This window comes from Rosa rugosa, chromosome 5 (assembly GCF_958449725.1).
Source record: "Rosa rugosa chromosome 5, drRosRugo1.1, whole genome shotgun sequence".
NCBI lineage: Eukaryota > Viridiplantae > Streptophyta > Magnoliopsida > Rosales > Rosaceae > Rosa > Rosa rugosa.
Window position 1 is genome coordinate 47,138,398 of NC_084824.1, and position 72,089 is coordinate 47,210,486.

Below are 72,089 nucleotides of genomic sequence, written 5' to 3' on the forward strand. Positions count from 1 at the left end.
ATTCCACTTAAGCTAGAGAGTACACTCATAGAGCTTTCCATCCATATAAAGTAGGTTAGCCAATTTCCACTTAAGTGAAAATGGTCGCCTGTCAAATTTGATAAATTGTTCTGCAAACTGCTGCAGACCTATAGTCACTCAAAGTCTCAAACTGCTATTTCTCCAAATCCAGAAGATTGAAAAGAATGAAACCACCTGGAACAGAAACTACACATATTTCCCCTTCTTCCCATAAAATTTCATACTCCAATTAAATCTGAGTAGAAAATGCAAATTTACCGTTCTATTATACAGATTCTGCTGTAAGCTGATTATGATATTGGTGTACTTGGTTGGCTATTGTGTAAGCTAAAGGACACAAAATTTAAAACTGTTTCTCAGGTATATGTGAGACATGCAGGTCTAAGTTCCTGCAAATTTTAAGCTCCATATTCCCGCTGGTTTAGGAACTATAGCCTTCCAAAGTCAGTCTACACTACTTCTACAGTAATTTTTTTCTGTTCTGACTCAGAGTAATCAGTATGGTTTGGGGAATTTTGACACAGTCCACAACGACTCATCACTTGCTTATCATGAAGAAAGAACTATAAGGGATAAGTAAGTTTCTAAGGAGATTCCAAGAATATATAACAACAATGATGATGCCTTTCTTCGTTAGAAGAAAAGAAAACGAAAACTAGCAGTACAGGAGCAGATAAACAAAATTGAACAATGGAAAACAGAAAGACTAGTAGATGTGTATAGATATACTCACATGTGCAGACGCTGAGAGGTAATAGAAGTGATGTCCGGCATTACAGCTTTCCCCAGAGCTCTTTGTCTTGCTGTATTCCTCTGCTTATTTCGGTTGTATTCCTCTGTATGTACGGCCCAGAAATCTTTTTTTTGTTTTTGTTTTGGCAAAGGGGGGAAGGCAGGACCCCCCGGCCCAGAAATCTAATAGTAGAGATTTGCAAGACTAAATGACGAAACTGACCACATGTTTTCATTTTTTATTACCAACCCCAGTTAGTTTGTACTTTGTCGAAGAATCCAAAAGAATCCAAATGCTGGATCTCTAATGGGGCCGTCGTCATTTCATGGCATTGCACAAATACTGATCTCCCAATTGGTGAACTAAAGGCGCGGGGGTTTTAGGGTTTAGGGTTTAGGGCACTGTCATCATTTCATGTTTCCATTATCGGTGCTGCTTCTTTGCTAAATGAAGGGTGACGACTGGACTTTTCCCCGCAACTGCTAGTTTCGTCAATGCAAGAAAATGATCCTTATTATCCCTTTCAAAAAAACGAATACGATCGTTCTTTAGTGAACTCGCCCGAAACACCACGGTACTTTCGTCATTCCACTCTTCCCATTTGATGGGTGCTGCATTTCGGTGTAAAACCAAGGGCAACCAACGCTTGTACATTTTGAAAATTTCCCCGCAAACATGGAAACTATTACGGAACCAAATCATACCCGGCCAATGTTTGAAAATTAACAAAGTATAGCAACAGCCCTTTTACACTCTTCATTTCAACAAATCCTCCTATAAACTTAATTACTAATCATACAAGTCCACTCAAGAAAGGTCTGACATTCCCTGCTTATTTTCGAGAAACAGGACAACTATTAATCAGATATCTCTGCCGCCGTGGACGCCTTGTCCTCTTACCCCAACCAATCATTGCTACACTTGTTTCCTCCAGTTCTTGTGGCTGCTGATCCATCTGGGGCTGACTAACTGCACAGTACCAGTAGTAGATAGCGATGGAGAAGATACTCAGTCACCTCATTTCTTGACAAACAAGCAATACCAGGGAGAACATCCCTCTAGAAGTTCTTCCGTTGCCTCCTCTCCTCGTCTGACCCCTTTGTGGCCCTTTTTACAACGACACTTCTTCGTTTTGGGTTGTCTGAAGGCACATTGCAGCTGTGCTTTAACTTTGTTTCCGCCAGAGAGGACTCTTCATCACAGGCAGTACTACTTGCTCCTTTTTTTTTTTTTGGCTGAATAGAGGGTTAAGAAAGGCAATGAACCTCCTTAACGCCTCAAAATTTATTTAAAGAAGTTAAAAGAGATACAAGGAGAGGGGGACTAAGCCAAAACCTCTCTAGTAAATATCAAACACACAAAAAACAAACTAGCGAATGCGAAACTGTGGAAGACCTAAACGCTTACCCTCCATTACAAAAAATAATAACATCATCTGCAAACAACACATGGGAAGGAGCCTGAATATTGCAAGGAGCAGAAATAAGACGTAACCGTCCCATATGGACAAGCTCTGAGAGACCACGACTTAGAACCTCTTCAGCAAGACAAAAAAACAAAGGAGAGAGTGGGTCACCCTGTCGTACACCTCTACCACAAGAAAAGAAACATACAGACCTTCCATTAATTAAAAGAGAGAGCTATGCTGAATGTAGAAGTGCCCTCACCCAAAGCACAAACTTCTGATCAAAACCGAAAGCTTCAAGAACATGAAGAAGGAAACCCCATGAGAGTGTATCAAAAGCCTTTGTAATGTCAGCCTTAAGTGCAACGTTGCCACCATAACACTTTGAGTCTAGCATATTAAAGCACTCTGATGTAGTCATATATGATACAATCAATAATGCTGCGTCCTGGAACACAAGCATGTTGCTGTGGAGAAATAATACGAGAGGCAATAGAAGCAAGCCTGAGAGCAAGAATCTTTGGAATTATCTTGAACACAAAATTGGTAAGAGCAATAGGACGAAACTGCTTGATAGAGTCTCCATTATCTTCCTTTGGGATCAGAATAATGAGGCAGGAATTAAAGGAATTTGTTAACTCACCATGAGTAAAAAAATATTGCACTACACAAACCACATCCGCTCCTACTATATCCCAACAAGACAGAAAAAAGTGGCCACTAAAATCATCTGGACCCGGTGCACTATCCAAATCCATAGTTTTAATAGCTGCAAAAATTTCCTCTAGTGAAGGGATAGCAGTAAGGGAAGAATTCTCTTCACCAGTGACCAATGAGGGGATCATCCGTCCCACAAGACCAGAGTACTACTTGCTCCCTTAACCCTTACCACATTGTAGGTCTGTTCCAAGATTTCCATCGTGTAAAGAAACTATTTCTGCAAACCAAAGAAGGGAGTTCTCAATTACTGTTGCATCGCCTTTACGACAAGCAGAAATTTCTTGATCAAGACTAGATATTTTGGTCGTGTCGGCCCATTGATCTAACCCGTTCTAACAACCTTTTTATATGCCAGATTGGGTCAGGTCCATCCGGTCCAGTAGCAACACTCAACAATAGTGCTAGCTTCCTGCTCTTTTCCGCGAAACTAATTAATTTCTCTGTTTAAGCCCTCAATTCCCCAATTAATGTATACATGAAGAAAACTTTGAGACTTGGTCTTGTTATTACAAAACATAGCAAAGGCATGTATTTACCAAATCACACGTCTAAATTCGTTGCAATAGCTGCTTCATTTTTACGTGGTAGCTACAGAAAATAGAAATTACAGTGTTACACCGGTAGCTCCTTGCTCTGTTCCTTGGTTTCATGCTCTGTCGAATAGCGGATCCTCTTGATCAGATCCCTCAATTTCTCATAAGCATGACCGAGTCCGGAAACTGCACTACTTCCCATCAAGCGGCCATTCATTACGATCAGCTTCACTTGAAATTCACCCAAGGTTACAACAAGAGCTGCAACTGCACTTTCACATACTGTTTTCGAGTATTGGTATGACTTAATTGCAAAGGTAATGAAACAGATGCTCCAGAAGAGGAGTGCGAGCCATCCAAGGAAATAGGATGAGCAACTCTCAAATAGAAGCTGCAGTTCCAACCTAATCAAGAATTCACCAAAGACTGTGTTACTGTTTGATTAGTTTGGAGTATCATGACACCAAATGCTCCACAGTAAGCAGATAGATATGTCAATAATAAATAGCCTCATCAGTATAGTATTTCTGTAGTCCAGCACAAATGGAGACACATTTGCAAATTTCAGTTGGAGGCAAAAGCCTAAAATGGTGATGAGAGAGAAAATGCATTTGTGCAAAGCCATTACGTACAGAACTTCACCAATTTGCAAACTCCTCCATTCTGTTGTTGTGATGATCATGAGAACATTAATTGGGGTGGAATGTCATTGAAATTTTATGTATGATGTTAGTCTACCAAGAAAGTATTATCCAATATTAGTGAGCTATAGATCATTAAAACTATGAAGAAAAAATATAAATAATCAACAAGGTCCCCTGTTCTGTTTTCGTCATTATCAGTGACAGATCTTTGAGTTTTCTGAACTAACAAATTATTCGATCCCCTGGAATTTTGGGATTTTAAGAAAAGCGTATAATCTCAGAAAAGAAAAACTATGCATGATACTAACTAATGAATATCATATTATAAAAGAGAACTCATGCCAGAGTTCATATGAGAGAATGTCGAGTCATAATTTTCAGGCGAATATCCATTTCCGAAGAAATACAAACACTAGAAATATATTTCAGGACACTACACGAGTTGCAGAGAGAATCCTGAACACTTGAATGCTGTTTCATCGAAAAACTTTGTTCTTTGTTTATTTCTGTAAGGAGAGGGGTTTGCTGTGTATCAATTTGTCACGCCCCGAATTTTGAATGATAAATTCAAAATCGAAACGTGAATAATAACAACTACAAATAACGTCATGAATTTTTTTCTCAAAAACAACCACACTTCACACCTCTCAATATTACAATAAACCAAATCCTCAAGTTATTTATTACAGCACACTCTCACTAAATCAAATTGTGAGGCTCAAATGAGCTTAACTCACCTCACTATTACAATTGCTGTAAAACTATTACAATGCTCTAACCGCACAATCACCGCCCTGATTCTCCTGTCCTGTAGGATTACCCGCTACACAATTTGAATAGTGTACCGGGATTGCAACAACACAAAACCCGGTAAGCTTTTGACAGCTCGTATGAGTAAACAAGGAATTGCACAGTTTAAAAAAACAAGAACAACCACTCAAGAATTCTCAACACAATTTCACAATCAATTTCAATTTTCAAAAGTATATTCATGATAGCGAGTACACTAACTCATTGCTTTCATGTTTTAAGGTGTATTCATGTTCACGAGTACACTAACTCGCTACTCTTCATGTCATACTATGGCAGACACACTAAAGCTCTAACTGAATCGTAACCTGCCACCTGGGACAAGGTTCAGTCTTACGATAATCACCGACACAACGATGATTTTTTTTATGCCACAATCATCGACACAACGATGATTTTATCATCGACACAACGATGATTTTACTCAACTTTAATGAACAATTGGTCCACACAACTCAAATAGCACACTTTACTCAACAACAAAATCAACTCAACAATAAACAACAATTTATGTTTTTGTAAGAGTAATACTTGGAATTGTAAATCAATCACATCAATTCCACACTTTCCCAAATACCACACCATCCAATATATATTTCACGTAAATATATATATACGTAGTCACCCTCACAGAAATGACCACTAATACCAACTATAGTTCACATGCATTTAAAAATCGATAAATTCATTTTTATACTTTAAATACATTTTACTTACCTATGGACTGTAGTCGATCAAGTCCATATAATTTAAAACAAATATTGATTTTCTTAAAACAGTTTTCACAAAATTACTATAGAATTCAATCACTGAATTTCGGTTCGTAAATGAACCATGTGCGATTTTACTCACCTCGATATTCCCGCTGCGTCTTCAATTCAACACAATACACACCGAAATCGTTCACCCAAGGGAGACCATCAATCACCTAATCACACATGACCTTAACTTAGCCAATAGCTCAAAAACATACTCAAACGACAATCCAACGGTCGGATCGAAATTAAACGACAATCCAACGGTCGGATCCTCACGGATCGCCTTTACGATCACCCTCAAAAAATCATCACGAAGATCCAACGGTCGGATCTTCCTGAATCGTCCTTACTAACATCTTCACAAATTTATACGAAAATCCGACGGACGGATTCTCACGAATCGCCTCCCTAATCACTGTTTTGCATTTATACGAAGATCCAACGGTCGGATCTTCGCCCATGAACACACAAAGCCACTGGGACAGTCATAAGATCATCATATCAAAACTACAAGTCCATCTGACGGTCCTAACTTCACAGATCACAAATCTAACGATCGAAATCGATCGAAACTTAAGAATTCATAACTTAATCATACGATATCCAAAAATTGCGTATAATATATCGAAATGAACGTATTGAAATATAGAATCTAAAAATGCACAGAAACTATATTTTTCACCCCCGTAGTTGGCCGGAAATGGCCGCCGGAGTTAGTGGCAGAGCCGCCGCCGACCACCACCATTGGTGTCGGGGTCAAGCTGCTCCTCTTCATCTCAACAAGCTTAACAACTTTCCTAACTAGCATGTAAGCTGGAAATGACCGGAAGGGGTCGAAATTACCTAGTACAGTCGAGGTGGCCGGAATTTTTCCAGAAACCGGCGAAATTTGCAGAATCCGGTAAGGCTTGATTTCGACGTCAAAACTTCAATTTCAGGCTTCTATTCCTTCTGGAGAGTTGTTAAGGAAATCAAGGCGAACTCACTGGTTCAAGAATCACAGAAAAATATGGTCTGTAGCTCGAGATATATCGATTGAAGGGTTGGTTTTCAATCACAACAGGTCGAGCTCCGATGAACGTAAAATGATCTACCCAGGTCTGGTCCTTTCTGGAGCTTGATCAGAAGGTTGATGCGAGTCCAATGAGCCAAGAATCAAGAGAATTGGTAGCCTGTAGCTCAAGATATCAAGATCGAACCAAAACGAGCTCAAAACGGGACTGCGTCCTCCGCCGCCGCCGCCGGCCGTGTTGTGGTGCAAGGCTGCCACTGGAAGCTGCGCAAGGACGAGGCGAAAGCGTGGGATGTGGTCTGGTGCCTTGAGGTGGCCTGAGGTGGAAGAGATGAGTTGATGAAGATTTGCTATGTTTTTGGTTTTGTTTCGGCCGAGAGAGAGAGAGAGAGAGCCTTTGCTCTGTTCTGGTGTCGGTCGAGTGAGAGGGAGAGAGAGAGATAATGATGCTTTCGGACGAGAGAGAGATAAATGATGGCATGGTCTGCTGCAATCATGAGATCCTCCCCACGAGGATCGTATTATTCCTCCAACGAGGTCGTACTGCAATCATGAGATCCTCCCTACGAGAATCGTATTATTCCTCTAACGAGGTTATTACACAATTTATTTGAACTATATCTGTTGATGTCATAATTTGGTTCGACAAATACTTTTGACTTTTCAACCCACTCCACGTAGGACGCGTTGAAATGTCAAAGAGTCCACGTAGGACTCTGACCTTTCAACGCACTTAAACCTTTCATCGAGAAAGAAAAGATAACCATAGGATGGAAATAACCATGGCTAGCGAGATGCCTCACTTTGGTAATCCAAGTCTTCAACCTTGGATCGCCACTTCTCAAGTCTTGGACGGTCACCATATGATTGATTCACCATCTTGGATGGCAAGACAAAAGCATATCGTGACCTGACTATCAGGGAAACATAATCCAAAGGAATCAAGAGCCTCAACCCCCAAGAACAAGAGTTCGACCTCCAAGCTTAAAACTCTCGACCTCTAAGGATCATGACCACGAGCTCCAAGGCTAAAGCCTCGACCTCCAAGGCCACGCACATGCAATCGTCATGAAGAAACATGGAGCACCAATCAAGGAGAAATCTCACCAACCATGCCAAGTGTCAAGTTCCGACATAAGGCATGGCTCCTCGGCATGGCCACGAGCAATTCAAGGAAAAGGGAAGCTCGGATGTGCGACACCTGTCTCTTGACCCTTCACCAACCGAATCAGACCACAACGTTGTGACACCTGTCACGTACCAACTCTGTCAGCCCCCCCATCCTAGGAGTGTCAGTAAGCAGAAAGTAGGGGTTGACACCCCGATTTTAGGGAAGAGCCCATACCTTTCCTCTCCACCTCAACTACTCATTCCCCTATAAATATCAATCATTCACAAGTAGAAGGGGGGACTTCAGCTCTCTCTTCTCTCCCAACACTATGCCGAAATATCTATGCCATGAAGCTCTGCCAGTTGGAGGCCCAGCATCAGGTGAAGGAAGTCCGAGACGAGACCATCAGCTTCACCCAACAGGCAGCTTGGAGGCCCAACATTAGGTGAAGGAAGTCCGAGATAAGACCATCAGCTTCACCCAACAAGGAGCTTGGATGCCCAACATCAGGTGAAGGAAGTCCGAGACGAGACCATCAGCTTCACCCAACAAGGAGCTTGAATGCCAACATCAGGTGAAGGAAGTCCGAAACGAGACCATCAGTTTCACCCAACATGGGAGGTTGGAAGCCCAAGACTAGGCACAAGACCATCGAGGCCATACCTTTAGTCACCCGAGGTAGAAGACCGAGGCTGCTTATGTTGTCAAACTAATTCAAGGGCGAGACAGGCCCATTTCAAGAAGGACGAGATAGGCCCACTTCAAGAAAACAACCCCACCACTTTACACTTGGATTTCAACGAAAGTCTCGTTGACTCGTTGATGCCGAAATTGGCATCAACAATATCATAATTTTATAACCGGCCCCTTTCTTTTTATACAATCTGGGCCCGTTTTCATTTTTGTATTTGAGACTTTGATGTTATGTCCCTGTTAGTTTTCAGTGAAAAATGAAACAGAGTAGCGCTCTTTGAATGAGCTTATTTTCTATTTTTAGTTTAGGTCTTGGTACTAGTCCATCCTTTACCCCTATAAAAACAGGCACGAGTCTTCAGTTCTGGTGAGTTGGTGTTTTTGGAGGTTTAAGAACAGTTCGGCTTATTGGGGGTTTATCAAGGACCGACGTACCGAGGCAGAGGCCATGGGGTAATTGGGTGGCGGAAATTTGTCATCAAAGTTCAAAGATTCTAAATAAGCTTCTAAGGTGTTCTTCATGGAACACCTAAAGTAATGTGCTTCTAGAAGAAAAAGAAGAACTAGCAAGAAATATATATTGACAAACTAAAGACTAACAAGGAATGTGTTTCTCAATGTGTTTCCATAAAATGCTATGACTTTTTTCTTTCTTTTTGGTTGGAGACCTTTTTCTTTCTTTGTAGGAGGGCAGATGTTTTTTTTTTTGTCTGTTAATTATTTTAAAATTCTCATAATGAAACAATTCTTTTCTGGTTTCAAAATCTGGGTTTGTTTCCAGTGTTTGAGTTTTTACTTGTTATGTTGTACTGAATAATGTGGCTTTGTCTTTATCTCTTTTTTAGTCGAGTTTTTCTGTAATTTTTGCTACTGAAAAGAGAAATAAGCTTAACAATTGAGAGGCATATGACTCAGAAGAACATGTACGAAAATAACTTGTTATGACGGCCAAAATTAAACATGCATGGAAAATTTGGAATTTGATGTCCAAAATATTATCACTACTAATTCCAACATTTTTGTGGGATTGAAGCAAGTGAGGGTATTCAAGATCGAAATACAGCAGCCTAGCTCAGTAATCAGTATGGTTTGAAGAAAGAGCTATAAGGGCTAATAAGTTACTAGCCTAGGAAGGAGGTGGAGTTTGAACAATCGTGGGTTGCTATGGTCGACTTCGTCGTCAGAGTGAAACTAGATGAAATGCCGGACTGGATGGAGTGAGCGCAAACGGGAACCCAATGTTTATGAACCCAAAAAACCTAAAAGGACATCTAATACGATGGAAAGAAAATATATAGAATAAAAATATACGACGGCACTGATTTACGGTAGCTAAAAGAAGAGAATTCTGGCGACGGAAAGTATATGCCGTAGGCACTGAGGCATACTTCTGCGACGGCGGATTCATGCCGTTGCAAATATGTTTTCTCTTCGCAACGGCCCATTTGCCGTAAGGGGAAAGAGAAAAAAAAGAGCTTTTCTGAAATTTGCCGTAAGACAAATTTCAGATCAATGGCGACGGCATTCTTAGACCGACGCTAACTGCTGAAGCCAAAGGAATTCCTTTTTGTAGTGCTAGTAGTATATATTGAGCACAAACATGAAAAATTTCAATTACCATATCTACATAAATGTTTGTAACGTCGCTTTAGATTTTTTGTTCTTTTCCTTTTAAGAAGCATTTATTAATAAATGTGGGATACAAAATTATATCGTAACAAAAGTTACATTTAAGTAAAAATAATAAGTTAACTTACTTGTCATGCATGAAAATATATATATATTTTTTAACTTTTACATGCAGACGTTGATGATCATGCACGTAATCGTTATTATTGTTTATATGAAAAACCGTGCATGCAATCTTGCATAATAATAACTCAATACATTAATAAATTTGCCAAATACAACTAGAACAATCCAAAGTTTTATCATCAATTTTCACCACAATATGCACCGTACAGTCTGTATTGTGAACGGGAATATGGTTTACTGTACACGATATGCCAACTCTAAAGCAAAAAATCTGAGAATCAACTGATTAATAAGACACACAAATCACAAAAGAGGAAAAAAGAAAAACACGGACACACAGAACATTCCTTCTATAGATCGCCCACAGGTTTTTTTTCAAAACCGCCTTCTCTCGAACCTTTCGATCCGGTTTAAATAGAGCCATGGAGAACAACTTTTACAGAACAAACCAAAAAGATTGATGGTTACCTGTGAGAGAGTGAGTACCTGGTTACCAGCAGAATCCCAGGGTGAAGAGGACAACGAAGACCAAGATCTGGGAGGAGGGCTCTCAAGCAATCTTCATCGAATCCATGATGTACCAGGTCTCTAACCATTTCTTTTACTCGGTGTCGTTAGGGTTTTATTCATCACCATTAATTTTGTTACAGGATCGATCTGATAGCAGAAAGACTAGTAGATGTGTATAGATATACTCACATGTGCAGACGCTGAGAGGTAATAGAAGTGATGTCCAGCGTTACAGCTTTCTCCAGAGCTCTTTCTCTTGCTGTATCCCTCTGCTCATGGAAGAAATAAGAAATAGTGTGCAGACGAGTCCGCAGGACACGGAATAGTAGACTAGTAAAAATGCCCGCGCTTTGCTGCGGGATATGAATTGTAACTATAATCGTTTTACTGAAAGAGGTGATTTCTTTGTTTTCTGCTGAAAGATGTGATTTTTTAGTTTCTGCAGTTCCTGTATGAAAATTTCCAGAGAAATGATAAAGTTAGTATTTTTACGAAAATACTATATATGATAACGTTAGTATTAATATGAAAATAATAATATTGTACTGATTCGTTGATTACACAGGACATTTGCTGCATGCATCTCTGAACAATAGAGAGTAGATATGATTAAGAACTACTTTGATATCATTAGATATTACACATAACTGAGAGAGTACAGTGTTTTGCCTTTTTACATTTTTGTTATAGTACATTCAGTGGAGCAAAACTTACTTGAGTAGTACTTCAAAAAATTAATTGCTCCCACTGCTTTGCTGTAGAATCAACTGAAATTCAGTGATCAAAAATGCAGCAGAATTTACCCAAAAAAATAATTGTTCTAGCTGCTTTTCAGTTGATTCGCTGACTACAATTATACAAAAGCAAAAGTAGTCAGCACAGCTGTAACTAAAAGAAATAAGTTAATATAATATATGTTACAAACACAGAGAGATCGGATTCTTGTTCAGTGACTTGTTTGTGTTTCATGTTGCTCGCTTTGAAGGGATGATGATGTAGTTCCTTGATGCCGGGATTGCCTATGAGGTAATAATAATAAAATTATTGTTAGTAATATAAATGGATTGATTGCATTTCAGATTTAATGAAAACATAGAACGGATAAATAAAATTTACCTTTTGCTTTTTTTCTCTTGTTCAGTGGTGAAGAGTGCTTTCTACTTGTTTCCACTGTTCTTTTTTTTTTCTGTGCTAGGACGATCTGGTGTTGCGGTTGTTGGATGTTGTTCTGATACTGCTACAAAACTTTGTGGATCTGGAGAAATAGATTTCACAATCAGTTCACCATGAGATTTTGGTTGAATCTCGAAGAGGTATTGTTGGCCGATTGTATTTTCAATCTCCTTTGGCAATGCTTGTCTTGTAGGTTCTTGTTGTTTGTTTAGTAATTCTGGACAGGTATTGCCAAAGAGTTGTTCAGCTGCTTCTCCCATTACAATCAGTATGGCTTCATTTTCCCGGTCTTCGATTGTTACGTATACTCTGTAACTGCACATAAAATGGTTATTTATTATTAGTAAAGAAATAGCAATGTATATTTTTGTATTAAGTTATGATTATGTAATAGTTAGAATTGAAATTTAAATATATGTAATAGTTAACAATCTGAGTTGAAGGGTGAATTTAATATTAGGATCATTATACTTCCACAATCCTAATATATATAGATGAAAAGGAACAATATATTGAAGGGAACTTACCATGGCAAAGGCTGTTGTGTTTCATGTTTAATACAACTCATTTCATTAGAATTTTGTTTCTGTCGAAGCTGCTTGCGGCAGATTGGACAACCGTTATACCACCAGCTATTGTGTGTCGAGAATCTAGCGATTTTAGCACTGCAGCAAACAGGCTTGCTCTGCGATGTATGTGTGTGTTATTAGACTGTAATTAAAATGAAAAATATTTCTAAAAGAAAGTAATTATTGTATAAAGATGAAAATAGAATTGTTCATACGCTGTACAGGCGTGGATTAAGCATGTTCAATTCTGATACTGTTTTTTTTTGTCGATCTTTGAGCTCTTCTTGAGTTGCCTGTTTAAATGGGATAGCAAGAATCTTTACTTTGTCACCTGGCTTGGAGAATCTGCAATATTTAGGTTGTATTGTTGATATTTTATGTTATTATCAGAAGCAACAAATGATAAAATCAATTTTGATTTTGTTATTAAGACAACTTACTCATTTCTGTATTCTTGTCTTTGAGGAATTTGCGGGTCTACAATCATGCAGGTATGATTCGTTCCAGACAATGTGATTCGTTCTGCAAGTTATTAAAAAAAATTGTAAGAAAAGAGTGATTAATATTGATGAGTTTCATATATATATATATATATATATATATATATATATATATATATATATATATATATATATATATATATATATATAGAAGAAGTACATACGTTGGAATTCAGTAATCCGCAAGCTTGTAAATACTGCTAAGATCGGTGGAGAACGATTTTGTACAGCTTGTACATCAAATTGTCTGGCATTATCGCCCCACAGAGTGATTCTAACATCCTCTCTCCTGTATTTTGGTGAAACAATTGAATTGTTATTGTTTGTCAAAGAAAACATTGTTTTCAAGTTATAAGAATGTTTCAAGATTATGTACCTGAGATTTTCCAAGGTTATTTCACACTTTGATTCCATTTTTTCTTTGTTCCTCACAAAGACCTGGGACTCTGGCATGATTGACTTCAGACAACCATAAACATCTTTTATTGAAGGGAAAAAAAAAAAAAAAAGATTATTAATTTCAGTTGTCCATAAATTGGAAGATGATTTAAATAAAGTTGAGATACTTACCTATCAGAACTATCTGATCTTCTTTTTTGTCAGCTAACTCACTGAACTCAAGGAGGTTGAATGCATATCGTGGAATCGGTGAGGAAGAGTCTTGAACTTGTTTGAACTCCGTCATCCGGTTAAAAGAGAGGTGTGCCTCATGATCAATAACTTTGAATGGAAAGTCATTCTCTCTTGAATGGCAGCGAAATATGTCATAGACCCTGCCTTCCTCCATTTTGTTTGTAACAACTGGATAATGTGATTCATCAATTATAGCATGGATAGCATCGCCCTACATTGAATAAATAAATGTGAAATCAAGAAATCAAATTTATATGGTCAGTGATTGTAATGTATAAATTTGTATTCTAGGAGTTTCGAAAACATTACCCTTTCATCGATGAGAACATAATGAAGCCCATCATAGATATCAGTATCGAACTTTTTGGGCCTCCATATCCTTGCTACCCGAGCTCTCATTTCTTCAATGAATTGAAAAGGTTCTATATCACGGATAAAGGTGGGGGCCATTGTTTTCTTGATCTGAAACAACAAAGTAAGCATAAATTGTTTTCTTCATACAGTATTTATCATTATGTTTTTATGAAGCAAAGATTAAAATCTATTTTTACCTAGTAACAGTTATGATATCTGATATTTTTTTTTTTTTTTTTTTTTTTTTTTTGAGAAACTGATATCTGACTTATATGGAACATAAAAATTACGGATACATTTTATTATAATGACTATTAACTATGGTTACACGAATTAATTGAATATTGGGAATGCTAACAGATAAGTGTATTTGTTAATCTGATTAATGTTTGAAAAGTGAAATTACAGAAAACTTTAAATGTTTTTTTTTTTTTTGGTACAACAGAACACTTTAAATTTTCAATAGATAGTAACCGTCATTAATAGAAAGTTGAAGTTTGAGTTAATCTCTTTGAGATTATGTCTTGTATAATAATGACGAAAGCAAAGAAAAAGCTTATCCTTTGTTATAATTATAAAGAATCAATTTTTGTTTGTTTTTAAAGGTCATGTGTACTCAGGGGACGAAAAAGAGAACCGAAAAAAAACAAAAAAAAAAAACAAAAAAAAAACAAAAACAAAAAGAGAGGAAAGAAGAAAGATACCGATTCTTCTGTGGAATTAAAATTACACTGTGATTGCTTCCGGTTTAGTTCTCGATTCCTTCTGAATTATCCACCTTTTTTTTGCTGTCAATTTTACATTTTATGCATCAAATATCAGCTTTTTCGATTATGGGAAACAAACTGTAAAGATTATGAATAGAAGAATTGATTGACTAAAAACGAAAGTTTACCCTTGTTTTGATTAAGATGGATCGTGATGGATGGTCCTCCGATGCTCGAAATAGTGAGGGGTGATATTAGTGGAGGCTTCTGGATTGAGGAGGCAGTGGAACTATTGGTTTTATATGTGTGTATTCAGGGTAAAAAAGTAATCTTGAAGGTTATGTCTTTTCAATACTGTTTGGTCTCATTCGGGAAGGTTCTGCATCCTTCTTTTTTGTCTGAATTAATATTTGTGAAAATTTCTATCTACTAATTTCTAGAAGTAATTAGAGCCATCTGGAAGCAGTATGTTTTTCGGTGAAGATTTTTTTTTGAATTCGGCCGTTATGCTTGATACGAAAATGTTCTTGAACCCAGATGTTTTTTTTTTTTTTTTTATAAATTAAAAATAATGAATTCATTATTTATAAATTTCGTAATATATCTTTATAAACTATGTTTTTAGTGTATTTATTCGGAATATTGTTGTCATTGTTTATCAATATTTTTAAGCCATTTCTTGCTGTAACTCTTGAAAGCGCTACGTATAGTTGTCCATGAGTAAAAACAGGTTCTGGTAAATATATACCAACATTATTTAATGATTGACCTTGACTTTTATTAATAGTCATAGCGTAACAGGGTTTTATTGGAAATTGTCGTCTTTTAAAAATAAATGGCCATTTACTTTCTGATGCAGTAAGAACAATTCTAGGTATAAGAAATTTTTTGCCTACATTATTTCCTGTTAATATTTGTGTTTCAAGTAGTCGGTCAAATAGTTTGGTTATTATTAATCTGGTACCATTACATAAACCGGACATTTGATTTAAATTTCTTAATAGTATAACTGGCATTCCAACTTTTAGAACTAATTCATGTGATGGTAATCCATTAAATTCTAATTTATTCAAAAATTCTATAGGATATAAAACATTAGTATTTTCACTATTTCCAGAATTTAATAAAATACTATCAAAGCTTAAGTAAGTAGTTTTGTTACCTGGTAATAAATTTATAGCATAATTATTTATCTCTTGAACTGTAGTATTTCGTGGAGTAATAATTGCACGTTCTTTTAGATAATTGAAATCACAATATTTAATCTGAAAATTCGGATAAGTTGTGAGAAAGATTGCCTCTATTGGATTTTTAACGTTATAAATCAGTAAATCATTTGGTATTTCTACCCATGATGTGTCTTCATCATTTTCATAATTAATAGAATGTACACGACCTTCTCCAATTTCTAATAACCAATTCGCAAAATTAGAAATATTTTTTTTATCTTCTTCAGTTAAATCTTTTTTTGATAATCTCATATTTTCTATTAAATGAAATGTTTTAAATAATGGCCAAAGATATGAACTATTTAATGTAACTTCAATTATTTGTTCTTTAGTTCCTCCTGTAATAACAGGTAAAATTTGCCTGAAATCTCCACCTAATAAAATTGGTTTACCACCAAATGGTTTGTCATGTTCGATATTATTTGGATTTGATAAAATATCACGTAAAGATTTGTCTAATGCTTCAAAACAGTGTTTATTACACATTGGAGCTTCATCCCAAATAATTAATTCTGTTTTTTCAATTAATTTTGCAAGTTGGCTTCCTTTTTTTATTGGACATATTGATAAATTATTAATTACTAAAGGTATCTTAAATCGAGAATGAGCAGTTCGACCGTTTGGTAGTAATAATGATGCAATTCCAGATGAAGCAACAGCTAAAACAATTTTTCCTTCTGATCTTAGTTTGTTTATGATTGTGTGCCATAAAAAAGTTTTACCGGTTCCTCCGTAACCATGAACAAAAAAAGTGTTACATGTTCCTTCTTCAATTCCTTTTATAACTTCATTATACACAATTTTTTGATTTGTATTTAATTGAGCAATCATATTTAAATGTTGACGTTTTAATTCAAAACAATCATATTCTAGTTCCTCTCTTAAGAGTCTATCATTTGAATTAAATACTATATTTGTATTAGGCATTGGCAATTTATAATCTTTTAATGAACTTGATGATTTATTAAATATTTGCTCTAATTCAAATAATACTTTGTTTTTCAGTTCAAAATCAGGTAAAATTAAGTTTGGATTTCCAATGTCAACTCTAGCTTTATATAAAATGTCATCTGACATATTTGACCAATATAAATCTAATAATTTTTGAGGATCTGCAACATCACAGAATAAAATAATTGTAACAAATAATTGTCGTATTTCAGAAGCAGTTGCAGTATGTGAAGAATTTTCTAAAGCTTCTACCCATTCTTTATCATCTCCTAATAAGCCAAATTTTTGGCAAGCTTCTTGATAAGAAGAATATGTAATTCCATTAATTGTTTTTATTGAGTCAAAATTAGTGCAACCTTTTTGAATATTTAATAACATTCTCATATAATATAATTCACCTGCTATAGGATATATATATGTTATTCTGCCAATGGTTTCACATTTTTTTCTCGGTGTCCAACATTTTTTCTGGTCATCCCATACGAATTTACTTGGAAAATTTGTATATGTTAATTCGGTTGCTTCTGGATAAATGGTATTTGCTTTAAACCATCCAGTAAGCATAGTATCTTCTGTACTTTTTTGTTTTATTATTGATTCAATTGATTGACATTCATTAAAAATTATATTTTGTTCTGAAGGTAAATGAATTTGTAAATGTTGAACAGCAGGATGGCTAGAATGAATCGAATATTCAAATAATCTCCATACAGATTCATGAGGAGTTAAATATCGACAATTAAGATAAGCAGAGATTTCATCCTTTAAATTTTCTTGAAATAAAATTCGAGCTCGATCTGGCCCTTTGTTAATATATTTAAACAAATATTTTATTAGCATAGATTGAGAACATAACTCAACATTTATATGAGCGTTATATCTTAATAACAAATTTATATTGTAAGGTACAACAAAATTATTTCCAATGTGAATATCATTTTTTAATATAAACTTTGTTGGATCATCACGACGTCTATATATAGTGGGCATATTTGATTCAAATATGGTATTTGGATTGTATGGTTTTGGAAAAAATTTAGAACACTTTCCATTTCGCATGCAAGGAGATTTTAAATTTAGTTCTCCACAGGGTCCATGAATCATAAATTGGCTGACAATTCTGTATAATTCTGGGTTTACATTTTTATCTGGTAATTCTGCTGAAATAATAGAATCAACGTCAGCGGCTGTATAACATTTATAATCCTTTTTTAACCAAAATAACATATGAGCATGAGGAAGTCCTCTTTTTTGAAATTCTATTGTATGCACGTATGCATCAATTTCTCCAAAAGGTTCTCCAGATTTAATATAAGTTATCATATCTTCTAATTTTATTTTAAAGATTCTTGAAATTATATCTGGTCTATCTTCAATTTTATGTTCAGGTTGATTTTGAAAATATCTTTCAATTTCTATCCATTTAACATTGCAAGTAAAAGTAATGAATAAATCAGGATTACCATATTGTCTACAAATTGCCATAGCATCTTGATAATTATTAATCATATCTCTAGGACTTCCAGTATAAGAACTCGGTAGAATTATTTTTTGTCCTAAATTGGATGCTTTATTAATTCCTGCTGTAGCTGAAGTACAAAGTTCTTTATATATTTCACAACGAAAATTCTTTTGATTTCTTCTAATCCAATCTAAACGGTCTTCTTCAACTGTTGCATAAGAATCTACTAAAAATTGTTGAAATAAACGTCCACCTTTTAATAAAGTTTTTACTTCATTATTTCGGTCTTGGATTTGATACGCAATGTATGCTCGCATAGATATTCGTTGTCTTTTTTTTTTTAGAATTTCCAGGTATTTGCTCTATTAGTAAATTCGGTTTATATCCATCTTCACCATATGGAAAAAGTATTGGATATTGTAATGACATGTATTTTGGATGTATTTTAGAAATACGTTGTAAACAACCACTTTTTGATTCAATAATTAAATCTTTATTTGCATTATGTTGTCCAATATCACCAACAATTAAACCACCAATTTCTTCACTGGTTGGTGTTTCATATTGTTTGCTATCAGTAGGTTGACGATTAAGTATAGTCATATTTAATGTAGGAATGAAACCATTTTCATATCTATCTCTTATAGTTCGAAATTCTTTTACTAATTCATTATTTTGGTCAAACATTTTAATGAGTCCTTCAACTATATTTGATTTGATATTTACATTATTGTGATTCGGATCAATTGCATTAATGCGATTTGAAACTTCATTTTTTGTATCATATATATATAATTGAGCATATTTAGGAGATTCTCCATTAGAGGGTAATAAAGAACCCATTAAATGATGTACTTGACCACTAATTTTGAAAACATAAGGACCTAAACCATTATTTATTTTGTAGTCAATATTTGCTCCCATTGATGTAAAAGCAAACATTGAATTATAAATTCTTATGTTTTCTCTGAATGATCTGCTTTCTGAACCATTGTCTGGATTCAATAAATGCTCGAGGAAAGTTGGTGTTGGTTTTGATCTTTCAAGTTTGATTTTGCCTTTCCTACAACAATTTGTATAGATAATTGATGCATTTGAAGTTGATCTTTTAATAGCTTCTCCAAGCCAAAAGCATGCATCACAATGGTTACATGAGTACACATTATCCCCCGAGTCTTCGTATTTCACAGTTAACCCTGCAACCAAAATTTTCTCATTCATTATAACTTTTCATGTAATTTTCTTGATTTTTCTGAAACTTATAATTAAAAGAGATTTCATAAGAATTACCTTGTCTGTTTTGTTGATATGACGCTTGACCAAATAGTCGCGAACGTTGATCTATCAATAAAAAAAAATAATAATAAAAAAAAAAAATTTAAATCTTTAAATCAAACTCAAAACTATAAATATTTAAATCTACCGAATAGATGACAAAGTAACAATAGACTAACAATCTAAAATCAAAATTGTATGCACTTGAATGAACGCTATTCCAAATTGTGGTTTTGAGAGTGAACCATTAATAAAAAACCATTACATCTGAATCATCTACCATTCGTAAAACTTTTTTAACCAACCAAACATGCTATTAAAATCCAGTGTGTTCTGAATCAATGTGTGACTAATTATGTTTTGATGACGTTTTCAAACAGAGTCAACTCGATGAAGAAGAATTTTTGACAGAAGAATTTTATTTTGAAAGTTGACTTAGACATTCATCCCTACGAATTCAAATGTTCATTTTTATAAACTCCACTATTTGATGTTGGAACTACTGAATGCTTGCCAAAGTTTTATGCCAAAAACATACAACAAACATAATCTTTACTTGACATGTTTAACCATTCAACATAGTCCCAAAATGTAAAATCAATGACAGCATTAAATCATTTTTTAACCACCAAAAGAAGAAATGATATAAAAAGACGTCACCATGAGAAGCATTGTTAAGTATTTCAATCAACTATTTTCCATGATGATCATATAAAAAAATTCGTAAAACTTTTTTAACCAACCAAACATGCTATTAAAATCCAGTGTGTTCTGAATCAATGTGTGACTAATTATGTTTTGATGACGTTTTCAAACAGAGTCAATTCGATGAAGAAGAATTTTTGACAGAAGAATTTTATTTTGAAAGTTGACTTAGACATTCATACCTACGAATTCAAATGTTCATTTTTATAAACTCCACTATTTGATGTTGGAACTACTGAATGCTTGCCAAAGTTTTATGCCAAAAACATACAACAAACATAATCTTTACTTGACATGTTTAACCAATCAACATAGTCCCAAAATGTAAAATCAATGACAGCATTAAATCATTTTTTAACCACCAAAAGAAGAAATGATATAAAAAGACGTCACCATGAGAAGCATTGTTAAGTATTTCAATCAACTATTTTCCATGATGATCATATAAAAAATTGACCATTTTCAATCATAAATAGATCTTCATTTATACCTTGAACGCTATTTTCAGCATTACCTCTGAATTCGGTCTCACTCTGACATTGATTATCTTTTTCATTAATCTCTCGGCAAAACACTGTCATAAAAAAATCATATAATATGAATTAATTTATATAAACATGCATAAATACCAATGTTTAACAAAGCATAAAAGCTATACTTACTTCTTTTCAATCTCTTTGATTTATCATGACTACATTCAGTTTTTCCTTCATCAATTCTCTTAGCAATAGGTCGTTTTAACAACCTTTTCTTTCCTCTGTTGGCATCCTTAGTTGTTATTCCTGTAACTCCACATATAATTGAATTTGAATATCATAATCAAAAGTTAATTTGAATAATAAATAAATTAAATATTCAGTTATAAACAGTATTTCATACCTCAGCCTTCACACAGTTAATAACTCTCTAAGTAACTTCCTCTACTAATTTATAAATCAAGAATCACAGAAATAAATACAAACCAATACGTATGCTCTAAATTACAGAACCACAATATACAGTGGTTTTAAAACAATTGTTCCACCAAGCAAATAGCCCTAATAATCAAGGAAAGTTTTTAAACTCTGATAGATGAAGAGAAAATAAAGACTAACAACATAAAAAATTAAAATCATGATTGTTGATCTTCCAAACTTTATTATGTGGCAGCCATTAAGCTCAATCTAATTTCAACAAATTACTTTATCAATACTGGCTCCAAAAACTAACAGCAATAAATACCCACCACACATACAAAGTAGCCCAAAAAGTTTCCATCTTTATCTAAATTTCAATATGGCAATCAAAACTCAATTTAAACAATGAATAAATTAAATATTCAGCCATAAATAAAACTTCATTTATACCTTCAGCAGCGTTTTCATCATCACCTTTCAATTGCATTTCATTCCGACATTCATTAGATCCTCCAGCAATTTCTGGATGAAACACTGTAACCAATGATGAAACAATATGATTTAATTTACACTTCCAAATAGAGCCACTATAATTTCAGCTTCTTCATTACCATCTATCTATTTACTTACAAAAACTAATATGTAAAATGAAAAGCAAACCATTAAAAATAAATAAATAAGTAAATAAATAATAATAATAATAATAATAATAATAATAATAATAATAATAATAATAATAATAATAAATAATAAAATGAAAAATGAAAACATAAACACTGAATAAATAATAAATATGTAAAGTTGATTCATATGACTATCCCTACAAATTTCGAATGTTCACTGCCCACTATTTGATATTGGAGCCACTGAATACTTGCTAAATTTTTGTGCTAAAAACATAGAACACACATAATCCTTATCTAACATCTTTAAACATTCAACTTAGTTTGAGAAATGTATAATCATTCACAGCATCAAATTATTTTTTAACAATCAAAAGAATAACCAATATAAGAAAAACCTACCATGAAAAATATTTTTAAATGTTTGAATGAACTATTTTCGATCATGATCATATAAAAAATACACCTTTTTCAATTATAAAACTATTTTCGATCATGATCATTTAAAAATTACACCTTTTTCAATTATAAATGAATCTTCATTTATACTTTGACTATTTTCAGTATCACCTCTAAGTTCGGTCTCACTTTGACAATGATTATTTTCTTCATTAATTTCTGGGCAAAACAATGTAAAAATAAATAAATAAATAAATAAATAAATGAAATCAAACAATATGACTTAATTTATATATAAATGCATAAATTCCAATATATTTAATAAAGCATAAAAACTATACTTACTTCTTTTCAATCTCTTTGATCTAACATGACTACGTTCAGTTTTTCCTTGATTAACTCTCTTAGTAGTGGATTCTTTTGACAATCTTTTTTTTCCTTTCTTGGCATCCTTAGCTGCCATCCCTGCAACTCCACATATATTCGAATTAACATTTTAAATCACTATGTTCACGCATAATAATAGATCATTGAACTTCAACATAAACACCACATACTACTAAAATAACCGGAATTATACATAAAGACCACAGAACACTGATTCAGTATATTGCAACACAAAATATGAAATCCTGAATTACAAAACTCAATTCATAACTCATATGTTCTGTTTGAGTCCTATAAAAAAAAAAAAAAAAAAAAAAAAAATGGGAAGCCTTTGTCAATAGCTTTTTATCAAACAATCTCTGGAGATAACACAATGTTATTTAACAATCATGAAACATTCCGTGTCCAAGTTGCAGATTAATACTAAGAAATGAAAACGTTTAATAAGGGCACCAAATTTCATACCTCAGCCTTCACACAGTTAATAACTCTCTAAGTAACTTCCTCTACTAATTTATAAATCAAGAATCACAGAAATAAATACAAACCAATACGTATGCTCTAAATTACAGAACCACAATATACAGTGGTTTTAAAACAATTGTTCCACCAAGCAAATAGCCCTAATAATCAAGGAAAGTTTTTAAACTCTGATAGATGAAGAGAAAATAAAGACTAACAACATAAAAAATTAAAATCATGATTGCTGATCTTCCAAACTTTATTATGTGGCAGCCATTAAGCTCAATCTAATTTCAACAAATTACTTTATCAATACTGGCTCCAAAAACTAACAGCAATAAATACCCACCACACATACAAAGTAGCCCAAAAAGTTTCCATCTTTATCTAAATTTCAATATGGCAATCAAAACTCAATTTAAACAATGAATAAATTAAATATTCAGCCATAAATAAAACTTCATTTATACCTTCAGCAGCGTTTTCATCATCACCTTTCAATTGCATTTCATTCCGACATTCATTAGATCCTCCAGCAATTTCTGGATGAAACACTGTGACCAATGATGAAACAATATGATTTAATTTACACTTCCACAGATACAATTATTTTTTTTTCCCATTACTTATAAATATCAATGTTTCAGAAAGCATAAAAGCTATACTGTCACGCCCCGGATTTTGAATGATAAATTCAAATCCGAAACCTGAATAATTACAATTACAAAAAAACCAAATCTCGAAACTTCGAGTTCATTATTACAATTCACTCTCACAATATATTATAAAGCTCAAATGAGCATAACACACCTCACAACTTACAATTGTTGTAAAACTCTAACAATTGCTCTAACCGCACGATCACCGTCCTGGTTCTCCTGTCCTGTAGGATTACCCGCTACACAATTTGAATAGTGTACCGGGAGTTGCAACAACACAAAACCCGGTAAGCTTTTTACAGCCAGTATGAGTAAACAAGAAAGAACTGTTGATTTATTAGATTTCAAGACTACCACAAACCCACGTTACTTTCTCACTCTCATATATATATATAGACACTTATGAGTTACTCTCAATTTAGCTCATAAGATCACTCACTCTCATATATATATGTAGACACTTATGAGTTACTCTCAATTTAGCTCATAAGATCCCTCACTCTCATATATATATATAGACACTTATGAGTTACTCTCAAATTCGCTCATAAGATTTCCCAACATTTGGTAGACAGACTCATATATATATATAGACCCTTATGAGTTACTCTCAATTTCCCTCATAAGGTTACCATATATATATTGACACTTATGAGTTACTCTCAATTTCACTCATAAGGTCACTCCACATTTGGCAGACAGACTAGAGCTCTAACTGAACGTAACCACTCGTCCGGCCACAGACGTGATTACGATTTAATACTATTAATAACCACCAGCCCGGTACGAGAGCGTGATTCACTAATAGATGCCATGGTCACCTCGTGACCTAGTGATCTCCACAGATCACAACAATTTATTGTTCCTCAACAATAAAACTCAACACCTCTCACAATATATTGTTTCTCAACAATAAACTCAATATCTCTCACAATATATTGTTTCTCAACAATAACTCAACACAACTCCAACAATACATATTATTTCACGTAATAATATATATACAGACATTCACACAGGAATGTCTAGTAACACCAACAATAGTTCATATGATTGCAACAAAATAAAGCAATTAATTGTATTGGGTTCGTAATATGAACCACGTGAGGTTTACTCACCTCGATAATCCCGCTGCGTCTTCAATTCAGCTCAAAATACGATCCACAATCGTCCACCAACTCAAACCGTCAATCACCTAGTCCAATAATGATCTTGACTTAGCCAACAACTCAAATATGTAATTAAACGACGATCCAACGCTCAGATTCAAATTAAACGATGATCCAACGGTCGGATCTGAATTTAATGATGATCCAACGGTCGGATCCTCACGGATCGCCTTTAGGATCATCCTCCAAAATTATCACGAAGATCCAACGGTCAGATCTTCCTGAATCGCCTTTACTAACATCTCCACAAAATTATATGAAAATCCGACGGTCAGATTCTCACGAATCGCCTTCCGAATCACTATTTCTCAATTATACGAAGATCCAACGGTCGGATCTTCGCCCGTGACCTCACAAGGTCACCGGGACAGTCATACGATCAACATATCCAAAATTGAAGCAAAACCGATGGTCAGATCTTCACAGATCGTAAACCGAAGATAAACGTAAAAACGTTAAATAGTAACGTCAAAACGTAAATCCACTATTTATCAACTTTTTCTAACATGACCATGTTATATATCAAAACGCTCGTATGGATGCATAGATCATCGCCTAGATAATGAAAACTCGAAATATGGTCTGATGCGCCGCCACAAGCGGTGGTCAGTGGGCGGTCAACGCGGCGGTCAACGCCGGTCAACCACCTCAGATGGCAAAGTGACCAACTACAAACTGGTTCAAAATGAAAGGGTGGTCGACTTTCATACCTGGAGCTAAGCCTGGTTCGGCCTAGATCGTCCTAGATCAAGCGTTGAAGTTGGATTAATCTCGTGCGTCTGATCAGATTCCAGATTGAATCAGGGACGTCGAAATCTTCAACTCGTGATCTTTCACTCCACACTCCAAATCGTCAAGCAAGGCCTATATGGGGATGATCAGGGGGAAGAGGAGATCACGAAAATGGGGAGGATCGGCCCGTGCAACGCCGGCACGGCTGAGATCCGGTCGGGTCGGTTACTCCGCCTGGGGTCGCTTCGATCCAGCTCTGGGGGCAACGGCGGTGCAAGGCAGCGGCACCAGGCGACTGGGCGGCTTGCGGCGATCACAAGGAGGGCCGGGTCGTGGCCGGAAGACGCCGGAGGACGAAGATGGGTCCGGGTCGGGTCAGTCGGGTCGGCCGCGTGGGAGAGGAGAGAGAACGGAGAAAATGGGGGACTGTTCCGCAAAAAGAAATTGTTTCGTCCTTAAATGAAATTTCTGATTTTTTTTCGATATTTATAGAAAATTCCCAAATTTCAAAAGTTCATAACTTATTCATACGAACTCCGAATATTGCGTTCGACATGTCCACGAACTCGTATCGACGAGCTCTACAACTTTCATGAAGGAAGTTTTCCCAAATTTTGAACGTATAAAAAGTCAACTTTGTTGACCCCCTAAAAACGTTCGTTTTCGAAAATAAAATCGTTCGAACTAATTCCACACTTCTCCAAGCTTCGTACTCGCTCCTACTATCGTGAAATCATTTCTAAAAATCCACGGAATTTAATTTGGATTTTCCGGGGTATTACAGTCTACCCTCCTTAAAGAAATTTCGTCCCGAAATTTGAGCGTAAGTCAATTCCTCTCGATTAAGGTTGACCTAACTATAGAATCTCCATCTTTTCCAAATCTGTAGTAATCTACAAAGCCTCAGCCCTTTGTATAAAAATACATTCCTATGGCCACTAAATCCTTTCATCACAAACGTAAACGCACAACACAACTGCTCAACATCACTCCACATCAATTACACAAAATCATCACATGGATCATCTCATAGATCCTTACATAGATCTTCACTCTGTACTGGCATACAAGCACAGTAAACACTCCCACAAAGTGTTTCGCTACTCAATTAGCATCACGGTAAATCTCTATAGTAAAACTCAAGCATGCACCATTCTTCACAACAATAGAGATGCATCACTCAAAACAATTCATCCCCAAAAGCACGCCAATAAAATATGTCACCCAGTGACGATGACTTGGGCTTGTTCAATCCTTGGGCTAAGCACTAGGGCTGGCCATTTGGGCCTGAAGAAATCGGACCATCCACATTTCGAACCGGCCCAAACCACTTTGGGTTTAACATTTGGGCCTACTATTCGGGCTTACTATTTGGGCTTACTATTTGGGCTTACGATTTGGGCCTACCAATCGGCCCACCAACTTCCAGCTCGGCTACGGTATGAAATTGTACATACCGTATATACGTATGCATACCGTACAGATCGTATATACGTATGCATACCGTACAACTGTATATTCGTATGCATACCGTACAGACCGTATATACGTATGTATACCGTACATACCGTATATACGTCGTATATCAAGCATATACGAGATCCAAAAATATTTGTAAGAGGTAAGGTTCGAACTCCCGACCTCAAACACGAAGGTTTTGCTCCCAACCACTGAAGCAAGAGCTGCCTTCATTAATATATGCTCACGTGTTATATTTATTATGTCATAAGCGACATAAATAAAATAACGGGGGAGGCAAGGTTCGAAACCTCAACCTGCTGCACGAAACCTTTGTCCCCAACCACTGGAGCACAAGCTGTGCTTAATATAATGTGTACAAATGTTATACTTATTATGTCATAAGCGAACATAATAAAAATAAACGAGAGGCAAGGTTCGAACCTCTGACCTCTTGTACATGAGCCTTGCTCTTCAACCACTAGAGCACCAGCTGCTCTCGTTACTATCCATGCAACTTCTTTTATTTATTCTATCATAAGCGATAGAATAACAACAAACTGTCGGTACACTCCACGTGCCACGACACGTCTCTTCCGTGATTTACGGAAAGCAAATCACTTTCGGCTAAAGCTGTCTGCCACAGCGTCTCGAGGTTCGGCCTGTCCCCTTACACGCTCAACACGCGCCAACAGCTTTTCCGGGTTTCGGGGCGACTTTAATCCAACGCGTAGAATGAATCACAGGAATCGTTCATCCAACGGTGGAGATCTGCTCACCTCGCTCTATAAATAGGTGCATTCTGGAGAAAAACTGTTCACTCCAAAAGAAAGAAATTTTCTTCCGAGCTCAAGTCTTTCTCTCTCAACTCTTCAGCCTTTCTCTTCTCAAATCCTTTCTTCATCAATTTCAATCCTTCTCTTCTGATCTTCTCTCCCATCTAGTTGATTCAATCCCATCTTTCCTCTGAACTTTCAGATCTTCAATATTTTCCTCCAAATCTTCAATCCTTCTTTCTCAGATCTTTTCTTCCATTTGAAGATTCGATCTCATCTTTCCTCTGAGAATCTCAGATCTCCAATCACCAGTTCAACAACTCCAATCCTTCTAACAAAATCTCCCTCAAACACTAAACCATGTATTCCTCGATTTCCACATCCTCTCACCCCATGACCCAAGAGCCACGAACTCTGCAACTAATGGAGCTCCAAACCCCGCAACAAATGGAACCACAACAACAGCAACCAACAGAGGAGGGAGGAAACACCCAAGCAGCTGGAAGTAGTGCCAACATGGATTTCTGGCGAAGCCGTACCAGGTGGATTCCTACTCCAGAACAAATAAGAATCCTCAAGGATCTTTACTATGTCAAGGGATTTAAGTGCCCAACTACAGAGCAGATTCACGAGATCTGTCTCCAGCTGAACCAGTATGGGTATGTTGAGGGTAAGAACATTTACTTTTGGTTCCAGAACGTCAGGGCTCGAGAGAAGCAGATGAATAGGTGTAATCAGGCTGCTCCAGTGCCCATGAGAACTAGTTCTCTTGGTACTGGTAGATCCATTGATCTCAATTTTGGGTCCACTGGTTCTACTGGTGCTGGTGGATCCATCGACATCAATTTTGGGCCAGCTGGTGGATCCATTGACATCAATTTTGGGTCCACTAGTTCTACTGATGATGGTAGATCCATTGATCTCAACTTTGGTTCCACCTATTCTACTGGTAATGAAGGATTTCTTGATTTAAATTCTGTTTCATATTCTTCCTCACACTTCAACACTAATACTAGTACAACTCTTTTGGCACAACAGGAGGACAAACATCCCTGCAACAACGAGGAGGAGATCACCAGGAGGTTCAAACTCTTCCTCTGTTCCCCGTGCACGGCGAGGACGTCTTTGGTAACCTGAAGACTACTTCCGAGGAAGGTAGTGCACATGATTACTATTTCGGTGGCTCAGGCGGTTACAACAGTGGCTCAAACGTTTCTCTTGAGCTCAGCCTCAACCCATCCGGAGCTGCTGACTAGGCTTAGTATAGCATAGTCCTCGCTTTTTTTTTCTTTTTTTTTTTGTAATATAAACTCAATAAGATGGTGTGCATGTTTTCTTTCCTGTTTGTTTAACCAACAACAACACCAAGGATCGAACCTTGGTCACCCAATACTGTTTTCAAAACCATAAACAACTCTACTGCACACATCTTTCATAATGATGCAATAAAAACAATCACTCAAAAAGAATCCAACAATCAATTAAGTCGCATCGAGGTCTAGCTAGTATCCTCTGAGTCAAACCAAACACAACAATTTCATCGATAGGATTAGGGATTTATAAAGCTAAACACATCCTGAGTTAGCTAGGAAAAACCCACGTCTTTAGAGTTACTCTTACAACTCTTATAGAATCTCGATAATTCCATCTATCAATTGCTTCAACAAAAACTCACCACAATTCAATCCCTAACATTTAGCGATTCAGAAATCAAATCAAACTCCATATCACATAGTAATTCACTTGAACCACTATGGATACCTAACAAAATCACTAAAATCAATATCCGAAATTGCGTTTAACTATAACACCTAAAATCAATCACCAAAGGCACACACTCTCATCCAACATCATTCACAAGAACTGATTCTAACTCTCCCAATTAATTACACCAAAATCAACTCCATTGCAAAACTTTAAGTGTCCCGCCTACTTAAACTTAAAACACACAACAACTTCAAATTCACTGCAGCCCATCTCCATACTACGATCCAAAACTTAAGAAAACTAGTTCACCACACAAAGGCCACAAAATTCAATTTCATTCACTTGAACAAAACTATATTCACAAGTCACGGTCAGGTCATCAACCCATGGTGTTCAAATGAATAAATTTCAAATCCAGTTTTCCTTGTGAATCGTAACGTATCGTTCCAAAATGATGCAAGCAACATCAACCACGTATATAAGACACATCTCGCGAACTCAATTCAAATTCAGAATCACCAAAACTACTACTAATTCCAATTCTACCAACAATCTTGATTCTGAAGGAATTATAGTACTCAACGACAACCCAAAACAATGGTCTCTCATCTCTAACCATCGAGCACAAAATAAAATTCTTGTCTCGCACCTTAAACCCTGCTTAACAACTTACAAGCACAAGGAAGAAGTAACCGCAATAATTCCTTCCCTAACCGCAACACTACTCACAACTCCACATGAGTCAAGAATCTATTCAAGAACATTAGTATATTCAACTTAAAAAGGCAAAATTACCATCGATTAATACTCGTATCCACATTACAGACGAGCATAGGTCCACACCATGCCTTCAACCAAACACTTCAACAATCAAAAGAACCTCATTTCCATAAAACAATCCTCGTTGACTTAACAGAGTTGAATCAAGAGGTTCCTATTCCTCAAGGATTGTAACTCGCGGCCACTGAACTTATTCCCATACGAACCTACAAGACAACTGTAAGGTTCTAAGTACAACCCCTTTGAATATCCATCACCTAAGGAGTATAGTATGCTTGGCTAATACATGTATAACACTTAAAACACAGTATAAGTCAAATACAAATTCATATTAACCAAGTCAATACTATAGGGAAGGTATTCACGTTCCCTAAACGACCTAGCGGCCTAAACAACTCCCAACACTCACGCATACCCAATGACTTAGCCAATACCAAAGAGCACACGATGGGGATCCGCTGCAGACGGGCCATCACTCGGAAGGTATTGACACATCACCAAATATGCACCTTACGCTCTGATACCAAACTGTCACGCCCCGGATTTTGAATGATAAATTCAAATCCGAAACCTGAATAATTACAATTACAAAAAAACCAAATCTCGAAACTTCGAGTTCATTATTACAATTCACTCTCACAATATATTATAAAGCTCAAATGAGCATAACACACCTCACAACTTACAATTGTTGTAAAACTCTAACAATTGCTCTAACCGCACGATCACCGTCCTGGTTCTCCTGTCCTGTAGGATTACCCGCTACACAATTTGAATAGTGTACCGGGAGTTGCAACAACACAAAACCCGGTAAGCTTTTTACAGCCAGTATGAGTAAACAAGAAAGAACTGTTGATTTATTAGATTTCAAGACTACCACAAACCCACGTTACTTTCTCACTCTCATATATATATATAGACACTTATGAGTTACTCTCAATTTAGCTCATAAGATCACTCACTCTCATATATATATGTAGACACTTATGAGTTACTCTCAATTTAGCTCATAAGATCCCTCACTCTCATATATATATATAGACACTTATGAGTTACTCTCAAATTCGCTCATAAGATTTCCCAACATTTGGTAGACAGACTCATATATATATATAGACCCTTATGAGTTACTCTCAATTTCCCTCATAAGGTTACCATATATATATTGACACTTATGAGTTACTCTCAATTTCACTCATAAGGTCACTCCACATTTGGCAGACAGACTAGAGCTCTAACTGAACGTAACCACTCGTCCGGCCACAGACGTGATTACGATTTAATACTATTAATAACCACCAGCCCGGTACGAGAGCGTGATTCACTAATAGATGCCATGGTCACCTCGTGACCTAGTGATCTCCACAGATCACAACAATTTATTGTTCCTCAACAATAAAACTCAACACCTCTCACAATATATTGTTTCTCAACAATAAACTCAATATCTCTCACAATATATTGTTTCTCAACAATAACTCAACACAACTCCAACAATACATATTATTTCACGTAATAATATATATACAGACATTCACACAGGAATGTCTAGTAACACCAACAATAGTTCATATGATTGCAACAAAATAAAGCAATTAATTGTATTGGGTTCGTAATATGAACCACGTGAGGTTTACTCACCTCGATAATCCCGCTGCGTCTTCAATTCAGCTCAAAATACGATCCACAATCGTCCACCAACTCAAACCGTCAATCACCTAGTCCAATAATGATCTTGACTTAGCCAACAACTCAAATATGTAATTAAACGACGATCCAACGCTCAGATTCAAATTAAACGATGATCCAACGGTCGGATCTGAATTTAATGATGATCCAACGGTCGGATCCTCACGGATCGCCTTTAGGATCATCCTCCAAAATTATCACGAAGATCCAACGGTCAGATCTTCCTGAATCGCCTTTACTAACATCTCCACAAAATTATATGAAAATCCGACGGTCAGATTCTCACGAATCGCCTTCCGAATCACTATTTCTCAATTATACGAAGATCCAACGGTCGGATCTTCGCCCGTGACCTCACAAGGTCACCGGGACAGTCATACGATCAACATATCCAAAATTGAAGCAAAACCGATGGTCAGATCTTCACAGATCGTAAACCGAAGATAAACGTAAAAACGTTAAATAGTAACGTCAAAACGTAAATCCACTATTTATCAACTTTTTCTAACATGACCATGTTATATATCAAAACGCTCGTATGGATGCATAGATCATCGCCTAGATAATGAAAACTCGAAATATGGTCTGATGCGCCGCCACAAGCGGTGGTCAGTGGGCGGTCAACGCGGCGGTCAACGCCGGTCAACCACCTCAGATGGCAAAGTGACCAACTACAAACTGGTTCAAAATGAAAGGGTGGTCGACTTTCATACCTGGAGCTAAGCCTGGTTCGGCCTAGATCGTCCTAGATCAAGCGTTGAAGTTGGATTAATCTCGTGCGTCTGATCAGATTCCAGATTGAATCAGGGACGTCGAAATCTTCAACTCGTGATCTTTCACTCCACACTCCAAATCGTCAAGCAAGGCCTATATGGGGATGATCAGGGGGAAGAGGAGATCACGAAAATGGGGAGGATCGGCCCGTGCAACGCCGGCACGGCTGAGATCCGGTCGGGTCGGTTACTCCGCCTGGGGTCGCTTCGATCCAGCTCTGGGGGCAACGGCGGTGCAAGGCAGCGGCACCAGGCGACTGGGCGGCTTGCGGCGATCACAAGGAGGGCCGGGTCGTGGCCGGAAGACGCCGGAGGACGAAGATGGGTCCGGGTCGGGTCAGTCGGGTCGGCCGCGTGGGAGAGGAGAGAGAACGGAGAAAATGGGGGACTGTTCCGCAAAAAGAAATTGTTTCGTCCTTAAATGAAATTTCTGATTTTTTTTCGATATTTATAGAAAATTCCCAAATTTCAAAAGTTCATAACTTATTCATACGAACTCCGAATATTGCGTTCGACATGTCCACGAACTCGTATCGACGAGCTCTACAACTTTCATGAAGGAAGTTTTCCCAAATTTTGAACGTATAAAAAGTCAACTTTGTTGACCCCCTAAAAACGTTCGTTTTCGAAAATAAAATCGTTCGAACTAATTCCACACTTCTCCAAGCTTCGTACTCGCTCCTACTATCGTGAAATCATTTCTAAAAATCCACGGAATTTAATTTGGATTTTCCGGGGTATTACATATACTCACTTCTTTTCAATCTTTTTGATCTGACATGACCATATTCAGATTTTTCTTGATCAATTCTGTCACCGGTAGATGGTTCTAAGAACCTCTTTATCCCTCTCTTGCCATTTTCAGCTGCCATATCTGTATTCACAGATGTAATCCAATTAAAATTTTACATCATAATAATCCTCACTCACTATAATTTATCAATCAATACACATATAGGAACGTAGGACAATTGTAAAAAGCGATTGCTTAGATAAACTGATAGACAGATATATGAAGCTAAATATGCACAAATCCAACATTCACTCAAATACAGCGATCACCAAATAACAACAAAAAATCAAAACCTCAATGAAAACCACCCATTGAAAACCACAGAACAACACCCAAACACATGGAAACCAAAATCAATACCCATAGAAACCAATATCAATTAAAACCCAAGCACAACCAAAATCACCAATTCAAAACCACAAAACTACACATATTGATAGAACACCATCTCCCATTACACACCTCTTTCCTTCTTCTTTTGATTCCAAGAACGGAAGATCTAATATTGCAAGACTTCCTATCGTCTTCGTCTGTCCGGTCTTTCTTTCAATCACAACACAACAACGCATGATCTACTACTGCAAGTCTTCCTATCGCCTTAGTCTCTTCGTCTCCAATCTGTTTTTCTCGATCTCAAAATAAAAACACCCGGTAGAAACTTATAGAAGGTTACCGAAAAAACGGATTGCTACCTGAAAACCCTCTCAGATGTTTGTCTCACGTTTCAGGGCTGTTTCGCCTCTGCTGATTTCAATTTATAGTCTGCAAGAGTTGATGTCGGTGTAGATATGTCGGTGCAGAGAGATGCTTCCAGAAAGGGAAAAGGCAGAACTGAAAATTGAGGTAGAGTCCAGATCGATCTAGAACTTGATAAAGAAGACAAAGACCAGATAGAATCTGGAAACGCGGTTTAATTGTAATTTTGTTAAAAAAAAGGGCAAAACAGTCATTTACTTCGGGGTCGAATGAACAGTGAAACGCGAATGAACAGTGACGCGCCAGTGAACAGTTGACGCGCTTTAGATTATAGATAATTTGCAAGACTAAATGACGAAACTGACCACACGTTTTCATTTCGAAATAAACATTAGAATGGAACTGAAAGTTCGTGTAGGGACATTTTCGTCAAGGCACCAAATATTGATTAACCCCAAGTTAATGAAGGGCTGGGTTAATTAATTAACCTGCGGGCTGGGTTAATTAACCCCAAGTTATTGATTTTTTATTACCAACCCCAAGTTAATGTGGAGCTGGGTTAGGTAACCCCAGTTAGTTTGTCGTTGTGTAGCTACGGTTTCCTCAATCGCAACAGAATCCAAATGCTGAATCTCTAATGGGGCCCACTGTCGTCATTTCATGGCATTGCACAAATACTGATCTCTAGTTCTCTGCTGATCTCTCAATTGGTGAACTAAAGGCGCGGGGGTTAGGTTGTAGGGCACTGTCATCATTTCATGTTCCCATTATCGGAGCTGCTTCTTTGCTAAATGAAGGGTGACGACTGGACTTTTCCCAGGAACTGCTAGTTTCGTCAATGCAAGAAAATGATCCTTATTAACCCTTTCAAAAAAGGAAAATGATCCTTCTTTAGTGAACTCGCCTGAAACGCCAGGGCACTTTCGTCATTCCACTCTTCCCATTTGATGGGTGCTGCATTTCAGTGTGTAAAACTAAGGGCAACCAACGCTTGGACATTTTGAAAATTTGCCCGCATACATGGAAACTATTATAGAACCAAATCATGACCGGCCAATTTTCATACAAATTCAACATTCTTGTTCTCATGATAAAACACGCCCAAAGCAATTTGAAAATTAACAAACTATGTTAGAATCAAATGTGGACTTGTCACACATTATCATATTGTATATGATAATTAGCTTAATGTCAAACCTAGTTTAACATGGATATAAATTGTAAATCAGTACTAGAAGCTTAATGAAACAGTGTATTAGTTCATTAAGGTTAGTAATTCAATTCTTAGTCTATTAGAAAGATTACAATGTAGTGATACATTAAGAGTCTAACTAGGAGACCTATTTCCTCATGAATTGCTTTGATGGAAGGCTTCTGAGGTCTAGTCATCCTATATAAATAGATCAATGAGTTTGGTTCCTGTTACCACCACGATTATTTGCATAAAGTTCTGTCCATTAAGAGCAAGTTCACCCGTTAAGGTCACTGGGTCAATACTATTCACTGCTTTTTACCTTTCATTTCCACCATCTAGGTCACTAGGTCAGATACTGTTCACAAAAGGTCACTCTGGGTCAATTTCGTGACCTGCTGCCAACTGACATTCAGTGACTTTTTGTGAACAGTATCTGACACAGTGATCTAGATGGTGGAAATAAAAGGCAAAAAGCAGCGAATAGTATTGACCTAGTGACCTCAACGGGTGAACTTGCTCTAAGAATCAAGGCTGGTAAATAGCAGAAGGCCATATTCAATTGATCTTGTGTTTGCAGTACTACAGAGATGGAATCCATGCCAGTCATAACTAAAGGTAAGCCTTGATCCTTGTATAGTTAATATTAAGCATGTATGCATATGATTCTGAGCATGATTTTGGTTTTACAAAGTATAGCAACAGCTCTATAACACTCTTCATTTTAACAAATCCTCCTATAAATTTAATCATTAATCATACAAGTCGATCCATTCAAGAAAGGTCTGACATTCCCTGCTTATTTTTGAGAAACAAGACAACTATTAATCAGATATCTCGGCCGCGGTGGACGCCTTGTCCCCTTACCCCAACCAATCATTGCTACACTTGTTTCCTCCAGTTCTTGTGGCTGCTGATCCATCTGGGGCTGACTAACTGCAGTAGATAGCGATGGAGCAGATCCTCAGTCACCTCATTTCTTGACAAACAAGCAATACCAGGGAGAACATCCCTCTGGAAGTTCTTCCGTTGCCTCCCTCTCCTCGTCTGACCCTTTTGTGGCCGTTTTTACAGCGGCACTTGGGTTGTCTAAAGGCACATTGCAGCTTTGCTCTAACTTGGTTTCCTCCAGAGAGGACTCTTCATCACAGGCAGTACTACTTGCTTCCTTAACCCTTACCACATTATGTGTTTGTTCAAGATTTCCATCGTGTAAAGAAACTATTTCTGCAAACCAAAGAAGGGAGTTCTCAATTACTGTTGCATCGCCTTTACGACAAGCAGAAATTTCTTGATCAAGACCAGATATTTTGGTAGTGTCGGCCCATTGATCTAACCCGTTCTAACGACCTTTTTATTCCAGATTGGGTCAGGTCCATCCGGTCTGTTAGAATATGTGGACTTAACATTATCTAAATCACATTGAGATAAAACCAGTTGATTTAATCCTATGTAAATAACAAGAAGTACATGAATATAACTCTAATTCCAGTTATCTACGTGGGTGTATATCTCCTAGTAGAAGTAGGGAACTCATTTGTAATCAACCTGAATTACATTAAGTGTATGTGATAAACTCTAAGTCTCCTATCTCGATAAACATGAAGAAGTGTTGGACTCCTTATGGGATGAGTCTAACTCATGGTTTTGGCCAATATATATAGGGAGCAAAGTCCCTGTATTCATCACCGTTGTTAAGCATTTTGTTCAGCCCCATTCTGAAGCTTTTGGTGTTGACATACAGAAGGCTTTCTGCTCTAGTTCTGCTGCTATTCATTCTCGTTTCCAGTTGCTCAAGATGTCTAACCTTGGTCAAGTTGTTTCTGCAGGGATCCAGAGCGTCATTGATCCAGGTGGAGTCCTAGTGCAGCTAGGAAAGCTATTCTGCAGATTATGTGATTGTTATGCAGCTGGTTTATTGTTCTTGATGTGTGTTGTATGATATGGTCTTGTGGTTGATGTATGTTGGTTGTTGCATCATGTAGATTTAACAATTGGTATCAGAGCTTAGGAATTTCATAAAACACATATCATGCGTTTTTTGTTTTGATTCAGAAAACCATATTGTGAAAATTATTTTCTGGAAAATAAAATATATTTTCTATTTATTGTAAAGCAGGCCTTAAGTATTGTTTAACCCGTTTTTTGGTATTAATCCAATTCATTAAGTAAATAGGCCCAAACCCGAGTCCAGAATTTATATATTATTTAAAGAATATTACCGTTAGAACATAACGGTCACATTGTGCTTTAGGGATCGGATTGATAGGGCTTACTGAGATGAATTCTCAGTTATGGGATTCAAGACCCCTTTTAGAATAAATTGGATCATGTGGAAAGGGTTGAAATTGTTGCTTGTTTTCTTTTGCTTCCGCTATAAAATAATTGTTGCAGCGCTATAGCAGAGGCCAAGGTATGTTCATTGGGAATCCCAGAACTTGTATTTCAATTTCTGCATATGGAAAGGGTTGTCATATGGATTACTGTTTAGCATATGGAAAGGGTTGTCGTAATCATATTTGAAATGCTTGAAGGAATTCTGCATATATAGTTGAATGCCTTACTGTAATCGTGTGATATGAAGTTTTGGTTTTGGAAATTGTATGGTTACTGTGATGGTATGTTTTGATGATTTTGATCGAGTATTGTTTGTTTTAAGTATGCTATGGTTTTTAGTTAACAACTAGAAATATATCTCCCAACATTAAAATCTGCAGTATTGTTATTATCATAGCATAAATTAATAAGTTCATACAGAAACTGAACATAAGGTTATTAATTTTAGTTTTGTGTGATTCTTGGAAAATTGTATTGATTATTTTGCTCAAAGCAAATCTTCACTGTCGTTTTTCAAAATTTGAGTATTAACAAAACTGAAACTTGTGTTACTGCATTTAAATTGCACTTATATTTTGTCTTCCAAAGAAGTTGTTCACTGTGTAATTTTGAATGCAGAACAGCATCATATGTAATCACAACTATCTATTTAGATACCTTGAAGCTTTTCTTGTCCAAAGATCTTGACTGGTTCAAGGAATGACTGATTTTTGTAAAATGCAGTATGGTGATTTAGAACTTTAGAATGTTGAGTTTTATGCCACAAAGGTGTTACTTGATATTAATTCAGTTATGGGGTTTTATGGAAAACTAATCATGTATCTGCCTAATTTTAAAGCTCATGACTGCTCTTGAATTTTATGTCTTTTGCTTTATTTTGGTTGTGTTATTCAAATACATGATTTTGTTTTAAAGATTAACACACAGATAAAAGTTTTACTGCAGAAATCTTATTTTCTTTATTTTTCTGTGTTTTTAGGTCTAAATGTGGTCACTATAGGCCAAATTCAGTTGCTTAATGGATGGAATTATAAGAAGTGGAGAAACCAAGTTGAATTTTATCTGTCTATGCATCAAAACATGGATCTTTGCTTGATTGAGGAACAGCCATTAGAGCTAGACATTGAGAGCACAGAAGAAGATAGAAAATATTTTAAGGAGTGGTATAGCTCCAACAGGAAAGCTAAAAATGTGATAAGAACCTCCATGTCTGACACTGTTAGGGGTTCAATCATTGAGCCAGAGCTTGCCATGGATTTCCTAGAAGCCATAGGAGATAAGTATCAGGAGAGTGACAAAGCTGAGGCTGCTAGGCTATCCAAAAGATTTAATGAGCTGGAGTTTTCAGGAAAAGGAAGTGTGAGGGAGCACATTATGGAGCTGATTGACCTCAACTCGAGGCTGAGGGATTTAGACATGGGAGTTAAAGACTCTCAGGTTGTGCATGTGGCACTTCAGTCATTGCCTAACACCTACAGTAACCTGAGAACCTCCTACCATGCCCAAGAGTCTAACTGGGACTTAAACAAGTTAATTTCTATCTGTGTAGTAGAGGAAGAGAGAATCAGGAAGGAAGGCAGACCAGCTACTGCAGTCAACCTAGTTGAGAAGCCTAAGTGGAAGAAACAGAACAAACTTAAGGCCAAGAAGACTACCACCACTAAAGTACCTGGAAAACCTGCAGAACATAAAGCTGAGAAACCTTTTAAGTTTAAGTGCTATTTTTGCAAGACAATAGGGCACATGAAGAGAGACTGCAGTGGTTTCAAGGCTTGGATGATAAAGAAGGGTGAGTCTTTTCCCAATTCTGTCTTTTCTCTAGAAGTTAATTTTGTTAATATAGCATCTCACTCTTACTGGTTAGACTCAGGCTCACCTATACACATTACAAATTCCTTGCAGGGTTTAACAAACAGGAGGACACCAAAGAAAAGTGAGGTCCAAGTTTGTGTGGGAAATGGTTCGAGAGTAGCAGTTAAGGCCATTGGGACTCTGAAGATTGATTTAGGCTTAGGAAATTTTCTTTTTCTAGATAGTGTTTATTATATTCCTTCCTTGAAAAGGAATTTGATTTCAGTAGGTCTTTTAGTTAAGATTGGTTGCAAACTCATTATTGATTTCAGTGGAATAAAGTTATTTCAGGGTTCAAATTATCTTGGCTGTGGTGTGTTTATGCATGATTATTTGAAATTAGATTGTTCTGTTGCTCAACAGGAGATTATGTTGATTGAAAATAATCAAAACACTATAAAGAATAACACTGTCACAGGTACAAAGAGAACATTGTTCAATAATAAGTCTGCAAATATATGGCATAGAAGATTAGGCCATATATCCAAAGAAAGACTGAAAACACTCGAGAAAAATAAAATTTTACCTGCATTGGATTATACAGATTTGAATGACTGCATTGTGTGTTTTAAAGGGAAATTGACAAACTTCAGAAAGAAAAAGGCCTTAAGAAGTCAAAACCTATTAGAACTAATACATACAGACATATGTGGTCCATTTAAACACAAAACTATCTGTGGAAATTTTTACTTCATCACATTTATAGACGATTTTTCTAGGTACTGTTATATCTATTTACTATCAGAAAAATCACAAGCTCTAGATGCATTCAAAATTTATAAAACTGAAGTTGAATTGCAGCTAGAAAAGAAAATAAAGTTAGTGAGATCTGATAGGGGAGGAGAGTTCTATGGTAAACACACTGAAGCAGGCCAGCAAAAGGGTCCTTTTGCACTTTATTTACAGGAAAATGGCATTAAGGCTCAGTACACAACTCCCTATAATCCTACCCAAAATGGAGTAGCAGAAAGAAAAAATAGGACCTTGTTAAACATGGTGAGAAGTATGATGTGCACTACAGGTCTACCTATATTTTTATGGGGTGAAGCTCTTAAGACTGCAAATTATATTTGCAATAGATCACCTAGTAAATCAGTAGACAAGACACCATTTGAGTTGTGGTGTGGAAGGCAACCTAGCTTGCATCACTGCCATGTGTGGGGATGCAAGGCTGAGGCAAAGTTGCCAAATGCACAAACACAGAAGCTTGAATCCAAAACAGTCAGTTGCCATTTTATTGGCTACTGTGAGAAATCTAAAGGCTATAGGTTCTATGCAGCTCAAAATTTTACCAGAACTTTTGAAACTCATCAAGCAAAATTTTTGGATAAAGGTTACAGTAATACTAATTTTGAAGACTTGTCTTTAGAGTTAGAAGAAATTACTGAAAACGAAAATTTACAGAATATCTTGCCTTTAATTCAATCAAATAATGCAGATACAGAAACTCAAAGCCAAAATCAAGTTTTAGAAGAACCAGTAGCCTTAGAACCTCATGCAGATGAACCTATGAATGATATCCATTTAGAAAATAACCCTGCAGAAGAACAAATTCCACCTCAGCCTAGGAGATCCTAGAGAGAGAGAGAACACCAGTATATGGGGAAGATAGTGATTTTGTAGTGTACCTGCAAGAAACTGATATCCTAGGTGAAGATAATGATCCTTCAAGTTTCAAGCAAGCTATTGAGAGCCATGAAGTTGAAGAATGACAGAAGGCCATGAAGGCTGAGATCGAGTCAATGAAGCAAAATTCAGTATGGGAACTAGTCAGACCAAACCTAAACCAAAAACCAATAGGCTGCAAGTGGGTGTTTAAGACAAAGAGAGATGCAAATGGTAATATAGAAAGGCATAAAGCCAGGCTAGTAGCTAAGGGTTTCACACAAAAAGAAGGCATAGACTATACAGAAACTTTCTCTCCAGTTTCAACTAAAGACTCATTTAGGATCATAATGGCTTTAGTAGCTCATTATAATATGGAACTGCATCAAATGGATGTGAAAACAGCTTTTTTGAATGGAGAGTTAGAAGAGGTCATATATATGAAACAACCTGAAGGTTTTGTGAAAATAGGAAAAGAAGATCATGTATGCAAACTGAAAAGATCAATTTATGGACTTAAGCAGGCTTCTAGACAATGGTATAAGAAGTTTGATTCAGTGATTTCATCTTTTGGCTTTTCAGAAAATATTGTAGATGAATGTGTGTACATTAAGACAGTTGGGAAAAATTTTATTTTTCTTATACTGTATGTAGATGATATTCTTTTAGCTAGCACTGACATTAAATTGCTTAAAGATACCAAAGCTTTTCTGTCTAAAAATTTCGACATGAAAGATTTGGGTGAGGCATCCTATGTTTTAGGAATTGAGATTAAGAGAGACAGGGCACAAGGCTTATTAGGCTTATCTCAACACAATTACATCACAAAAGTGTTAAAGAGATTTGGAATGGAGTCTTGTGCATCAGGTGATGCTCCTATGACCAAAGGTGACAAACTGTCTAAAAACAAAAATTCTAAAAATGGGGGGAAGATGTCTGATATGGAAAGCAAGCCTTATGCTAGGTTAATTGGTAGCCTAATGTATGCACAGTCTGCACTAGACCTGATTTATCATTTGCAGTTGGAATTTTATCTAGGTTTCAGTCTAATCCTAGTCATGAGCACTGGGTTGCAGGAAAGAAAGTACTTAGATATCTGCAGAAAACAAAATCTCACATGTTGGTTTACAGAGAAGTTAAGAAGCTTGAACTTGTTGGCTATACTGATTCAGATTTTGCAGGCCATTATCCGGATTCTAAAAATTAAGTCCACATCAGGTTATGTCTTCATGCTTGCAGGAGGGGCTGTTGCATGGAAAACCATGAAACAGTCATTGATTTCAACCTCCACTATGCAGGCTGAGTTCATAGCCATTTATGAAGGAGTTTGTGAAGGCTTGTGGATCAAAAAATTTCTATTGCATACTAAAGTATTAAGTTCATGATCAATTGTTTCAGATGCATTGAAAATATTTTGTGATAATGAGGCTGCAGTATTTTTTTGGTAAAAACAGTAAAAGGTCCAACAACTCTAAACACATAGACTTAAAATTCTATAGTGTTAGAGAAAGAGTGAAGCATGGTGAGATAAATGTTTTGAATATTGACACTGAATCACAACTTGCAGATCCTTTCACTAAAGCATTATCAGTTACAAGTTTTCAGAAGCATACCAAGAACATGGGAATTCTATCTGGTTTGGAGGCTTGAGCTCAGTGGGAGCCAATTTTAATTTTTAGAATTTATTCTGTGTAATAGGATTCTTGTTTCAGTCATTGTCGGTTTTATTTTTTGCTTGTAATTTTTGATACTGCAATTTATGAATAAAATGAGGTATTTCATATATGTGTTCTTTTGGTTTTAGCATTACTTTAGTTTCTGCAGTTTTGAAAATTACAGTTCTTGAACTTTAAAATATCAGTGTGTGTTATCAAGTGAACTTTTCTGCATTGAGGAATTTTGCAGATTCAGTTTCAGTTTTCAGTTAAGCAAATACCAGTTCACTAGTGTTTTCAGTTTTGCTGTTAAGATTTTGAGTTGTCAAAATCATTCTGTTGGACTATGAGCATTGGATTTTTGCAGGTAGATATACTTATCCAAATTTTGCTCTTATTATCACTTTGAGCTTATGTGATTGCATTATTATATTTGATGTTAGTGATCTTTAATCAGTCTGGTTATTTAATCAAAATTGGTTTGAGGTTCTGCATTATTTTCTGCAAATTGACCAAGCTGAATGAGCTATGAGTTTTTGTGTATTTCAGTGCACACTTCAGGTTGTTGTCTATATGGGGTTATTGGTTCAGTTGTGTTGTGTACAGACAATGTTAGTCCAAGTGGGAGAATGTTAGAATATGTGGACTTAACATTATCTAAATCACATTGAGATAAAACCAGTTGATTTAATCCTATGTAAATAACAAGAAGTACATGAATATAACTCTAATTCCAGTTATCTACGTGGGTGTATATCTCCTAGTAGAAGTAGGGAACTCATTTGTAATCAACCTGAATTACATTAAGTGTTTGTGATAAACTCTAAGTCTCCTATCTCGATAAACATGAAGAAGTGTTGGACTCCTTATGGGATGAGTCTAACTCATGGTTTTGGCCAATATATATAGGGAGCAAAGTCCCTGTATTCATCACCGTTGTTAAGCATTTTGTTCAGCCCCATTCTGAAGCTTTTGGTGTTGACATACAGAAGGCTTTCTGCTCTAGTTCTGCTGCTATTCATTCTCGTTTCCAGTTGCTCAAGATGTCTAACCTTAATCAAGTTGTTTCTGCAGGGATCCAGAGCGTCATTGATCCAGGTGGAGTCCTAGTGCAGCTAGGAAAGCTATTCTGCAGATTATGTGATTGTTATGCAGCTGGTTTATTGTTCTTGATGTGTGTTGTATGATATGGTCTTGTGGTTGATGTATGTTGGTTGTTGCATCATGTAGATTTAACACGGTCTAGTAGCAACACTCAACAATAGTGCTTCCCGCTCTTTTCCGCAAAACTAATTAATTTCTGTGTTTAAGCCCTCAATTCCCCAATTAATGTATACATGAAGAAAACTTTGAAACTTGGTCTTGTTATTGCAAAGCATAGCAAAGGCATGTATTTGCCAAATCACACGTCTAAATTCGTTGCAATAGCTGCTTCATTTTTACGTGGTAGCTACAGAAATAGAAATTACAGTGTTACACCGGTAGCTCCTTGCTCTGTTCCTTGGTTTCATGCTCTGTTGAATAGTGGCTCCTCTTGATCAGATCCCTCAATTTCTCATAAGCACGACCGAGTCCGTCAACTGCACTACTTCCCATCAAGCGGCCATTCATTACGACCAGCTTCACTTGGAATTCACCCAAGGTTACAACAAGAGCTACAACGTACTGCACTTTCACATACTGTTTCGAGTATTGGTATGACTTAATCGCAAAGGTAATGAAACAGATGCTCCAGAAGAAGAGTGCGAACCATCCAAAAGGTGGCAATAGGATGAGCAACTCTAAAATAGAAGCTGCAGTTCCAAACAAGAGGCTAATCCCATTCATGAATTCACCAAAGACTGTGTTACTGTTTGATTAGTTTGGAGTATCATGACACCAAATGATCCACAGTAAGCAGATAGATATGTCAATAATAAATAGCCTCATCAGTATAGTATTTCTGTAGTCCAGCAGAAATGGAGACACAATTGCGAATTTCAGTTGGAGGCAAAAGCCTAAAATCGTGATGAGAGAGAAAATGCATTTGTGCAATACCATTACAGAACTTCTCCAATTTGCAAACTCCCCCACTATATTGCTGTGATGATCATGAGAACATTAATTGGCATGGGGTGGAATGTCATTGAAATTTTATGTATATGATGTTAGTCTACCATGAAAGTATTATCAAATATTAGCGAGCTATAGATTGTTAAAACTATGAAGAAAAATATAAATAATCAGCAAGGTCCCCTGTTATGTTTTCGTCAATATCAGTGACAGATCTTTGAGTTTTCTTAACTAACAAACTATTCGATCCCCTAGAATTTTGGGATTTTAAGAAGAGCGTATAATCTCAGAAAAGAAAAACTGTGCATGATTACTAACTAATGAATATCATATTATAAAAGAGAACTCATGCCAGAGTTCATATGAGAGAACGTCGAGTCATAATTGTCAGGCGAATATCCATGTCCGAAGAAATACAAAGACTAGGAATATATTTCAGGACACTACACTTGAGTTACAGAGAGAATTCTGAACACTTGAATGCTGTTTCATTGAAAAACTTTGTTCTTTGTTTATTGGGTTATTATCACAAATGGTACCTGAACTATACCTCAATCTTATCGATGGTACCTGAACTTCAATTTTGATCACAACCAGTACCCGAACTTTTCGATTTCATTTTAAATGGTACCTAGAGCCACCTCCGGTAACTATTCCGACTAAAAACGGCATGGGAGGCAATCATAGTGATGATTTTTCATGATTTCAAGGGTTGCAATCATATATAGTGATGATTTTTTGGTAATATACTTGCCTTGAACTTGTTTTTTTTTTTTTTTTTTTTTTAGATTTGGCTTTTTTGGCCGGAATAATTACCGAAGGTGGCCTTAGGTACCATTTAAAATGAAATCAAAAAGTTCGGGTACTGGTTGTGATCAAAATTGAAGTTCAGGTACCATCGATAAAATAGAAGATAAGTTCAGGTACCATTTGTGATAATAACCCTTGTTTATTTCTGTAAGGAGAGAGTTTTATTGTGTATCAATTTATTTGAATTATATCATAATTTGATAACCTCTTTCTTTTTATACAATCTGGGCCCGTTTTCATTTCAGTATTTGAGACTTTGATGTTATGCCCCTGTTATTTTTCAGTGAAAAATGCAACAGAGTAGCACTGCTTGAATGAGCTTATTTTCTATTTTTAGTTTAGGTCTTGGTACTAGTCCATCCTTTACCCTCTATAAAAATAGGCACGAGTCTTCAGTTCTGGTGGGTTGGTGTTTTTGGAGGTTTAAGAACAGTTCGGCTTATTGGGGGTTTATCAAGGACTGACCGACCGAGGCAGAGGCCATGGGGTAGTTGGGTGGCGGAAATTTGTCATCAAAGTTCAAAGATTCTAAATAAGCTCCTAAGGTGTTCCATGAGGAACACCTAAAGTAATGTGTTTCTAGAAGAAAAAGAAGAACTAGCAAGAAATATGTATTGACAAACTAAAGACTAACAAAGGAATGTGTTTCTCAATGTGTTTTTATAAAATGCTATAACTTTTTTCTTTCTTTTTGGTTGGAGAACTTTTTCTTTCTTTGTAGGAGGGCAGATGTTTTATTTATTTTTTTATTTTTTTTATCTGTTAATTATTTTAAAATTCTCATAATAAAACAATTCTTTTCTGGTTTCAAAATCTGGGTATGTTTCTATATCAGTGTTTGAGTTTTTACTTGTTATGTTGTACTGAATAATGTGGCTTTGTCTTTGTCTCTTGAGTTTTTCTATAATTTTTGCTACTGAAAAGAGAAATGAGCTGAACAATTGAGAGGCATATGACTCAGAAGAACATGTACGAAAATAACTTTTTATGACGGCCAAAATTAAACATGCATGGGAAATTTGGAATTTGATGTCCAAAATATTATTCACTACTAATTCCAACATTTTTGAAATCGAAATACAAGCTAAGTGAGGGTATTCAAAATCGAAATACAGCAGCCTAGCTGATCAGTAATAATTAAGTATGGTTTGAAGAAAGAGCTATAAGGGCTAATAAGTTACTAGCCTAGGAAAGGAGGTGGAGTTTGAACAATCGTGGATTGCTATAGTCGACTTCGTTGTCGGAGTGAAACTAGATGAAATGCCGGACAGGACGAAGTGAGCGCGAACGGGAACCCAATGTTTCTAAACCCAAAAACCTAAAAGGACATCTAATACGACAGAAAGAAAATATATAGAATAAAAATATACGATGGCACCTATTTACGCTGTAGCTAAAAGAAGAGAATTCTGGCAATGAAAAGTATATGCCGTAGCCACTGAGGGATACTTCTGCGACGGCGAACTCATGCCGTTGCAAATATGTTTTCTCTTCGCGACGACGCATTTGCCGTAGCAAATTTCAGATCAATGGCGACATCATTCTTAGGCCAACGTACGCTAATTGCTGAAGCCAGATGAATTCCTTTTTGTAGTGCTAGTAGTATATTGAGCAAAAACATGAAAATTTTCACTTACCATATCTACATAAATGTTTGCAACGTCGCTTTAGAGTTTTTGTTATTTTCCTTTTAAGAAGCATTTATTAATAAATGTGAGATACAAAATTATATCGTAACAAAAGTTACATTTAAGTAAAAATAATAAGTTAACTTACTTGTCATGCATGAATTTTTTTTTTTTTTTAACTTTTACATGCAGACGTTGATGATCATGCACGTAATCGTGTATTATTGTTTATAAGAAAAACCGTGCATGCAATCTTGCATAATAATAACTCAATATATTAATAAATTTGCCAAGTACAACTAGAACAATCCTAAGTTTTCACATCAATTTTCACCACAATATGCACCGTACAGTCAGTACTGTACGTGAACGGGAATATTCTCTCTTCTAAAGATGCAACCCCCTTATGAACAGTAACTTCCCTTATGAATAGTGTGCTGATGGTTTTGCCCTTTTGTGTTTTAAGGAATTGCAGAGCCCCACCCACCTGTACGATTTATGTCGCGCCGTGTTTTCGTCTTCCGCATGTCTTCTTCGCTTCTCTGAGTTCTCTCCACCGAACGATCGCTTGGGGGAGAGACATCACATCAGAAAATGCTGCAGACGCCACTCAAATTACATATTCTGATCGTACCCCAAATTGTACCTTTAAACCCCCTGCCTGTCTCGAGTAAATCTATATTGCCACGTAGTGTTGTGCTGTCTCTTTCTGGCCATCTGCCGTGTTGTTCTGTTTCCATGAAGAGAGAGGGTTCGATCGGTAGCCTAAAAGAGAGAGGTAGAGTATCGGTTTAATCCAGAGAGACAGAAAAAGAGAGAGATAGAGAGAGGGCAAGGAGTTTGCATGACTAACCATTATGTTAACAAAAAAAAAAAGGAGTTTGCATGACTGGCGATTTGAGCTGTTTTGGCGCAGAGATTTTGGTTGTCGTTTGCTGACGAGGTTGGGTTTTCACCAGGCAGCAAAGATAATTAGTTTTGGGGGTGAATAATTCAGATTTTCTTTTGTCTTCATTGACTCAGTAGAGTTTCAATTTATCTGATTTCTGTTTTTTATGGTTGTCTTGCAGTTGTCTGCTATTTGGTTGGTAATTTTTTCTTAGTCATTAATGTTTGTGTTGATTCATTGGTTTGATTCCCTCAGATGTTCTTAATTTGCTGAACAGAAAAAGTAGGATTGCTCGAGGTTCAATCTTCTCAGGATTATTTGGTTGGGAACAAACAAAGAAAGAAAGTAGGATCAATATTCGGGAACCTCTCCTTCTGGAAAAACAGGTCCAATGCTGGCTGGAATTTAAGGTCAAAGCTTAAACTATTAAATTAAAGTGATTTCAGTGATCAGTCAGTCCATTCTCTACTTGATCAAAGTCTTGATTTTGCAGATTTTTTTTTTCTGTTTTTTTTTTTTTCAGTAACTTTTTTTTAGTTGATGTTTATTATTGCATGATTCTTTGTTGAAATGAAAGTGCTATTGCTGATAACTTTTTGTTGAAATATAATGCAGGTCCACTTGACCCAATCCCAGAATCAAGTAGATCTTGGTAATAATTTTTCAATTTTCTGCCTACAGGACTTCTCAATGTGCATGCATCCCTAAATTACAGTGTTAAACCTATCTCAAGTTTATGGAGTGTTTACCCATCATTCAAGTCATCAACTGTGAAAAAGGCTAGCACTAGGAGCTAACAGAGTTTTTTTTTTTTTTTTTGCAAATACAGAGATCCCTAAATTACAGTGTTAAACCTATCTCAAGTTTATGGAGTGTTTACCCATCATTCAAGTCATCAACTGTGAAAAAGGCTAGCACTAGGAGCTAACAGAGTTTTTTTTTTTTTTTTTGCAAATACAGAGATCCCTAAATTACAGTGTTAAACCTATCTCAAGTTTATGGAGTGTTTACCCATCATTCAAGTCATCAACTGTGAAAAAGGCTAGCACTAGGAGCTAACAGAGTTTTTTTTTTTTTTTTTTTTTTTTTGCAAATACAGAGATATAGCAACCTGTTAAACCAATATCTCCAGCAATAAAGCCTTATTATTGTTACAGGTATATGCTATGCAAATGTTATTTATAATTACTGATCACTACACAAAAATTTTGAAAACAAATAATCAATGGACCTATGAAGAAATGTATGGGATTATGTTTAGATCTTCAAGGACCATCCAATTTAATGGTTTAGTTGTCTGAGCTAATGTCCTTTTGAATTTGATTGATCTGATTAATGCACAATTCAGTTGGGATTGCAATGAATTTGTGTTCTTTGTTTCCATGTTCTAATCAGATGTATTATAGATTTAGAGTGATAGGACCTGCATTTTGGTATTCGAAATCTAAACTGATGCTTTATGAGGTTTAGCTTGGGTATTAGTTTGTTTATTATGTTGGGGATGTTATAGTTTAGGAATTTAGTATGTAATAGTATGGAATAAACTGAGCAATGCGATAATCTGAGATAAACTCTACTTGAGCTCATAATATTATCAGCCTCTTGCTTTTGGAGTTTCGATAATAACTTTCTTCTATATCGACTAAGATGGTAAAGACCAACAAAATAAGTCCATCAATGCTTTCTGTTTGTTAAATTGTGTTTATTCGTATGTAATGTTTTATTTAGGTGCCAGCAATTCTTTAGCTTTCATGACAAAGTTGATCTCTTTTTCTTTCGTGTACAAGATTGCTTTCATATTGTACTTAGTCTGACTATTCATTCTGTTAGCCACTTTTGTTAATGTTTTCATTTTTTGGTTTTGGATTCTGCAGCTCTGAAGCTCAAAAGATCAATTCATTGGTATTTAGATTATAAAGAATGAGATCTTGAAGCCAATTACATGGATACAGAATGCTAAAAACGACAGCCAAAAATTGATGGATCGATCTGCTATTGGGTGGTCTCCTTGGAAAAGGGCATTATGTTAGACAAGCAAAGCTAAAAAGGAAAAGGGCATTATGTTAGACAAGCAAAGCTAAAAACATTGGTGGATCTGCATGCGAATGAGGTTTGCTTCTTACTAAATGCATAGAGCAAACAAGTTGAAGGAAATCTGTCTTTTGTGACAGACTTCTGTTATGCAAAGCAGAGCCAGGGAAAGGTGGAGATTTGTTGCATCATGAAAGTACGACTATTGGCGATGCTTTGGATTTGATGCAGAAAACTTTTGCTCTGTGCCTTTTGTTATCTAAGTATTGCTTGATTCCTTGGATTCGTGCTTATTTGTGGTTGCATGTTGATTTTGCAGGTGAGGCTTACTCTCGAGGAAAAGAGAGGAGACAATATGTGGGTTCCGCTGATACACAGCAAAAGAGAGGAGACGAGAGGAGGGACAAGGGGATGGGAAGAGCATGAATGCATTGGTTCAATCTGACACAAAAGACCTTACCTAGCCACTTCTGCTTTGTAATCTTATGCTTTTTGTCAAGCTGTGAAACTTTTTTCGATAAGGACCATTCTCTATGTTTTTTGTAATGCTAACGGTCCGTGAAAAACAATCAACCAAAACAGCAGACATTTTGTACATCTACGGATCAATGTACATAAAAGCTTTTTTGCTATTCTTCTTTGTTTTCTCATTCAGTTTTTTTGCAACATTACACCAATTGTTATTGCGACAAAAAAACCCGCAGCATCGCGCGGGTCTTTGTAACTAGTGGTTTACTGTACACGAAATGCCAACCCTAAAGCAAAAAATCTGAGAATCAACTGATTAATAAGACACACAAATCACAAAAGAGGACAAAAAGAAAAAATAGGGACACACAGAACATTCCTTCTATAGATCGCCCACAGGTTTTCTTGTCAAAACCGCCTTCTCTCGAACCTTCCGATCCTGTTTAAATAGAGCCACGGAGAACAACTTTTACAGAACAAACCAAGAAGATTGATGGTTACCTGTGAGAGAGTGAATACCTGGTTACCAGCAGAATCCCAGGGTGAAGAGGACGACGAAGACCAAGATCTGGGAGGAGGGCTCTCAAGCAATCTTCATCGAATCCATGATCTACCAGGTCTCTAACCATTTCTTTACTCGGTGTCGTTAGGGTTTTAATCATTACCATTAATTTTGTTACTGGATAGATCTGATAATACTGTCACTAACAATTCCTCGTTTTCTTGTTACTCTGGCTTGGTTTATATCAGAAGAGGAAACCAAGAGCATGACAAGGTACTCTCTATTTCCCACGATCTGAGTTATGGCTTGATATATTAATTGAAATCGAATTTTCTTCAAAAATTGAACACATTGTCAATGACTTTTGATGTTTTTTTTGGAGGATTATAATATTTTTCTTATCTTTATTTTGTATTTGTTTTTGGAATGATCCCAGTAATCAACAAGACAATTATCTTTTGTATCTTTGAACAGCTGATATATTTGGTTTCTTTCTCTGACATCAACTCTTAATTGTATAGCTCAAAGAGAGTCCTGGTGGGTGATGGGAAGCACCAGTAGTAGTAGGAGGAGGAGATATAATCTGCACTCCTCACTGGTCAGAGGAACAGCCAACAATAAACGGCGAGGTATGGACATTTTCCCTTGGCTGCAATTTATGCAAGATAAAGCATTCTGCATCTTCTTGATCTGCAATATTCTTTTGTATTATAGCCTCCTCAGCCACTTTGATCTTCAGCTCTTCCAGAGTTCCAGTGAGTTCAACTACTGCAGTTGTAGCATGTTGAGATCTTCAGTAGGTATTATATCTTTCACAGAAGTGAAACACAATAATGTTTCTTCTTTTATCACTCGAAGGCTTTTTAGTCTCGTCAACTGTTTTGCATATCAATCTGAAGTGATAACAATATTGTATGCATAGGTAGTACCTGTCTGATATGTAATGCCAAGTATATCTGGAAGAGTCTTGAGTGGTGGGAGGGGAAGCCGAATCCCAGATAAGAATAGAGTACGTTGAGAGCATAAACTCGAGCCGGTTGACAACAAAACTGGCCAACCGTGAGAGGATCCAAATTGCATCTCTTGACTCTTCGGCCATGATAAAGTAATCTGGGGTTCACATCCAAAACCAATTGACAATGGATGGAGTGGCCCAAACCCTTATAAACCCATAGGCAAGGTCCCATTTTTCCCATGTGGGATGACATATATTCTCAACACGCCCCCGCACGTGTGGCGAATTTTCAAGCCATACACGTGGACAACTTTGGGTGACGTGGAGCCCGTGTGGCCGTTAGACATGCACACGTGGGTAACCCGCTCTGATACCATGATAAAGTAATCTGGGGTTCACATCCAAAACCAATTGGCAATGGATGGAGTGGCCCAAACCCTTATAAACCCATAGGCAAGGTCCCATTTTTCCTATGTGGGATGACATATATTCTCAACAGATGTTCGAGTTGTAAAAGCTTCCTTCAAGACTGTAAAACCTAGACCCATCAATGGCCTCATCAGATCTCGGGGAAGAACGAGCCACACGTTGTTTCGGGTAGCCAAGTGAAGGATGGTGACTTGGTAATTTCATTAACTGCAGCAGACCAAGAGGGACAAATTAATTAACTGCTTTAAAGCGCATGATGCTTTTGAGGGTGGATGTTGATAGCTAGGATTAGTTGACAGAGTTCCTTTGGTAATTCGGACCATCTTGACATGGGAAAATTGTATCATTAATTCCAGCTTTTATCATTTGTCATCTACAAGAAGATAACCTGGAGTCTGGTTAATTTCATTTGTCATCTTCACTAGTTCCAGCTTTTTTGGCGACCCTTGGTCTTTTTTGCCGTGACTTGCAACTCAAAACTAGTTACAGAAACCTGTTTGTTTATTTATTTATGTTTATATAAAATCTCCACCCTATCTACTTCACATATTCCACGATGACAATACGATCTAAATTTGTGACCTTTACGACATTAGTTATTATGGCATGTTACATAAACCTATTGATTGAAAAGAATATGTTTGTTGTATTGTTTGGGATGAAGGAAATGTAAAGATCGATGTCCTGTTTTTTTTTTTTTTTTGAAATAGAAGTTGATATTCATTAGATCAACAGCCAAATTGGCTATAGTCTACAAAGCTTACATAAGAAAGCCAAAAACTAAAAGACTGCCCTATCCAAGCTATAGTAAACTACTAGAGTCTCTGATATGCTCATTGATTGGCAAGCCTATACAAAAGTGATCAAACCTCGCCTTCTACGGAAGAAATATTCAACTAACCCTTACTTGCCAGACACGCAATTGTGGTACAAACACGGATTAGAAACGTCATAGAAGACATATAGAAGCTTCACCCTCCTCACGTAGGCTTGAAAGAGAATTAACTAATTTAACTAGTAACCATGGGGGTAGGAGTGAAATCCTTTGATCCTCTTTAAAATAAAATGAAAAAAAAAAACTAGTAACGAACCAACTCCTTCCCTTTCGAGTTGGAGCCTGAACCTGCATCTGCCTTGTTGAGCTTTGGTAAAAGCTTCTTCTTGACTGCCCTAGTCTCATCCTTCTGTGTTGCTTTTTTCTTTTCACCATAAGGTAGTTTGTTCCTACTACCTGCAGGCCTACCCCTCTTTCTCTTCATCTGAATTGGCTGCTCCTTATACTGCAGCACTGGTACCAATCCCAAGCTTTCCGGTTCCAAATTCAAGTTTCTTTGTCCAACAGCTAGGCTCAGTTTCAGCTTCTTGGGAGAGATAGTGATAACATCCTCCTCCCTATGTCTCCGTTTACCTGTTATATTGCCAGAGGCAGCCAAAATCTCCGGCAACTCCCGGATAGTAGCCTGGTGCCGGGGACGATTCACCAGCATTGCCGGGTTGTGAAGCAATCGCTCCGGCATTTGATTGGGAACCATAGTACGAAATACAACATTCGTACCTGTCATAGAAACCCTAGCACGAGTTCCTGTGTTCACTGTACTAGTCGACGCCGAACCCGATGTGACAAGCTGCGTCGCCTGTGAAGATGGATTAGTGACCGGTGTCGCACCCAACACCGTGCGCTCTACCTCATCATCCTCCTCCAATGGAGGCCCCGAACATGGTAGGCCTACATGAGTAACAAAACCACAATTCGAGCATCGACCAAAGAGTTTATCATACCTGAATTTGCAGAGAAACTCAACCTCATCCTCAACCCAATACCAGCGCTTGAAGGGCAGTGGTCTGTTGAAAGGAATTTCCACCCTAATCCGAAGATTGCCGACTTTCTTAGCCTGCTTATCAATCTCCTTGAAATCACCGAGAGTAAAACCAACCATTGTCATCACCCTCTCAGATCGAAAGGCGGAAGGGATACCCTGCAGTGTGATCCAATACGAAGATGACGTCAAAGGGATAGATTCAATAGCAGCAACGCCATCATAGTAAGCTAGGGCAACCGGTGCATGATTGTAACCCCATGGGCCTCCTTTCCAGATTCGATCTCTGTCTGCTGCGTCTGACAGGGTAAAGAGAACTCTCTGTCCTTCTGCCTCTTCAACTCGAAGCGATCCATTCACTCTCCATGCATTGCGAAACATCCCCAAGAAAGAATGAACCTTATATTCCCTGGTAGTGAGAAGTTTTCCCACCAAAAACACGTCTGCCTGATGCAGACCCTTCCCTTGTGTTGGTCGCAGGTCGACCTGCTTCCTCCCCTCCGCAATTGCAAGAGAAGAAGCAAGGCGAGCAGCGATGGCATCAACCGAGGTCATCGTTGAGAATTGCACAGAAACACCGCGAAAAAACCCTAACCCTAGGAGAGTAAAGGGAGGCGGCTCTGTCTTTTATTATCTAACAAGATCGATGTCCTGTGTTTAGAAGTGTTTAGAATACATCTATTCATTTTTGGAGGACAAATAAAATCATAATGTTATTAGCATATCTCTCCGTTTTAGCCCTACCTCAACAAAAGAGAAAAAGAAAAATTGAAGCCAAATTTTGAATGCCCAAAATACCATTTATAAATAAAACTTATAATGAAATTATCTCAAAAGAGATATTTATAGAAAACAAAAAAAAAACAAAAAATTGAAAAAGTGTATGAGAAAAAAACTTTCACGTTGTTTTCTTTTCAACAATAACATGTGTATCCTTAGGGGTATGGCACTGGTCTTTCTTAATTAAACAAACTCCCGCATGAAGGTTAAATTGTTGAAAGCTCACTAACGGCCTTGCTTAGTTAATACTTCGAGTATAAAGATCACATAAAGAGGGTCAGATAGTAAATAGAAAATTAATGAAATAAGAAAAAAAAAGGGTCCTTGACCAAAAGCCCCAAAATGAGTTAAAGTTATCCCACTTACCCCAGCAAGATATTTTTATTCTCACTAACCCATTTTGAAGTAAAATGACAATTTTGCCCTTAATCAAATTAATAAACCCCTTGATCTCTCTCCTCTCTCTCGTCCCTCTCCGATTTCTTTCAGATCGCTCTCTCTCTCCGCCCTGCAAAGCGCCATTGCCAACTCCGCGACTGGCTCGCCTAGGCCGCCGTGGGCCGAAACCCCGACGAACAGGGGCCGGCTGTCGCCGCCGTCGACTGCATCTCTCTCTCTCCCCCCTCTCGCCGACGTCGTTATGTGGTCTTAGTTTCAGCAACAACATCCTCGGGTTTTCCAAAAATAGTTATGGATATTCTTCTGCCTTCTGCTTGTTCTTCATGCTCGCTGCTTCTACCTAGCTCCCTGGTGTCGCTTTACAGAGAGAGAGCTTCGAATTACAGGAAGCTGTTTGGTTCCAATTTTGTTGCAGCTGGTCAACAATCTCTTTTCTTGCGCGGGCGTGCCAGCACCGTCGGGTGCGGTCGTCGGGGGTGTCCCTTGACCTGACTTCTGTCGAGCGATTGTAGACGAGGAGAGCACCAACCTCGTCGTGGGATTCTTTGTGCCTCGTGGTGAGGACTTTGCTGAAGTTTCTTCTTGTTCACAAGTCGATACTCAATATTGCAGATTGAGCAGAGCGAAATCACCGGGAAGTATTGAGATCTTGCTAAAGCGTGACTTTAGCTTGGCTGGGTTGCTAGGGCGTTACCCTTGCTTGACTGGTTCTGTAACCGTTGTGGTCGCGGCACTACCGTCGGCTCCCGAGGAGACTAGGACCGAAGCACGTTGACAGAGGGTTTGGTGGCACTGAAAGTCGGCTTCTGAGAAGACTAGGACTAGGAGTGTGATCACCGGTAAGAGAAAGAGAAAGAGAGGAGTTGCTCTTAGAGAGGTTTGCTCTAGAGAGAACTTAGATCATCTTAGAGATGTTGTTGTTGAATGTGAATGTGTGTCTTAGAATGAGAAGAGAAGGTGTTTATATAGGAAAGAAAAAGAAGAGTGAAATGATGAGTGGAAGAAAAATAATGAAAGTGGAGTATGAAAGTGATTTGTAAAATATGGAAAAGATAGAGAAATGATGAAATGAAAGCAAAGCATGAAGGTGTAGAAACATGGAAGTGATGATGATCTATTAAAGAGATTGTAGTAGAAAAATATATCCAAGGAAAAGAAGAAAAGCATCTAGCTTTCTTCATGTGGGTAGGAAACATGAACATGCGAATATTGAGCTGGTTTTAGGTCAGTTTCTGCCCCTTTATTCCTTCAATTATTTATCCAACAAGCCTTCAGAATGAGCCTTCGACTTCTTCATAAAAAATGTTCCACTATGAGTGTAGATCATCCTGAAAAATTTTCAGAGCTTTATTCCATGCGGTTGGGCTGGAAATGCTGCTGGACCTCTTACAGGTCCAGTTTTCCAGTTTTGCTTCTGTAGAAAATTGGACTGATTGTTTGAAGGCCTTCCACTCAAAACTAGCTCTGGAACTCTTCATAAGAAATGATCCTTGGGCTTTCTAGATTTAATCTGGAATGTTTTAGCTCATTTAGATTTCATTTGGTTAGTCTGCCGCCCTTCCTTCCTTGTTTAGCTCGGTTTCTCCTAGCCGAAGTAGGAAAATGTACTAAAGTTAACTTTTCATGCTTCCATGCTTCCATAGTAGGCTTTATTTAGCCTCTAAATATATATTTCGAGCTTGTCGACAATATATAGCTTGAGCCACTGACATTGGCTCAATTTCTCCAAGACGTGCTTTGTCAGGCCAAAATGTTCATTTTGGGTCCAAACATTGCCCCCCAGACCTCGAAGTCAAAGGTCCTCGTCTTGACTGAAGAGGTCTTGAATCAGCACTGCTCTTATAATGTCGTTGCTCCAAAGCCACTTGTATTGGCTTGACTAAAATTACTTGAACAGTGGCCTCTCTCCCTCTTAATTTTACATAGTGAGCATACATATATTAATCGCCAGTCTTCCTTCGCGAACCATCCTTTGCGAGGCCATGTAATTAAAACCACTTCGCTGCCAACAATTCGCAACCTAGCTTTCGCCACAATTATTGGCAAAAATATTGATTTGACCTCCTCCACTGCTAATACCATATTAGGCATATTAAATGCCTCTTGTATATGTGCCCAGACCAATACCAATGGCCTCTTAAGTATATTAGCAAGTTCCAGCCACTATTAGGCAAGAACACAATTTTTTGCATCCTCCGCGACGCACAAATTTGAAACTCTTTTTGTATTTTTGTAATTTTTTCTTTTATTTTAATAAGACATTGTGAATCAAGGTTTAGACATGCGGCCCAAGTATAGTCGTCTAGACACAAATTTTCTTTCAAATCATTTGGGCAACCTTACTGAAATGGCCAGATGGGGGAGGGCGAACAAGAGAGGCAGAATCCATTTTGGCATGAGCTACTCCCACATAGTGGTTTAGGCCCATTTTCATGCACTTTTGGATTCAAGAACCTGTCATGAACGTTGTCCCATTTCTAGACACCATTTCACATAGGCTATACTTACTAAGATGAGAAAGGTCATAAGTGTGAAGACAGTTTAACAAGTGTTAATAAAAGCCGCCCTTAACCTTAAGGGACCTGAACTAGGCACCAATAAGGAGTTTAGACCAATATTAACAAAAGAAACTTCACCTCTCCCGTTATGATTCACAAACCCTTACCAAATTCAACCACTTTTTTTTTTTTTTTTTTTTTTTTTTTAACTATGAAAATAAAGGTAAAAAACAACTGAAAACTGATAGGAAATTAACAAAAAAGCAAGGAGCTAGCAATGACACGTTTGGCTAACCTCTAGAAGACCACGGGGGAGGCCATCTATGCTTCATTCCAAGCTCCGATGTATCAAAATTTGTAGGGTAAAAATCCCTCCTGTGAGAGCTTGTAGGAAAAGAACAAAGATACTTCTCGTTGAAGAATTTGGAGGAATTTGGCTCGTGAGAGGGGTAATCTTGCCCCCGAAGTATCTTTGTTGGTTGACGAGGCATGATCTTTAATTGCAATTTGGGAGATGACGGTGTCCCAAGATCGGCTTTGTCGCCAACTGTTGCCAACTTCTCTTGATCAAAGGGATGATCATGGGTCATATCTTGCCCCCCATGCATCTGATCAGTAGCCACGTATTTGGCTTGATCAGTGGAGTAATCAGATATTTGTTCCGAGACAATTTCATTGTCAGAAAAACATTCTTGTGGACCGTCTTCTCCATGCACAACCTCTGTGTAAGGCTGTGACTCACCAGTGAGACCCTTAGGTTGATTGCCACCTATAGGCAAGTTAGTCTCAAAAATGACCTCTTCGCGAGCAGGTTTTTGACGTTCCAATTCGCCTTGCTGCGCATTAGCCAAGCTGGAACCTTCCTCGCGTAAGGTTGTGAACTCAGATGTGATGTTCGCGGCATGTTGAGTGGTCTGTTTGTCACTGCTCAAGAAAGGCTTATGGAATTGTTCTCTAGCTTCTCGAGCGTTCTGCTCAATTTGTTGGTCCCAATCGCGAAACCTCTGCTTTGTTTTTGCGATCAAACTGGCCATGTCCCTGGCTCGCTTTTCTTTATGCCTCTCGATGTTGGCCATGATGATCGCCAGCTGTTCCTCAATGCTTGCCCCCTCTGGGATGGGAATAGGCATAAACTCATCATTAATGGCAGTATCGCCAGTGGTGGCAACATTGACCATCTATTTACTTTAGGAATTTCTTTTGGTAAAGATTTTCCCCTAGCATCTCAATGATGGCGAACAAATGCAAAAAGACTCTAGTACTGTCCCACCGGGCGTGCCAAAATGTTTGTTTTGAAGCCCGGTGGTTGAATGTGCTTCAAGAGAAAAACTTCTAATGTAGTCCCACTGGGCGTGCCAAAATGTTTGTTTTGAAGCCCGGTGGTTGAATGTGCTTCAAGAGAAAAACTTCTAATGTAGTCCCACTGGGCGTGCCAAAATGTTTGTTTTGAAGCCCGGTGGTTGAATGTCTTCAAGAGAAAAAAAATTCTAACATTGTCCCACCGGGTGTGCCAAAATGTTTGGCTCCAATTTGTTGCAGCTGGTCAACAGTCTCTTTTCTGCGCGGGTGTGCCAGCACCGTTCGGGTGCGGTCGTTGGGGGTGTCCCTTGACCTGACTTCTTTTGAGCGACTGTAGACGAGGAGAGCACCAACCTCGTCGCAGGATTCTTTTTGCCTCGTGCTGGAGGACTTTGTCTTGTGTCACCAAGTCGATACTTAACGTTGTAGGTTAAGCAGAGCGAAATCACCGGGAAGTAGAGAGAACTTGCTAAAGCGTGACTTTAGCTTGGCTGGTTTGCGAGGGCGTTACCCTTGCTTGGCTGGTTCCGAAACCGTTGTGATCGTGGTACTACAATCGGCTCCCGAGGAGACTAGGACCGAAGTACGTTGACAGAGGGTTTGGTGGCACTGAAAGTCGGCTTCTGAGAAGACTAGGACTAGGAGTGTGATCACCAGTAAGAGAAAGAGAAGGAGAGGAGCTGCTCTTAGAGAGGTTTGCTCTAGAGAGGCTTGGATAATCTTAGAGATTGTTGTTGTGAATTGTGTTGTTTATTGTATTTCATTGTAACCTCTATTTATAGGCTACCATGCCAAAGTGTTTAGCATTAAACAAATGATAGTGGAGCATTAATTGGAGATCAGAAATGATGAATTTTGGAGATAAGGAAGCATAATTGGAGATAAAGAATGATGAATTTCGGAGATAAGGAGATAAGGAGGCATAATTGGAGATAAGGAATGATGAATTTTGGAGATAAGGAAGCACTTTCGGCTCCTTTATTCCTTTAATTTTATCTCCATCAAGCATTCCGATTTTGACCGTGACCTCTTCATAAGAAATGTTCCACTATGAGTGTAGATCATCCTGACAAATTTTCAGAGCTTTATTCCATGCGGTTGGTCTGGAAATGCTGCTGGACCTCTTACAGGTCCAGTTTTCCAGTTTTGCTTCTGTAGAAAATTGGACTGATTGTTTGAAGGCCTTCCACTCAAAACTAGCTCTGGAACTCTTCATAAGAAATGATCCTTGGGCTTTCTAGATTTAATCTGGAAAGTTTTAGCTCATTTCGATTTCATTTGGTTAGTCTGCCGCCCCTCCTTCCTTGTTTAGCTCGGTTTCTCCTAGCCGAAGTAGGAAAATGTGCTAAAGTTAACTTTTCATGCTTCCATGCTTCCATAGTAGGCTTTATTTAGCCTCTAAATATATATTTCGAGCTTGTCGACAATATATAGCTTGAGCCACTGACATTGGCTCAATTTCTCCAAGACGTGCTTTGTCAGGCCAAAATGTTCATTTTGGGTCCAAACAGAAGCCATGGCTTCTGGCGCTACGAAATCGAGCTCAGCGGCCCTCGGCTCCGTCGTCGTGGTTGGCTCCGCTGGAGCCGGTGATGGCCGCGAAGCCGCAAGGTAGGTGAAGCCGGTGTCGCTCGCTTCTGTCGATTTGGTTTCGTAATTTCCGTTGGATTTTGGCTCAACGCCACTCGCCTGAAGACGACCTCTGATGGTCTGCAACCAGGAAGAAGGGAGAATGGGAAGAGGTCATAATTTTTCGATAAGTGGTCATCCAAAATGAAAGACGACAGGTGGGTTTCATCTCTCTCTCTCTTTCCGCCTGTTATCTCTGAAAGCCCAATTTTTTAATGAAAGAGCTATGGGAGTCTTGAAGAAGTGAAGGGTTTGTCTTCCATTGCTGCTAGTGCTATTAATTGTGGATTTGTGGTGGCAGAGAAAACAAGGCAGGTGGGACTGTGGGAGGATAGTTTTTGTTCTATTGTTTTTTTTATTATATATTGTAAAGCTATCCATACATTTTTAAGTACATTATGAGTTTGATATGAATTGCAATATTGCATATTTTCAACCGTATATGTTTGGTAAGCTAATCTCTATTGCAATCTCTATTACAAAATGGTGTTATGCCAAGGGCAATACAGGTCTATTGGGGGGCAATAGACGTTTATTGGGGGGCAATAGATGTTTTGAATTGATGTAATCTCCTCGTTTTTTTTCTTTAATCAAAGTTTTATTTGTGTAGTTTTAGGAAGATTAATTACCATTTCGGTAATCTAAACGTCTATTGGGGGGCAATAGACGTCTACTGGGGGGCAATACAAGGCTGATAGTCGTCTATTGGGGGCAAAAAAACTTTCCGGTGAGATTTTCAGCAAATTTCGGTGGGCGGCAGCTGGTGACCGGAATCCGGCCGCCGGCGACCGGAATCCAGCGAAAGTTGGCTGGAATCCGGCTACTGGTGACCGGAATCTGGCGACCTGTGACCGGATTCCGACGGCCGGTGACGGGCTCCGACGAAGTCTCCTATGGTTTCTCTCTCTCTCTCTCTTTAAGTAACAAAGGGGTGAGGGGTAAAATGGTATTAAAAAAAATTAAAAACAAAAAAAAAATCTTAATGGGGTATTAGGGAAGACTCCCTTAGAGTGTATTGGGTAAGAGGGAATTAAAAAAACTTAATGGGGTAAGTGGGAAAAAAATCCCTAGAAATGGGGTAAATGGACAAAACAAAGATAAGAGATAGTAGGAACATGTAGAGTGAAGGAATGGATGGATTTCAAAACTTTTTAATTAGTGCGGAATAAGTTTAACAATTAAAATACTAACTAAACATAAAATCCATTCCTTTAACCCATGATCTTGGCTTATTGTGATATGTATATAAACAAAGCATGCATAGTAAGGAAGAACAAAGAGGGGGTTTATGTTCTACTCACCCTTGGAGCGTGATTTTAATCCGATCCAAGTGAACCACCAAAGTTCCTCTCCTTGATCTCTCCTTGTGTGTGTTTCCTTCACCTTGAAGCACCTTGAATTAAGAACTCCTTCTTGTACTCCTTCTTGTGCTTGTAATCTCCTCCTTGATGTAACAAGTAAAGCCACAAAAATATATGGCCTCTAAGGATCTTCACCAAGTGAATCAAGAGATGAAGAAAGATGAAAGAAAAGAAGAAATTATGCAAGTGTTCTTCTTTCCTTTAATTTCTGAAAAATGGACCAAGAGAGAACTCTCTTTCTCTCTCTCTAATCAGAAAATAATAGTGTGGAGACACTACTTATTTCTTTGTCCATGCTTTCACTTTTATATAATAGGAAATAACTCCAATTACTAAAAGAAAAATATTGACTTTCATAAAGCCAATATTTTGGCTGGTCCATACATGTTATTGGGCACTAAAAATGTGTCTTGGGCTTTCATATAAATCTCATTTAGTGAAGCCCAAGTCCACACCAAAAACCCGACAATCGTTTAGGCCCAATAGGTTCGGTTTTACCCGAAAATCCTAATTATGTTCAAATAATAAATCTAATTAATTATTTGCTCATAACCAACTCTTGTTTAATCTTCTTCATATACAATCTCAAGGATCCACTTATATGGTGTGCGATCTCTTAGGTTCTAATAAACAAGGCAGTGAAGTTTATAGAAACCATTCTATTTTGTTTAAGAATCAAAAACTCCATTTTTGATTCTCCCTTGTTATTAGGATAATAAATGTTTATTAATCCTCGGGGACTTCACAAGTCATGAGTGACGTCTTGCAACATATCATGACTACCCTAGTTAATGTAGAATGACAAAGAACCTATTCAATTGGAATTACAATACAATACGGTCCTTCTCTAACACGATGTTCTAAATCACATCATCGGGGTATGGAATTGATATGTCAATCCCCTAATGTGATTTTCATTCTTATGTGATTCTTAGAATGTGATTAAAAAACTCCTTTTTAAATCTCATTCAATGCTTTGGCCAAAGACTCATTGAATCACATCTTTGAACATACACCTTATTTACTTAAGGATAGAGATTCCTTGTTGTACACTCACATGTCTCCATGACCGAATTGATTATACCAATGAATGCATCTATTATATCCATTAAGGGACACAATATTATTGCATCATCAAGAGATAATCCATTCACTCATAAGACAACTATATATGGTGTCTCAGGTCAAAGGACTAATTTGTATTATTGCAATTTAGAGTTCAAGTTTGACATGTAAGTAAGACTCCATACAAGAACTCTAATGATCGCGTTCAGTGTACTCTTTAAGTTAAGAGCACCCACATACTTGTATTAGTGTCTCTACACAAATGACAAGAGACATATCATCCTCCATATTGAGCATACATAGTATGTGCTAGTCTTTCCGGATTATCAATGTCCAAGTGATAATCCTATGACTAGGAACCTTTTAGGATAAGAGTGTGAAAGAGTAAAGGTCTCACACATCTAACTCTTTAGATTACTTTCTCTTTAACTCATATTCCTTGGACCTTGTTCAATCAAATATTAAATATAAGTAATGAACAATAAACTTGCCCTTTTGATTAATAATAATTACAATAATAATTATATCAAAATGATTGTTTTAGGACACAATTCCTTCATAGAGTTGTACCCAAAAGGCCAAAAGTGTTGTTTATTTGTTTTATTTTATTTTTATTTATTTTAATTTTAAAGAAAACGGCAATAATAGTGAAAATGCATTTATCTTAAGAAAATTATTAACAAAAAAACTCAAACAAATTTTGGTTTTGTAATTGGTGAATAGCTAATTCTCAACTCTCGTCTCTGAGAACTCTAGCAGCGCCTTCATTGGCGTCGACCACTATGGGCACGGCTTAAGCCATCGCTCAACCCCTCTCCTTCGCCCAAAACGATCGAGCACATCGCCTTTCTCTGTGGCGTATCATCTCGTAGTCTCCTTCATCTTCGGACTTCTTCATTTGTCGGAAGAAGCATGCAAATATGATCATTGGGATCTAAGGTACTGGTTCTGGCATGGTAGACAGAGGCGACCACCACGGCGGTGGCTGAAGAGTGGCTTTGTCCGATGTGGTGGGCTTTGGCAGGAGATGTGGTATTTGTGCTGCATGGTGGCCTCCTTCATGTTTTGGTCTTGGGATGTCGATTGGCCTAGCCTGTTATGGGGAGGTGCTGCTTGGTGACGGTGTGGCTTGGTGACCTAGTGAATGATGTCGCTGGTTTTTTGGCTCTAATTCTGGGATGGTGTGGGAGTGGTCAACTTTTGCTGGGCCCGCAATTAAGGTGATTAACTCCGTAGTTAGTATGACATTAAATTTCAGTCATGAATGCGGCGATTATTACGATAATAACTACGCGCAATGATTACGGTTATGAATGCGCGATGAATGACCGTCGTAAATGAGTCATGATTAACAGTCGTCAATGCAGCAATGATTATCATCATAAGTGTGAAAGTAAATGCGACCATAAAAGCGGGAGTAATGGCGGCTTATCCCCCAAGTAAGTTATCGCCTATATAAAGGAGGCTCGACGTCCAGGTAATCATCCCTTTCTGATTCTTCTTACTACACTCTCAGAAACGTATTGACTTAGGCATTGGAGGGATTTCTGCAGGTACCCCCCTCATCTTCGAGCCAACGGTCATACTTTTGAGTCAACACTCAAAGGAAGGTTCTCGATCAATCCTGGTCAGCTCCTGCTCCAGTCCACATTCATTGGTGAGTCAAAATCCTCTACGGAATTTTTCGTCACCAACAGATGGCCAATCTCTTCACGATCATGGGTTCTGGTTCCGAGTCAAATGTGCTTGACATGGTGGTGGGTCTACAAGTTCGTTGCTTGCAGTGTCGGGTGATGGCGGAGATGTCTCTCTTGGGCTTGGGTTTCATCCAATTTGGGTTCTGGTGGTTTAGTATGGGCTGTGCACTTTGGGCCATACATTTTTTGGTTTCGTATATAGGATCTATGGGGCATTGAGATTTAGGATTCTAAACTTATAGGCACAAATAAAGTAGGGTTACTCCTTGACTTTGTCAGCTTTAACCTTAGTAATGTCAGGTTACGAGTTACTTGGAGCTTATTTTTAATAGTGACAATCTCTTCGACTATTTTAGGGTAGTTTAGGCGATGGCTCAATATTGACGTAGCCCGCTGAGGGTGAGTCATTGTGTAATGTTGCTTACATCTTCATTTTAATTGAATGACATCCACTCCCATTTTGTACATACATGTGCTTACACAGCATTGGCAAAAGCATAATTAGCTATAAATGAGCTACGCTCATGCTACCGCCAGCGGTACCAACTACCACCAGAGGTGTGACCCACGAGAACACCGGCAAGCAGGCTACCGCCCGAGCCCCGGCTCATCCCCAGATCATCGCTAACGCGCCGCCACGCGCCACACCAAGATAGCATCAGAAGCTCCAGAAGCTGGGAACTGAAGCATGTCAGTCCCACATAGAAAACAAGGAAGAGACCAGCCTCTTCCTCACCTATAAAAGGTCCACTCTTCCCTCCTCATTAATTACGCATTAAATACTTGTCTATCGTTATTCTGTCAATGCAGATACATTGACTGACTTAGGCATCGGAGAAGAGAAGACCGCCCAACGTGGTCTCCCTCTGACGCCGCTTTGTATCTCATTTGACAGGTAGCGGAGGATCATTGCAAGCGAGCGGTCCGCCCACCGGACCCGCGTTAATCAAGGATTAAGCTACTGCTCAATTCTTATATATTAACACATTTAAAAAAAAAAAAACTTAAAACAATTTTCATTTTACAAAACAAACAGAAATCAAATTTAACTATCTCTATCTATACTATACAATAATCTTGACCTGGTCAGTAACTGACCAAGGAAATTATGTCCAATCAAACTTACATGAAAATTTAATTGTGGAAAACAAAACAACTCAACTTAAAAATAATTTTTTCTACCTTTGGATTTACATCCAATGGTGGTTGATTATAATTTCCTTGGTCAATTATTGACCAGATGAACATTATTGCTATACTATAAAACCAAGAGTTTTGGAGCTTTACCAAAATGTGAGTTGCCTATAATGCCCTTCAGAATAAAAAAAATTAAAATTCATGATAAATCATAAAGTGTTTAAGGATATCTCTATTTGTGTTTGGCTCAAACCCTAGGTTACTTGACCTAGTGGTAATAGGATTTAATTAGAAGGATCTAGAATCCTAATCAATGTAGAATTACTTTCCTTGTATGATTGAGATTCTATGCATTGTAATCCTCTATATAAAGAGGCCCCTATTATCAATGAGAAGAGATAGCAAATTCCTCTCAATTTCAGTTTCTCTACAACACGTTATTAGCACGAGCCCTAACCCTAGCTTTAGAAACCAAAACCCCAGAAATTGATCAAGCTCCACCAGATTTGCCTTGCCTACGCTACTACTGCCCCCGCAGCCCCCGCGTCGCAACTCATCGCTAGCCCTACCAGGTTAGCCTCGCTGCCCCTGTAGCGCCCGCAAGCACTGCTTGCCTTCTACCTTCGCGCGCGCTCGCCTGCCCTCGCGACCGCGACTCACTAGCGGCCTCGCGGCATCTCCACAGCATCCCCGCGACTCACTGGCGGCCTCGCGGCATCTCCACAGCATCCCCGCAACTGTCCTCGCGGCCTCACCGCAGCGGCCCCGCAACTATCCTCGCGGCCTCGCGACATCCCCGCAGCAGTCGCATCCCAGCAGTGGCCCCGCAACAGTCCTCGCGACATCTCCGTAGCGTCCTCGCGATATCCTCGCAGCGACCCTGCAGTATCACTGCACAACCCAACCAACATCTTTTCCGGTCAAGAATTCCGGCATCTTTTCAAGGTAAACTTTTCTAAAAGTTCCCGTTTTTGAAGTTTTTCAATTTCTTCTTCTTTTTTCTCGGGGACTTCCAACATCCCTTCTTCTACCCCCCTTTCTTCTTCATAGGGGAGACCAATAGCCGAACTGTGGGGGTTCGTGCTCACTCCAAGTTTGGAGCTTGTAGAGTCCTCCAAACTTAGAGTTTGTTGAGAAGAAAACGATCGACCACATACATCGTCGTTTCGATCTAATCCAAAACCCCTCTTGGAATCGGATTTTCTTGAAAGCGACTACGCTCAGAAAATCCCTAATTTCTTGGAAGCGACTACGCTCAGAAATTTCATAGTTTTTCGTGGTAGCCTTATTCGCTCCGAAACTAACCCTATTTTCTTGTTGTTTTTCAGGATGAGTAACCTGAACAAGTTGAGCTTCGCTCCACTAGAGACAACAGGCGCAGGATACCACAAGTGGGTCCGTGATGTGCGCCAGCATCTTAAGGCTGATGGGATCCTGAGTACGATCCAAGAGCCAAGTCAGGACGTGCGTACTCCTCAACAAGCTGCTGCTTTTGAAGCAAATAGAGCTACGAGAGAGGCGAATGAAGCCAAAGCCATCATTCTCATGACAAGGCACATGAATGACGCGCTCCAAAATGAGTACCTCAATGAGGAAGACCCAAGAAGACTATGGGTAGAACTCGAGCACCGTTTTGGCAACGTCCGTGATTCCCTGCTTCCAGACTTAGAAGTGAGATGGTCTAGCCTCCGCTTCTGTGATTTCAAGTCTGTACTTGACTACAATTCAGAAGCACTTCGTATCAAGTCTATGATGGAATTCTGTGGACAGAACATCACTGATACGATGTTGATCGAGAAAACTCTCTCCACCTTCCCCGTCTCTGCATTGATGATAGCCAAAAACTATCGGATTGATGTCAATGCCAGATGCATCACAAGATTTCATGAGCTAATTGGTGCCTTGAACGTAGCTGAAAAGCACGACAACATACTTGTGAAGAACTATAACTCCAGACCCGTGGGAACCAAGTCAATTCCAGAGTCTAATTATAGTCGCGCCTCCAAGGGAGGACGCAAGGAGCGAAACCTTAAGAGTAGGGATAATTCTGGACGTTCTGGTCCATATTCTCGCCCTAAAGAGGAAGGAAATCACCAAGATAGGCGTGCACGGAACCGTGGAGGTAAACGTGTGAAGAGAGAGAGAGGCCAAGCCTCCGGTTATGGTGGTAACGCCACCAAAGGCAATAACCGCCAACAAAACTCTCCCAGAGCGCCTCGATCAAGGGAACCTGACCATAATGATGCTTGTCTCAGATGTGGATCAAGTGGACATTGGGCAAAGAAGTGTACTGCATCCCAGAACGTTGCAAACGCATACAAGTTGTATCGTGAAGCAAGGGAGGCAAATTACATGGAACAAGAAGATCAAGATGGAGATCTCGATCTAAGGGTGGAAGACTACAAGGATCAAGACCCAGAAACTGGCGATTTTGATTAAGTCTTTTTATTTCCAAGAGATGTAGGCAATTGCCATATTATTTTTATAGTAGATGCCAATGCTATTAGTCTTTCTTCAAAGTAGGCGTACTCAATGTGAGTGTGATGTCTAGGACGGTTTTGAGATAAGTGGTACTTAAGTGAGCCTCGCTCCACCGACATCTCTCTACTCACCTGGTCACATTTACATTGGAATTACCGAAAGGAGTTGGACGACTACCATTGTTTTGCATTAACTAGTTTATTGGATTAGATTTTCTTTGGTTAAAGAAACGATGATGCAATTCCGTTTGGCTTATTAATAAAAGTTGAGTTCTTTTCTTTATGACTCCTTTTTTAATTACGAGCTTTTCTTTTAGGAATGGATGAACTTCAATGTCTTGCGGATAGTGCGACTACGCACACCATTCTACGACATAGGCAATTATTCTTGGAGATGTTGCCTACATATTCATCTGTGACTACGATGGCTGGGCCATCAGGTTTAGTTCAAGGACATGGAATGGCCCAATTCCTTTTGCCTAATGGCACCTTGATTAAAGTCACTGAAGCTCTCTACGCTCCTAAGGCAAATCGAACCTTATTGAGCTTTAAAGATATTAGAGCCAACGGATTTCATGCGGAAACGCATAGTGAGAACGGAATAGAATTCCTTTGCATTACCTCTAATGATTGCGGAAGAAAGCGCATCTTAGAGAAGCTTATGTGTCAATCTAGTGGACTTTATGTCACTACAATTCGACCAATTGAATCCCACAATGTCATAAGAGAAGATCTCTTGGATTCAGACACATATTGGCTTTGGCATGACCGACTAGGACATCCTGGTCGTGATATGATGCTCCGTATACTAAAGACTTCACACGGACATCCATTCTTCAGAGTGAGAAGAAGCAAGAATCGAAAATTGATTCCAGGACTTAGCAAGACCGCAACAATTGCAGCATCTGGAGCTGCAGCCGTCTTGGGGCGCCATAAGGCCGCCCAAGTCCCATGTGATGACGCCATTAATGGCGCCAACCATGAGCATGACGCCATGGTTGTTCCTCCTAGTGGCCATGACGCCACACACACCAATTTCCATGGCTCTAACGCCATAATGGGAGATGTAGTTACACACTTTGCTTCTAATAGCGCTACAGACGCTCAGCCCCAACCAAAATCTTCATTGGTTGCTTCTAAGGCCCCCCGCTCTTTCTGCAAAGCCTGTTCTTTCGGGAAATTAGGACCGAGACCGTCCTACGCAAAGGATCCCAAAATACTCATTCCGTTCTTACAGAGAATCCAAGGGGATATCTATGGACCCATTCAACCACCATGCGGACCTTTTAAATACTTTATGGTTTTGGTTGATGCGTCGACACGCTGGTCACATGTCGCGCTACTGTCCACTCGAAATGCTGCTTATGCTAAACTCCTCGCCCAGATTATCCGTCTACGGGCTCACTACCCTGACCATCCTATTAAGTCAATTCGACTTGATAATGCTGGGGAGTTTACATCGAAAACATTCGATGACTATTGCATGTCACTGGGGATTGATGTAGAGCATCCAGTTCCCCATGTTCATACCCAAAATGGTCTCGCAGAAGCCGCTATCAAACGACTACAGATGATAGCACAGACATTGGTTATGCGCACCAATCTCCCTGTTTCTGCTTGGGGATATGCAATATTGCATGCAGCGACGCTAATTCGTCTACGACCCACTGCCACCCAATCTTACTCTGCGTTACAGCTAGTGACTGGGTACGAGCCCGATATCTCGCACTTACGCATTTTTGGGTGTGCCATTTATGTGCCTATTACGCCGCCACAGCGTACTAAGATGGGTCCACAACGACGAATGGGCATTTATGTTGGATATGAATCTCCAACGATCGTCCGCTACCTTGAACCCTTGACAGGCGATCTCTTTACCGCTAGATTTGCGGATTGTCACTTTGATGAGACAGTCTTCCCATCGTGAGGGGGAGATAAGAACACATCTGTTCAACAGGAACGACAGGAATTGTCGTGGTCTGTCCCCACTATGTCTCATCTCGATCCCCGTACCGCACAGTCCGAACTTGAAGTGCGAAGAATAATCGAGCTCCAGAACGTAGCAGACACTCTGCCTGATGCGTTTTCTGATGTTGCCAAAGTGACGAGATCACACATACCTGCTGCAAACGTGCCTGCAAGGATCGATGTCCCAAATACTGGACATCACGCCTCTCCTGTGACACCAGGAGATGGCGCCATTGCCCAACATGGCAATGATGTGGCATCTATGGCCGCAGGTCCCGCAAGAAAGCGCGGTAGACCGATTGGTTCGAAGGATACTCGCCCTAGAAAGAGAGCGAATGAGGCACAAACAAATCCTTTGATCATCGATACTCAAAATCCGTCCCATGAGAATGTTCCGGATTATGGTTATGTCCAAGAGACATCATTGGGGGACGCCTCAATGTCAGAACCTATCCCTGAGAACGTAGAGATCTCTGTTAATTACACTAGTGTACATGGGACATGGGAAAGAAACTCCATCATCATTGATGATGTATTCGCGTATTCAGTGGCGCGTGAGATTATTGAGACCGATGACATCGAACCACGCTCCGTTGATGAATGCCAACGTAGAGCTGATTGGCCAAAGTGGAAAGATGCGATCCAGGCAGAACTTGATTCTCTAGCGAAAAGAAAGGTATTCGGACCGGTTATGCCAATACCGCCCAACACCAAACCAGTTGGTCACAAATGGGTATTCGTTAGAAAGCGTAATGAGAAAAACGAGATTGTAAGGTACAAAGCTCGCCTTGTGGCGCAAGGTTTCTCACAACGCCCTGGAATCGACTACGAGGAGACCTATTCTCCCGTAATGGATGTCATAACGTTCCGCTACCTTGTCAGTTTGGTAGTTTCCGAAAAACTGAACATGCAGCTTATGGATGTGGTTACTGCGTATCTATATGGGGATCTAGATACGGAGATATACATGAAGATTCCAAACGGAATTCAGTTACCCAAATCAAGTGGCTCTAAACCACGGAGCGCGTTTGCGATTAGATTGAAACGCTCACTATATGGATTGAAACAATCCGGACGGATGTGGTATAACCGTCTAAGTGACTACTTGATTGGAAAGGGATATGTCAACAATGAACTGTGCCCATGTGTGTTCATAAAAAGGACAAGTTCCGGATTTGCAATAGTAGCGGTTTATGTCGATGACATGAACATAATTGGCACCCTTAAAGAGTTAAGGGAAACCGCTGAACACTTGAAATCCGAGTTTGAGATGAAAGATCTTGGGAAAACACG

General features: G+C 38.2%; 2 protein-coding genes and 1 long non-coding RNA gene across 7 annotated transcripts; 1 reads left to right on the forward strand and 2 right to left on the reverse strand.

Moving 5' to 3' along the window:
* Nucleotides 1-11,311: 11,311 nt before the first annotated feature.
* Nucleotides 11,312-14,948, reverse strand: LOC133710219 (replication protein A 70 kDa DNA-binding subunit B-like). Its single transcript, XM_062136231.1, has 11 exons — nucleotides 14,830-14,948; nucleotides 14,639-14,722; nucleotides 13,890-14,042; nucleotides 13,518-13,791; nucleotides 13,324-13,426; nucleotides 13,112-13,236; nucleotides 12,888-12,969; nucleotides 12,663-12,792; nucleotides 12,406-12,563; nucleotides 11,822-12,193; nucleotides 11,312-11,724 (listed from the first exon to the last, which is right to left on the reverse strand). The coding sequence occupies exons 3-10, from the start codon at nucleotides 14,028-14,030 to the stop codon at nucleotides 11,863-11,865; spliced, it is 1,344 nt and encodes a 447-aa protein (XP_061992215.1). The 5' UTR covers nucleotides 14,031-14,042; nucleotides 14,639-14,722; nucleotides 14,830-14,948; the 3' UTR covers nucleotides 11,312-11,724; nucleotides 11,822-11,862.
* A 3,596-nt stretch (nucleotides 14,949-18,544) lies between these two features.
* Nucleotides 18,545-34,415, reverse strand: LOC133712606 (uncharacterized). Of its 5 annotated transcripts, none has more exons than XM_062138713.1 (9): nucleotides 34,259-34,415; nucleotides 33,528-33,647; nucleotides 23,501-23,584; nucleotides 22,527-22,646; nucleotides 21,610-21,693; nucleotides 20,926-21,045; nucleotides 20,754-20,837; nucleotides 19,574-19,624; nucleotides 18,545-19,479 (listed from the first exon to the last, which is right to left on the reverse strand). In XM_062138713.1, exons 2-9 carry the CDS (start codon nucleotides 33,643-33,645, stop codon nucleotides 18,560-18,562), a joined length of 1,581 nt encoding a protein of 526 aa, XP_061994697.1. In that variant the 5' UTR covers nucleotides 33,646-33,647; nucleotides 34,259-34,415; the 3' UTR covers nucleotides 18,545-18,559. The 5 variants fall into 5 exon arrangements, with proteins under 5 accessions (XP_061994697.1, XP_061994695.1, XP_061994698.1 ...); XM_062138711.1 differs by having other exon boundaries at nucleotides 34,029-34,407; XM_062138714.1 differs by having other exon boundaries at nucleotides 20,778-20,837; nucleotides 34,029-34,404.
* A 16,724-nt stretch (nucleotides 34,416-51,139) lies between these two features.
* LOC133712262 (uncharacterized) lies at nucleotides 51,140-53,090 on the forward strand. Its single transcript, XR_009847252.1, has 5 exons — nucleotides 51,140-51,397; nucleotides 51,531-51,555; nucleotides 51,804-51,911; nucleotides 51,997-52,082; nucleotides 52,205-53,090. It is a non-coding gene; the product is annotated as an uncharacterized LOC133712262 (long non-coding RNA).
* Nucleotides 53,091-72,089: the final 18,999 nt, after the last annotated feature.

What these genes read in the sequence shown, in the direction of transcription:
- LOC133710219 (XM_062136231.1), bottom strand. Translation starts at nt 14,030, where the DNA reads ATGGCCCCCACCTTTATCCGTGATATAGAACCTTTTCAATTCATTGAA. An exon ending in ATGTTCTCATCGATGAAAGG is followed by an intron (nt 13,792 to 13,889) that starts GTAATGTTTTCG and finishes TATTCAATGTAG; the next exon opens with GGCGATGCTATCCATGCTAT. An exon ending in ATAACCTTGGAAAATCTCAG is followed by an intron (nt 13,237 to 13,323) that starts GTACATAATCTT and finishes ACCAAAATACAG; the next exon opens with GAGAGAGGATGTTAGAATCA.
- LOC133712606 (XM_062138713.1), bottom strand. Translation starts at nt 33,645, where the DNA reads ATGGCAGCTGAAAATGGCAAGAGAGGGATAAAGAGGTTCTTAGAACCA. An exon ending in ATCAAAGAGATTGAAAAGAA is followed by an intron (nt 21,694 to 22,526) that starts GTAAGTATAGTT and finishes CATTGGTTACAG; the next exon opens with TGTTTCATCCAGAAATTGCT. An exon ending in TGATGAAAACGCTGCTGAAG is followed by an intron (nt 21,046 to 21,609) that starts GTATAAATGAAG and finishes GTGGAGTTACAG; the next exon opens with GAATAACAACTAAGGATGCC.